Raw genomic sequence first — 72,089 nt, 5'->3', positions numbered from 1 at the left:
TGCTTTGACTTTCTGATCAAATGTTCCCACATCTCTCCGCATAAGTTGAAAAACGTGTCTCTATCTTCCCAAAGCGATAGTTAAAAGTGAAATAATCCATTTTTAGAATATCCAAACCGTTCATTTGGGTCCTCCATGGCGACATTTGCAAGATCCAAGCAATTCAGGTTGAGTATCGTCTGATAATGGTGGGACCCATGTTGGCCAAGGGCATTTAACCCTTCATGGTCAAACACGTTTGCAAGATTTGGCAAGAGGTTATGTCCAAATACATTTCAACAACCCACCACTTTTGTGGTTAGAGTCGAATTCAATCTTCAAATTCACAAACAAGAAGAGGACTATATGGATGGTGGAGGTTTCCCCAATTGTCCTTGACTGACACAGAAGGTCCTTGCACACGTGTCACATGTAATTTAGATCTATACTGTTCATTTTTTGGGCCTTACCGTGAAGTATCCATAGATTAAAAGTTATGGTCATTGGACGATTCTGACCGTTGGATATGAGCCAGTTACTTATCAATGGTCTACATGTTGTCCACCAAGGCGACAAGAAAGACGACGGCTCTTTGGATTTAGAAGACAGTTTTTTCTTTTAGTGGGTAGGTACGTTTTGCATCCGGTACAAGGGACCCGGATTGCGTCCTACCGCCGCCCATCCGCTAATCCGTCCGGGCAGGACTCTGTGGGGCCTACCGTCATGTAAGTGTTTTATCTACACCGTTCATTGCTTTTCTTAGATCATTTTAAGATATCATTCAAAAACTAAGGCAGGAAAAAGGCTAAAGTGGACCACAAAGTGGGGATTGAATGTCTACCATTAAAAACTTCTTGGGAGCTGGAGAAGTTTCGGATCAAGCTGATATTTAAGTTATCACTTCATCCACGTATACACGGCCTTATCAAAAACTTCTACACGTAGACGACCTTATTAATAGGTTGGATGGTAAAGAAACCATCGTGGTGGCACTTATAAAGGTTTCAACGGTGGGTGTCATTATCACTGCAGCTTCCTTTCGTTTGGTCCACTGGAGCTTTGGACCTGCCTCACTTTTAGGATCATATGTTAAAATGATACGAGAAAGGCGATGAACGGTGTGGATAAAACACTTACATCAAGCCTCTATGGATTACCGTCTGGGTGAGGTAGGACGCAATCCACGTCCCTAGAGCCCACCCTGAGAGGGTCGGGGATTGGCTAGTGCCGATGCCTCTGTTGGCCCTACCATGATTTATGTGTTTCCTCCATGCCGTGCATCCATTTTTCCGTATCATTTCATGGTATGAACCCAAAAATGAGGTAGATCCAAATCTCAAGTGGACGACATAACATGAAACAGTGGTGATTGAACGTGCACCGTTAAAAACTTCTAGGGGCCGTAAAATCTATTTGAGTCGAGTCAACTCAAAAACTCAGCTGAGTTCTTTGAAAACTCGTACCAGATTTTATTAGTTTTCTCAGCATTAGTAAATATCTAATAGTATAAATAATATATTAATAATGTTCAGTTGTGATGAGCCGAGTCATTTTATCATTTTTCGAGTTTTGCTTAATATTTTTGAGTCATGTTAGTGTTTTCTCAAGTTTTGACCAAGTCATTACCAAATCGTGTTTTTCCTTGGAATCCACAGTGCTCTCCAGATTTCTCATAGAGATTTCTCAAGTCCACGGGAGATAAAATAAAATTAATTTTTAAGAAATTCAAAAATAAATTGATTAATGATTAAAAAAATGAAATTACAACCCTTTAAATAATGAACTCAAACATAGGATGGAGTTTTAGACTCAAACTCCAACTCAAACACCCTAAAAAGTGTGCCTTACAATAATAGTAAACTTACTATTTATAAATGGTCACCATTCCTACTAGATTTCATGATTTTTAGTCAAAAATAGTAAGTGTCCAATTTGGCCTAACCATGATATTCTCTTAATTTTTCTAAGCCATTTTCATGTTGGGCACAACTCCTATAACTCAAATTATCAAAAGTTATACACGATGTAAATCTTACTATTTATAGGAAAAATGAAAGTAAAATAGACTTTTGATCATGGATGATATGATGGAATCTCACAAATCCGGTGTGGGTAACCCGGCGTAGAAGGGTTGATTGCTAAAGTAACTTCTCCTACCCAAAATCATATATGATATGTCGAAAAAATTTATTCCAGTTAGTAAGATATGATTGTTTTAAGGTTCTGGCGGTCCTGATCATTTTCGCCTCTGATTGAGCCTTCTTTGGTCCATCATTGCCATGAAAGTGCCGGCGACCTGCTCTACATCACTTGGTAAAATTACCTGGTGAGTCAAATTGACTCGTGCGAGTTGTGTCAAGTTTTATCAAGTTTTGAACTGTAGATTTTTGTTCTAAACTATCATTTATTTATATAAGAGAACCCTAACTATCACATCCGTGGCATGGAAAACGAATATCTATAGAAAGACCTCCAGCTTTTGAATAGATCAGGTCATCTGATCTTTCACACTACAACCCATGAAGTGTATGGTGGACGAAATAAACGGTCTGGATTGTTCACTTTGACTATGCAATTGTACCGACCATAGGATCATTTTTCATTAAAATATAATATCAGCACTAAATCTTCTCTTGCTTGTCTATTATAAATGAGTCCGGATCCTCTGTTGTCTGGTCAACAGGGATTTCCAGTAACCCTAATGGTTTGGCGTCCGAAGCTTTATTTATTAATATTTTCTTTTTAAGTGAGTGGTGACGTGGACCAATGAGGATTAGGGTAACAGGAAATCCCTGTTGACCAGAGGATCCCGACTCATTATAAATAGACCATTAGAAGAAGAGCGTACCTCCCACCTATCCATTTCACGTTCTCTCTGGTAGAGCAAAGCTTAGAGAAAATGGCTGTAGAGATAATCAGCAACACCATCTTGAAACCATCTCCTTCATCACCACCCCATCCCTTCCTCAACTCTCTGATACCTCTCACCATCTTCGACCGGGCTGCCTTCGATCTCCATGTCACGATCCTCTACGCCTTCCGGCCACCTATGCCCACCAATGAGGCCATCATCGACGGCCTCGCCAAAGTCCTAAACTACTTCCCCCAACTTGCCGGACGGCTAACAATCGACAACCAACGTCGCAAAAGCATCCTTCTAAATAATGCCGGGGTCCGTGTAGTCGAGGCCCGTGTTGGGACGACGTTGGTGGAGCGGCTCCCATTCAACCCATCCCATGAGCTAACCAACTTGCACCCGCCCATCGAGGGTGTCGAGGAATTGCTACAGATCCAACTCAATCGTTTCACCTGCGGTGGGCTAGTGATCGGCCAGACGGCCCACCATCGTGTGGCTGATGGCCAATCAATGAGTTCATTCTTCCTTTCATGGGCTAAACTAGTCCGAGACCTCAACGTGGACCCACTTCCTTATCATGACCGGGCAGCCATTTCGATCCCAAGGAATCCACCCATGTGTGAATTCAACCACCGGGAAATCGAATTTAAAGATAACAAGGCTCCGGCTCTTACGACAGCCATTGCCGACGCATCGTCACTGTCGATTATGAACTTGGTCGTGAATTTCTCGCCTGAATTCATAACCCAACTCAAAACACATGTTTCCGACGGTAATCCAGGCATCCGATACAGCACTTTCGAGTGCCTTCTTGCCCATGTATGGAAGAAGATAACATTGGCTCGTGGTCTCGGAGATGATGAGCTCACCCAAGTGAGGGTGGCAGTCAATGGCCGTGCTCGGATTAAACCAGCAGTGCCCATGGAGTATTTTGGAAACTTGGTGCTTTGGGCCTACCCAAGATTGAAAGTTAAGGACTTGTTGAAGGAGAGCCATGCATTCGTTGCGAAAACGATCCATGAAGCTGTGGCCCGCATCGACAATGCATACTTCCAGTCATTCATCGACTTTGGAGAGCTGTTGAAGGGAGGGGAAGGGGAGGGGCTGGTGGCGACAGCGCCGGACTTGGGGAACTCCCTGTGCCCTAACGTGGAGGTTGATAGCTGGCTGAGATTCCAATTCCATGATCTTGATTTTGGGAGTGGTGGGCCATGTGATTTTCTCCCTTCGGAGCTGCCTGTTGAAGGGCTAGTGATCTTTGTGCCTTCATGCAAAGAAAAGGTGGTTTGGATGCATTCACAGCTCTTTTGAATGAGCATGTGGCCCACTTCAAACAGATTTCGCACTCCTTGGACTAAGCTAAACCTGTGGGCGTGCAGGATTATTTATAGATCTTAGTATATGTTTTATTTTAGTGGATAAATATTCCATATGATAGTGTAAAATTAAAAAATGAAAGCCATATAAGTGCTCTCCAAGAGCTGGGAGAGGGAGTGTAAAAGTTGCTATCATACGTGAAAATGTTCTTCAGCCGTCTTCGGGGGTCTTGGACGTGGTTTGGCTCGTTACCCAGTACCAGCCGGAGGCGGATGTCGGCTTTATCCGGTACTTCCTGCGCTGGCAAGCTAGGTGGGGCCACCGTATTGGCGAGAAATTCACTCCGTACATTTTTTCCGGATATTTTAGGACGCGGATTGCGTCCTACCCCCACCTGGACAGTAATCCATCCGGGCAGGGATCTGTGGGGTCCACCATGATGTAATTTGTTTATCCACGCCGTTCAACGCTTTCCTCAGATCATTTTAAGGTATGAACCAAAAAATGACGCAGGTCCAAGTCTTAAGGAGACCACAAAGTGGGGATTGAAATTCCACCATTAAAAACTTCTTGGGAGCTGGAGAAGTTTCGGATCAGGCTGATATTTGTGCTTTCACTTCATCCACGTCTACATGACCTTATGAATAGGTTGTATGGTTAAAAAAAAATCATGTTGGGCCTTAAAAAGCTTTCAACGGTGGGTGTCATTATCAGTGCAGCTTACTTTGGTGTGGTCCACTGGAGCTGTGGAACTACCTCATTTTTAGGATCATATCTTTAAATGATCACATAAAATCCATGAAAGGCGTGGATAAAACACCCACATCACTGTGGGCCCACAGATCCCTGCCCGGAGGGGTTGGACGCAATCCGCGTTCGATATTCTAAGATAGGACGCGGATTGGACACTGACAGGTTAAGTACCTAGTCGTGACGTCGCCAATTCCGTGTGAGAAATTCACTCCGTACATTTTTTCAGATATTTTAAGTACGGATGGGATAATGACAGGCTGAGTAGCGATCGTGACGTCGCGAATTTCTCTTGGCGCGCCATGATGTATGTGTTATACTTATTCCAAGAATGAGGCAGATCAAGGCTGCGCTCGACCCAGCCACAGGTGGGGAGAGTGACGCCCACCGTTGAAACCTTCCGACGGATGTTTGTTTGGGATCCAACGTTTACACGTGTTTACGCAGATATCAAAGAAGGGAAAATACAAATATTAGCTTATCAGAAGTTTCCTCTGCCTCCCGGAGGCAGGAACTCCCTGCCTCCAGCATTTTCATTGGTCAACGTCACCATAACTGCCACATCATTAAACTTTTTAAATATATTTAAAAAAGTACATTTAATAAGAAGTATAACGGAGACGTTAACGGAAGCGGTTTGCGTGCCGAGTAACTCAACAGGGTAAGCATACTGAGTAGAGTCTTTGGAGCCCACCGTCGTCATTCGTGCATTGTATCAACTCCATCCATCTCTTTTATCATCTAATTTTAGGGTTTTACAACAAAAATTAATCATATTCAAAGATCAAGTGGACCACACCACCTGAGACAGTGTGAATTGAATTCTACCGTTGAAAAGTTGTTGGGGGCCCATAGAAGTTTTATATCAAGATGATATTTGTTTTTTCCATTCATCCATGTCTTTGTGATCTTATGAACAGTTTGGATGAAAAATAAACATCATTGGGAGCTTAGAAACATTTCAATGGTGAAAATCAATACTTCCATTGTTTCATTTGGTATGGTCTACTTGAGCTTTTGATATACTTCAGTTTTGGGCTCAACCCCTAAAATGATCTGAAAAAATGGATGGACGGCGTGGATAAACCACATGAATTCACAGTGGGCCCAACAGAGTTTACTCAGTACGATAAGACTCGTACGCAATCCGATTTCACATGTCTAGACGCGGATTTCCTACTAAAGCCTTTTGCAGTAAGATCCTGCGCAAGGATTTCAGATGGGCCCACTACGACGTTTGTGATAAATTCAACCCGTTCATCCATTTTTAGATATCATTTTAGGACATAATACCAAAACTAAGGTGTATACAAAACTCAAATGGGCCACACGAGAGGAAACAGTAAAAATGACCTTATAAAGAGTTTGGATGGCATATAAACATCAAGACACCTAGGAAGGCTTCAACTATAGGAATTTCTTTCTCCACTGTTTCATCTTGTATGGCCCAGTTGAGTTTTTTATCATCCTAATTTTTGGTTACATATCTTAAAATGAGCTCTAAAAATGGATGAATGCATTGAAATTCCTATAAACATCATGGTGGACCCCACCATACATCCCAATGCTGGAACTTCATACAAAAGGCTTTCCCCGGTGAATCCGTGTCCACGGTTTCCATTAGAAACGGACTGGCTACTCCCCTGCCACTCGGTACTATGTGGGCCCACCATGATGTATGTGTTTCATCCATGCCATCCATTTATTTTTCTAGATCATTTTATGGTCTAAGACCAAAAATGGGGTATAACCCAATCTCAAGTGGACCATATTACATGAAATAGTGTTGAATGAACGTTGACCATTAAAAACTTTTGGGGGGCCATAAACGTTTTGGATGAAGCTTTTCCCTTCATCTGGGTCTTTATGACCAAACCAACAGATTGGATGTCAAATAAACAGTATGGTGGGCTTTAGGAGGACTTTAATGATGGATATCCAATCAACATTGTTTTCTTGTGGTGTGGTCCATATGAGATTATATCCCTCTCAATTTTGGGATCAAGCCCTAAAATTATATGTAAAAATAGATTAATGGAATGGATGAAATACATAAATCATGGTGGGGCCCACAGAGTACCGACCATGACCACCACCAGGCTGGTGGTGGGGAGAGTAGTCAATCCACTTTCATTTCCATTTGGGATTCAGTGTCACATTGCGCAGTGAGACTCGCTACTGAAGTGATGTCACCTATTTATATGCATTCCACTATGATATATGTTTTGTATCCACACCGTCCATCCATTTGGAGAGATCATTTTAGGGCATGAGCCAAAGAATGAATCAGATCCAAAACTCGAGTGGACCCCACCACAGAAAATAGTGGAGAGCGTCACGCCCACCATTTATTACGACTGAATCCAATCTAAACCTCGTCACTTTGTCTACTAAACCCCGTCACTTTGTACTGCAACCTCGTCACTTTGTACTGCAACCCCGTTACTTTATCTATTGAACCCTGTCATTTAGTGTTGCAACCTCGTCACTTTGTCTAGTGAACCCCGTCACTTTGTTTACTGAACCCCGTCATTTTATACTGCAACCCCGTTACTTTATCTACTGAATTCCGTCACTTTGTACTGCAACATCGTCACTTTGTCTACTGGACCCCATTACTTTGTGTTATAACCTCGTTACTTTGTCTACTATACCCCCGTCACTTTGTACTGCAACCCCGTCACTTTGTCTATTGTACTCCGTCACTTTGTACTACAACCCTACCACTTTGTCCACTGAACCTCGTCACTTTATACTACAACCCCATCACTTTGTCTACTGAACCTCGTTACTTTGTGCTGTAACCCTGTCACTTTGTCTGCTGAACCCCATCACTTTGTACTGCAGTAGGCAAAGTGACGGGGTTGCAATACAAAGTGACGAGGTTCAGTAGACAAAGTGACAGGGCTGTAGTACAAAGTGACGGAGTACAGTAGACAAAGTGATGATGTTGCAGTACAAAGTGACAGGATTCAGTAGACAAAGTGACAGAGTTGCAGTACAAAGTGACGGGGTTCAGTAGACAAAGTGACGGGGTTGCAATACAAAATGAAGGGGTTCAGTAGACAAAGTGACGGGGTTGCAGTACAAAATGAAGGGGTTCAGTAGACAAAGTGATAAGGTTGCGGCACAAAGTGACGGAGTATAGTAGACGAAGTGACGAGGTTGTAGCACAAAGTTATGGGGTTCAATAGACAAAGTGACGATGTTGCAGTACAAATTGACAGAGTTCAGTAGACAAAGTGGCGGGGTTCAGTAGACAAAGTGACGGGGTTGCAGTACAAAGTGACGAAGTTCACTAGACAAAATGACGAGGTTGCAACACTAATTTTTACATATAATTTTAGGGGTTGACCCCAAAAATGAGAGGGATATAAATCTCATATAGACCACACCACAGGAAAACAATGGTGATTTGATATCCATCATTAAAGTCCTCCTAAGGCCCACCGTACTATTTATTTGACATCCAATCTATTGGTTTGATCATAAAGACCCCAGATGAAGGGAAAAGCTTGATCTAAAACTTTTATGGCCCCAAAAAAGTTTTTAATGGTCAACGTTCATTCAACACTATTTCATGTAATGTGGTCCACTTGAGATTGGGTTATACCTCATATTTGGTCTTAGATCATAGAATGATCTAGAAAAATAAATGGACGGCATGGATGAAACACATACATCATGGTGGGCCCACATAGTACCGAGTGGCAGGGGAGTAGCAAGTCCGTTTCCAATAGAAACCGTGGACGCAGATTCACCGGGAAAAGCCTTTTGCATGAAGTTCCAGCACTGGGATGTATGGTGGGGTCCACCATGATGTTTATAAGAATTTCAATCCATTCATCCATTTTTAGATCTCATTTTAAGACATGTAACTAAAAATTAGGATGATCAAAAACTCAACTGGGCCATATAAAATGAAACGGTGGAAAAAGAAATTCCTACAATTGAAGCCTTCCTAGGCGTCTTGATGTTTATATGTCATCCAAACTGTTTATAAGGTCATTTTTACTAGGATGAAGTGAAAACACCAAAATATTAGGCCGATGCAAAACTTTTGTGGCCATATAAATATTTTAATGGTAGACACTAAATCCCCACTGTTTCCTCTCGTGTGGCCCATTTGAGTTTTGTATACACCTTAGTTTTGGTATTATGTCTTAAAATGATATCTAAAAATGGATGAACAGGTTGGATTTATCAAAAATGTCATAGTGGGCCTATCCGAAATCCTTGCGCAGGATCTTACTGCAAAAGGCTTTGGCAAGATATCCGCGTCCAACGTGAAATCGGATGGCATACGAGTCTTATCGTATTGAGTAAACTCTGTTGAGCCCACGGTGAATTCATGTCATTTATCCACGCCATCCATCCATTTTTTCCGATCATTTTAGGAGTTGAGCCCAAAACTGAAGTATATCAAAAGATCAAGTACACCATACCAAAGGAAACAGTGGAAGTATTGATTTTCACCATTGAAATGTTTCTAAGCTCCCAATGATGTTTATTTTTCATCCAAACTGTTCATAAGATCACAAAGACATGGATGAATGGAAAAAACAAATATCATCTTGATATAAAACTTCTGTGGGCCCCCAACAACTTTTCAACAGTGGAATTCAATTCACACTGTTTCAGGTGGTGTGGTCCACTTGATCTTTGGATATGATTAATTTTTGTTATAAAACCGTAAAAGTAGATGATAAAAGAGATGGATGGAGTTGATACAATGCACGAATGACGACTGTGGACTCCACGGACTTTACTCAGTACGCTTACCCTACTAATTTACTCGGCACAAAAACCGCTTCTGTTTAACGTCTCCGTTATGCTTCTTATTAAATGTATTTTTTTAATATATTTAAAATATCTGATTACATGGCACTTATACTGACGTTGACCAATGAAAACGCGTGACGTCGCGAATTTCTCTTGGCGCGCCATGATGTATGTGTTATACTTATTCCAAGAATGAGGCAGATCAAGGCTGCGCTCGACCCAGCCACAGGTGGGGAGAGTGACGCCCACCGTTGAAACCTTCCGACGGATGTTTGTTTGGGATCCAACGTTTACACGTGTTTACGCAGATATCAAAGAAGGAAAAATACAAATATTAGCTTATCAGAAGTTTCCCTGGCCTTCAGAACTTTTTAATGGTGACGTCACTGTCCCGTTATTTTTTTGGTTGGCTCCTCGATCTGGCTCATTTTTTTTTCATGCCCTAAGATGATATCCCTAAATGAAACGGTGTGGATACAAAACATACACCATAATGGGGCACATAACTTGGTGACCTAACTTCAATAACCAGTTTGCTACCCAACCTGTCAGTAGATAATCCACGTACGTGCGACCATAAGTAGGGTGGATCCAAAACTCTAGGCCTGAGAGGAAAGTCTTGGTAAACACATGCCAACAATTGAAACTTTCCCAAGTTCCGGTTCCATCTTACGTTCATATGTCATCTAAACAGTTTATAGTTTATAATGTCATTCTTACCAGGGTGAACCGTAAACCTTATCCAGATATAAAACTTTGGTGGTCATATGAATGTTTCGACGGTAGTTGTTTAATTCCAGTTATTTCCTTTCATGTTGCTTACTTGAGCTTTAAACTGCCTTATGTTTTTGTTGCATGTCCTAAAATGAACGAGCGGAGTGGATTTTTCAAAAATCACCATGGGCAGACCTGCTTCCAGGGGCAGGACCTTCCTTTGGTAGGAAATCCCCCTCCACACTCGCCAGCTAGCTTGTGGGCCCGACATGATGTATGTGTTTTATTCACTCTGTTTATCCATTACTTTATCACATGAGGCAGATCCAAAATCCTACGTGTACCACACATCAGGAAACAAGGACCTTGAATGCTTACCATTGAAAACCTTTCGAGGGTTGTAGAGATTTATTTTTTTTTTATCATATTTTTTCTTTACACATGTAGTCAGACCCCACGCATACCCATGTACTTGTTGAAAACTTTTTAGGGTCAGCGGAATTTATGTTATTATTACTTTTTCTTTACACATGCACTCATACAACAGTGGCTTTTCACCTCAATGAATACTCAACCCGACCTCATGTTAAAACTCTCGTGAGTCAAGCATTGGTGCAGAAGTTTTGGATTAAGCTGATATTTGCAATTTTCCTTCGTTCATGATCATGGGAGCCCATGGCTAGGCAAATAAACGTTATGGCAAGCAGGCCTTAGAAATTTTTTAACAATAGATCTATCAACAATATTTTCCAGCGATATGGTCTGCTTGAGATTTAGAAAATCATGCCTTAAAATGACCTGAAAAAACATATAAATAATATGGATAAAACGCATTTATGACAGTAAGGCCCACAGAGCATTGAAACCAGCTAGGTGGCTGGTGTTGGGGTCTCTGGCCAGACTGCCTCCAAACAACACGCTCATCTAAGGCTATCTATGATTATGGAATGCCACAAAAATCAGGTGTCTATAATATTTGGTGCATAATAACGTGAAAACTCAATTCAACGGAGGCTGGGTTCACTTAAAGTCTTGACGGGATATTTAATAACTAAGTTGGTATTTTTTGTTAATTTTTTTTAAAAAGAAAAAAGTAAAAAAGAAAAGCAGGAGCTCACCATCTGTAGCTTTGCATATAATGTAGTTGGTTGTACAAAAAATGAGCAGGATCCACCAGGGAAAGTGTATATATATATATTAAAAATTAAAAATTTAAAAATTAAAAATTTATCAGGCCTCACCTATATATCATATGGCATACGGCTCATCCTCCGTGCAGCCAAAAAAACAAAACTGAAGATCTAGGCCAAGACATCAAGGTTGGCAGCGCCATAGGCTCCAACGGCACCAAAATCAGCAGGTTACTCAGATATAAAGACAGGGTAACACCACAGCTTGAGCACCAAAATAGCCACAACGGGCCAACAGGCTTCTTGCACCAAAACAGGGCAGCACCACATGTTACAGTTGTTGGGGAGAAGAGAACCCTTCTCGACCGCATAGAGTAATATCAAGCAAAAGAAAAGGAGAAAAAAATAATAATAATAAAATGCAAACTACAACTCATGAATTAATTATTGACCCGACCAACTTTCGAGACTGACTCGGGCTAAACTAAATGGTAGTATGTCTTGCTTGGGCTAAAAATTGTTGATAAAATTCTGAAATAGAAAATTTAAATGCCGAAAAATAAATGAAAACAATTAATCAAAATCAGGCTGAAAAATGTATTCGATACTCTGTCCTTAAAGCGTGATTCACCACCTCTCCTATATGATTTGAGATCGCTAGTGGGTTACTAGTGAATTGCTTATAGGATATGACAAGTCTTATTTGATCCTATACATGTAGAAATCACAAAAGGACCACCTTAGGAAAATCGGCTATCACAGTTAGTCTTTTCTAACAAACTCAATGAGATTCCAATCTCAAAAACTCAGTGTGTTACAAGCTTTAACTTAGTAAAAAATCAAAGAGAAAAAGAGAGACTTTTGTAGTTGTTTTCTAGTGGATGATATCACTGTTTTTTGGATTGTTTATACTCTAGACCTAGAGGGTTTCGATTTATATAGATGGAGTGAGTGGACTATTACACTTGAGTCCATCAAAGATCAGAACATTGCAATAACGTTTCTAAACATTGGTTTATAATTCATACGTTTCAAACTGTTGGTTCCTTAATATGAACGTTGCATTAAGGTTAGCCATTTTCAGATTGTTGGCCTTCTCACACATCGTACATCTTACACCGTGCTCATACTATCTCGTGAAAGTTCATATAAGGTCACGAGGAAGTGACTACTCGTGATATGATGCACACATGTAAAGTGCAAAGTGCACCACTAGCACCTCTACAACCATACTAGCTCACTACCTATGCCCACGTCCACACCCTCACCCTCACCCTTGCGTGCACATATGCCCGCATGCGTCTGTGTGTTCCAATGCTCTCTAAGCTCTCCCTCCCTCTTTTCTCCAAGTAAATAAGCTTTCCACAAGATAGTTTATAAACTCTAAAAATTTTCCATCTCTAAGCAATGTGGGACAATTTTTTAGTTTTTCACTTTTTTCAAAAAGATTTTGGAGGGAAAATAAAATATTTGATTTTTTATTTTCAAAATCAATCGCATTCTATTTAATTTAACTAATAGAGAAGCAAATCTTAATAATCCCCCACTTGATTAGATTAAATAAAAGAATTATCTACCAGAGGTTAAATAGTTTTATGCATAAAGAAAGATATCTTTAATTTGAATTTTCTTTTAATGTAAGTATATTAAAGTTCTATCAAAATCCTAAGTAGTCTCAGTCTTGGACTATTTATTCTTTAATGATAGAACTGGGGATATCATGCACATAATCACATTTGTGTTAAATGAGTTCCCTTATATTACCTGCTTAGTATATTTAATGGTCATGTGCTCATCATGTTTTATGAATGATCCTGAGAGAAATTTAAACTCTTCTGAGAGACAACACTATCTCTATGTTCACATACGGGATATCCTTATGGTGTCCCTGTTACTATTAAAACACTTGCTCTTTAGACTGGATTTCATTAGAAGTTTTAATACTCAACCCTCTATCTGTAATAAGTAGCACTATTTATCCTAAATGGGTTTTTTTTAGTGCTAAATGTTTTCACTTATTGGTGACTTGTTCTTACCCATTGAACCCATACTTAGATATTTTCTAATGTTGGATTGGGTTTTCATTACTTGTGGAACTTTGAATGAAGAGTTTTAATCCAATCCTTCTAAATGATATCCTTACTACTTCTCTTGTTAGAGGTTTAGTGAAATGATCAGCCGAGTTATTGGTTGACTTCACATATGAGATCATAATGATTCAATCTCGAATCAACTGCCTTACATAGTCATGCTTCAACTTATGTGCTTGGACTTTCTATTATATGTGTCATTTTAGGTTCTTTGTATAGTGGCTTCACTATCACAATAAAGTGAAACATATAGTATAGACTTCACACAGAATTGGATTTTAGTAGAATCCCTCAACCACTTTAGTGTATTATGCATGTCTATTTCTTGGATCCTCAAGAGATAGTTGCACCTTTTAAGATGAAAACCTACCCCATTGTGGACTTATTATTCCCTACACTCGATATCCAATTTGCATCGGTATATCCTTCTAACACGGCTGTAAATTCTTAGTAGAATAACCTAAGTTCTTTTGTTGCTTTGAGATAATTAAGAATGCCACTAATTTCCTTCCAGTGTTCTGCATTGGAATTACTAGTAAACTTGTTTAGTTTACTTATAGTGCATGTTATATCTAGTCTTATACATTATATAACATACATAAGACTGCCTATAGCACTAACATACTCAAGCTATGCAACCGTTCTTCCATCATTTTCTTTTAACTGCTCTTATTTCTATAGTTCCTTTTTTTTTAATAATTTGTAGCCTTTTTATATCATGGTGAATGGAAAAAAAATGTAAATCTTTTCTATATTCTTGTTCTTACATGTACTTGTACATTTATTGCCTTCCCCACTTCCGAGCTTGATCTGCTCGAGCTCGGAAGTGAGATCTTGAGGGATTCGACGCCTTTCTTGTCACCCATATTTTAACGAACAAGGCTCATTGGTCGGTGAATGGTGGTGAAGGTCAAACCCATGCAGAGTCTCCTTGGGATATCTCTATGACTATTCTCGAGTACTTACTTTAGTGCCTTCCTTAGGCTATTTTTCTCTAATCATTACCCGATCAGGGTAATGTGCTCAGATGGAGGGTGCCTTTTCTAGCCTTTTCCTCTACTTAGTTCTCTTATTAGCCACTTAGTCTTTCGCAGTTGGAAGGGTGCCTCATTGGGTTTTGCCCTTTCCTCAGCTCTCTAGCCATTGCTTTTGTCACTTAGAAACAATAAAATGGTCGTTGATGTAAGAAAAAGATACTTTTGACTTATAAGATATTATTTATAAGTAGCTAACACATGAAGTGTTTTGTCGAAACTAAAATGCCTTAAGCGCTTGTAGAGCTCGAACTGATTAGTCTATACTGATAGTAGGTCTTCAAGTGCTCTGCATTTCAAGGATGGGGCAGAACTCATCCTTCTAAGTCTTCTAGCTGGTATATCCCTGGTCGGACTATTCTGATGACTTTGTAGAGTCCTTCCCAACTCAGTCCCATGGCTCCCAAGTGGGGCTCCTTTATGATTAGGGAGACTTCTTGAAGTACCGAGTCTCACACTCTGAAGCTTTATTGCCTAACTCTTGAGTTGTAATACCGATCAACTCTTTGCTGATAGGCAACAACCTTCACTTATGCACTGTCTCTGAGTTCTTTGAGCACGTTGAGATTCAACAGCATTTAAACCTTCATTCTTTTATGTCTGAAATAGCTTAGTTAGGCATGAGGGCATTCCAACCTCTACTGGGACCACTGCATCAAGATCGAAGGCCAATGAGAAGAGTGTCTCCCCGATAGTCATCCGAGCTATGGTCTGATATGCCCATAAGACGTGCGTCAATTCTTCATCACATGCTCCCTTAAATCTCTCGAGCTTGGTCTTAAGGTGATCCTTGATGATTTTGTTGACTGCTTCCACTTGATTGTTAGCTTAAGGGTGTTGAAGTGAGGCAAAGGCATTATGAATGCCGAGTTTCTTGCATAAACCTCGAAACTCGGTATTGTCGAACTGTCTGCCATTGTCAGTAATAATCATGTGAGGGTATGCCGAATCTGCAGATGATGGTCTTCCAAATGAAGTCGATCGTCTTCTGCTTAGTGATTCAAGCTACGGGCTCGGCCCTGGCCCACTTTGTGAAGTAGTCAACAATGATGATGGCAAACTTAGTCTGTCCCTTATTAGTGGGTAGGGGCCCGGTGATATTGACCCCTATTGGGTGAAGGGCTAAGGGTTGCTCATTGGTGTAAGTTACTCAGGTGGTTGTCATGATACTACCACAAATCATTGGCACTTGTTGCATCTCCTTACGAATTGCTTGGTATCCTCGTACATGGTGAGCCAGTAATACCATTGTCAAACTGCTTTATGTGCTAAGGTTCTCCCTCTCGAGTGATTTCCATAGACACCTTCGTGGATTTCCGGCCCTTAGGACATACTTTGCCTCTTTAGGTTGTAAACACCTCAGGTAGGGTAGCGAGAACCCCTTCTTGTATATGACGTCTCCCATCATAGTGTACCGAGTAGATTGGTACTTGATTTTCCACTCTTTCAACTTGTCTTCAAGGAGCTTGCCCTGTTACAAGTAGTGCATAATCGGGTCCATCCAGTTCTGTGTGCTACTGACTGGGAGGGCCTCTTTCAGCTCAAGATGATTGATGCTTAGTTTCAGTAAGAACTTAATCAGGATGCTTCTGGTGAGGTCACTATTGATGGCTGAGGCCAACCTGGCCAGAGAGTCTATATTAGCATTTTTAGATCTTGAAACTTATATGATTCATACCCTTTAAATTTCTCGAGTAAGTCATGAACTCTACTCAGATATGCGATCATTTTCTTGCCTTTGGCTTGGTACTTGGTGGTTACTTAATTCATCACTAGCTGTGAGTAGGTGTAGATCCTTCGCTTTTGGGCTTCCATTGCCTTGGGCAATTATAAGCCTTCTAAGAGTGCTCCGTACTTAGCCTTATTATTGGAAGCTCGAAAGTTGAATCGTAACGCATACTCGATCTTAACCTAATCAAAAGATGTCAGAATTAACAATGCCCAGTTGTGAGACCCGTATCCTAGCTCGTACCGTTCCTTATGCCTTCGTAGTCCTTCTAGTCGAATTCCGGCGACCCGCGATCTGTTATCAGTGTTTGCACATGATCCTGAGTTGTGTCCCGTATATCAAAGTTGGCTTGACTTGAAACTTGTATCCTTGTGACCGCACCGTCACCGCGGTTCTGACGCCGCGTCTCGCGCATTAAGGCGATACCCGAGCCAGGAGATATGAGCCCGCATTCATTCCAAAAAAATGCCGCACGTTGTGGATTTTAAGAGAATCTCTATGACCCGTCACATCAATCAAATCAAGTACACTCTCCATACCCCAATGCCACCTCACTCTATCCCAAGTACATGCACATATTCCCTCTTTTCTCCAAGTCAACACTCTCTCTCCCCACCCATTCCACCTTTACACCAAATTCAAACTAACTCATACTTCCCATTCCCATTTCTTACAACACCCACTTCATCCATCCATCACTTCTCTCTCTTTCTCTCTTATTTCTAACTTCACTCTCTAACTCCAAAGGGTGGGCGTCCAAGCTTCATGAGAGAGCTAAGTGTGGCCGACCTTCCTACCATCCAATCCCACCCTCTATGATCAATCTCGACTGTTGAATCTCATCCATTGGAGCTCTAGAATGTGTTAATGGAAGGAGAAGTCCATGATCAAAGGTGGGTGTTCTTTTAAGGTTTGATTTGTGTGATTTTGATGATTTAAGGGCCCACATATGGTTGGACCTATCGTGATGTATGCAATGTATAGGGAGGGCCCATAGTGGCGGGGTCCCTCCCCTCTCATGACGTCTTTCTCTCTCTCTCTCTCTCTCTCTCTCTCTCTCTCTCTCTCTCCCTCCCTTTTTCCTTTATGTTAATTGTGTGGCCCACTTGATTTATGTGTTTCATCCAGCCGTCTAGCTAAGACAATGGACCCCATTGTGATGCATGTGCAGCATCCACACCGTCTAGGTAGTTGGACAGTGGGCCACACCATGATGTATGGATTTCATCTACACCGTCCACCGTGTGGACCCACCTCGATGTATGTGTACATCCACCCGTCCATCTACTGGATGCTGGGCCAGCAACCCAGCAATCTAGCAACTGGACGCTGCTGCTGTAGGTGGCTTCACCAAGCCTTGTGGGATCCCACCACTTTAATGTATATGTTTTATGTCCTTACCGTCCAACAATTTTGGCAGACATGTGGGGCCCACCCCACACATGCTGCATGTGTGGGATGGGACCCACCTTGATGTGTGAAGTATCTGCACCGTCCATTAATCAGGACGGTGCTATGTGGGCCAGCGTGGTGAACGTGTTAAATTCACACCGTCTGTCCAGATTAAGAGGCCATAGGCCTGGATGCCGAGTGATTTTTACAAAAAATTCCTCCTTGTAGGATCCCAGGATCGAAATCTGGCGTATAGTCGTTGGGAGCCAAGAATGGGATACTATGAAGGCTGTTGGCACTGGATTTGGAGATCAGAAATTTTGTGAGCCCAGTTTCCGAGTTTAGGGCGTGACAGAAGTTGGTATTAGAGCATAACTTGGAAATACCTGAGGATAACATCACATATCTGCTGATAGCTACCCTACACTCTATAATTGTTGAGAATGTAGAATGGTAGATCTCCGAATTCGAATAACTTAGAAATTTTTTGATATAGCTCCCTACCGTTGAAATTGTGAGGCTGCATAGTATTGCATTTACGATAATTTTTTATCCAGGATCCGAAAATTAGTAGGGTCACCATAGTGTTGATGATGCGTCTTAGGAGGGCGAGGTTGAGATTAGAGAGTGCTATCTTAATCCTTTGGTAGATTGACTGTACCTTGACTTATATACTTGATTATGTTTTCTTTTTCCTTGTCTGTTCTGTAAATTTTGAGGATAATTTTTATTAGGAGGGGAGAGTTGTGAGACCCATATCCTAGCCCATACCATTCCGTATGCCTCTGCAGTCCTCCCAGTCAAATTTTGGTGACTCGCGATCTATTATCGGCATTTGCGCGTAATCCTGAGAAGTATCCCTTATATCAGAGTCAGCTTGACTCAAAACTTGTATCCTTGCGATCGCGCCGTCGCCGAGGTTCCGACGTCGCGTCTCGCGCATTGAGGTGATACCTGGGCTAGGAGATATGAGCCCGCGTTCATTCTAAAGAAATGCCGCACGTTACGAATTTTGAGAGAATCTCTACGATCCCTCACATCAATTAAGTCAAGTACACCGTCCATACCCCAATGCCACCTTACCTTATCCCAAGTACATGCACCGATTTTCTCTTTTTCCCAAGTCAACACACTTTCTCTCTTTCCACCCATTCCACCTTTACACCAAACTCAAACCAACCCATACTTCCCATTCCTATTTCTTACAACACCCACTCCATCCATCTATCACTTCTCTCTCTTTCTCATTTCTAACTTCACTCTCCAACTCCCAAGGGTGGACGTCTAAGCTCCATGAGAGAGCTAGGTGTGGCTCACCTCCTACCATCCAATCCCACCCTCTATGATCAATCTCGATCGTTGAATCTCATCCATTGGAGCTCTAGAATGCGTTGATGGAAGGAGAAGTCCATGATCAAATGTGGGTGTTCTTATAAAGTTTAATTTGTGTGATTTTGATTATTTAAGGGCCCACATATGGTGGGACCCATCTTGATGTATGCAATGTATAGGGAGGGCCCATAGTGGCAGGGTCTCTCCCCACTCACGATCGTCTTTCTCTCTTTCTCTCTCTCTCTCCCTCCCTCCCTTTTTCCTTTGTGTTAATTGTGTGGCCCACTTGATTTATGTGTTTCATCCAGTCGTCTAGCTGGGACGGTGGACCTCACTGTGATGCGTGTGCAGCATCCACACTGTCCAGGTAGTTGGACGGTGGGCCACACCATGATGTATGGATTTCATCTACACCGTCCACCGTGTGGACCCACCTCGATGTACATGTACATCCACCTGTCCATCTGCTGGACGCTAGGCCAGCAACCCAGCAATCCAGCAGCTGGACGCTGCTGCTGTAGGTGGCATCACCAAGCCTTGTGGGATCCCACCACTTTAATGTATGGGTTTTATGTCCTTACCGTTCAACCATTTTGGCAGACATGTGGGAGCCACCCCACACGTGCTGCACGTGTGGGATGGGACCCACCTTGATGTGTGAAGTATGTGCACCGTCCATTGATCAGGACGGTGCTATGTGGACCAGCGTGGTAGATGTGTTGAATCCACACCATCTGTCCAGATTGAGAGGCCATGGGCCTGGATGCTGAGTGATTTTACAAAAAAAAAATAATCCTTCTTGTAGGATCACAGGATCGAAATCTGGCGTATAGGAGCTGGGAGCCGAGAATGGGGTACTACGGAGGCTGTCGGCACCGAATTTGGCAATCGAAAATTTTGTGAGCCCGGTTTCGAAGTTTAGTGTGTGGCACTCTACTCCCTTGTGCATTCGAGGACCCATCTACATAGAGGATCCACGTTGACATTGTTGGGGCTCGCTCTCCCCTTCATTTGTGGGTGATAAGTCTGGGGAGTAGGTAAACTCCGTGATAAAGTCAGTGACGTTCTATCCTTTAATGGTCATCTGAGGTGATGCCTGATGTCAAACTCGCTAAGCTTGATCACCCACTTGACAAGCCCACCCGAAGCTTTAAGTTTCTATAGTACTTGCCAAAGGGGCTAGTTGGTTAAAACAACGATGGTGTGGGCATGAAAGTAGGGTCTGAGTTGCCTGGATGATGTGACCAAAGCCAAGGCCAGCTTCTCAATTTTGGGGTAACGCATCTCAGCATCAGCCAATGCTTTGCTCACATATAAATGGGCTATTGAGCTCCTCCATCCTCTAATTAGGGTCAAGTTGACTACTATTAGGGAGATTGCCATATACAACAACAACTCTTCCCTTGCATGAGCTTCGAGAGCAGGAGTGAAGCCCCTAGGTAGGCCTTGAGTTACTGGAATGCTTGCTCGCACTCCTTTATCCAGGTCGGTTTCTTACTCCCCTTAAGCTGCCTGAGGAAGGGAAAGCACTTGTTTGTAGCTCGGGAGACGAACCTGTTTAATGCCGCCACCCTACCCGTGAGGTGTTGGATTTCCTTTATTGAAAGGCGAGCTCATTTTAGTAAAAGCCCAAATTTTATCAGGGTTTGCTTCGATCCCTCTCTAGTGAACCATGAAACCCAAAACCTTGCCTGAATTGACTCCAAAGGCGCATTTACTCGGGTTAAGCTTCATCTGATATCTCCTCAAGATAATGAACATCTCTTTTAGGTTGGTTATGTGGTCCACGATCTCAACGCTCTTGACGAACATGTCGTCGATGTAGACTTTTATAATTTTTACGATCTACTTAGCAAACATCTTGTTCACCAATCTACGATATGTTACTTTGACATTCTTCAACCGAAACGACATGACCCGACAACAGTACAAACCTATGTCCATGATGAAGGCCGTCTTTTGCTTGTCGTTCTCATGCATGCTAATCTGGTTATACCCGAGTACACGTCCATAAAACTAAAGAGTGTGTACCCAGTTGTGGCGTCCACCAGTTGATCAATCCTCGGTAGTAGAAAACTATCGTTAGGGCAGGATTTATTCAGGTCGGTGTAGTCTACACAGACTCTCCATTTCTTACTGGCCTTTTTTTACTAGTACCACATTAGGCAACCAATTGGGGTAGTGTACTTCCTCAATAAAGTCGACCTAAAGGAGCTTGCCGATCTCTTCATCGATTGTGGTATACCTTTTTGCATTGAATGCTTATCTCTTTTGTCGGATGGGCTCGTGGTCAAGATCTACATTTAGGCAGTGGACCATGGCTCTCAAGTTTATCCCAGGCATGTCCTGATGGGACCATGTGAATACATCACGTGCTCTCTCAAAAGGTCAGTCATCTCAGCTTGTAGCTGGGGGTCGAGCAATGACCCGATCTGAATTGTCCTTGTCAAGTCTATCTAGAAGAGATGCATGGGGACAAGAACTTATACGGACCATCCTCTTTTTGCAACTTCCTCCCTGAGGTCTAGGGAGGTGATCTGCATCACCTGCTTGCTGTTGCGCTCTTCCTTAGAGAGTTGTCGAGTAACATTACCAGGATTCATGCTGGTCGCACTGGATTCTACCGACTCCATACTTGGTTAGGAATTTCATAGTCAGGTGATAGATGGAGACTATGACTCACATGGCATTCAAGGATGGTCTGCCCAATATCGCGTTGTATATTAAGGGGTAGTCTACCATGAGGAAATCAACCATGGTGGTGATCTGATTGGGGCCCTCTCCTGTTCTCACTGGTAAAAGGATTCTCCCTTTTGATGTCACACTCTCTCTTGCGAAACCTGGTAAAGGGGTTCATATGGGTTGTAATCTCAACCTCCCTATCCCTATATTGTCGAAGGCAGGTACAAATAGGATATCTATTGAACTACACGTGTCGACCAGCATCCAATGTACCTTGTGGTTGGCCATGGTCATGGCGACCACGAGCGCATTGTCGTGGGGGTGTGGATACCCCTAGAATCCTCCTCTGTGAAGGTGATCATACATGAATCCATCCTGAGCTATTTTTCAGGGCGGCTGGCGAGGTTTACTTAATGGACCTTGTCGATGAGCTTCGCACTCTGAGCATGAGCTCAGTGTACTTGGTTCGAGTCGCCTCCTCTGGCCGGTTCGTCAAATATGGTGAGGATTAGGGGTGCACATCTGACCGGTAGAACCGTGGAATCGAACCGAAACCGTTGGATCGGTCCGATTTGGTCCGATTCAAGATAGCACCGATTCCGGTTCCAATTCCAAAATTTGGAGAACCGTTGATTACAGATCGGTTATGGTTGAAGGCCTTGTAGAACTAAATCGAACCGTGAACCGAACCGTAGATCCGAACCGTTACCCGAACCGTATATCCAAACCGTTACACGAACCGTTGATCCAAACCGTCGAACCATGCCTTTACTTGAAAACAAAATTTAAAAAAAAAAACCCTAAAAAGTCTCTACTTTCTATCCCACTATTCCATTGCTGCCGCCTCCCTCTCTCTCAGAGTCTCTTCGCTGTGATGCCGTCTACGCCCCTGCCTGCCCTCTCTTAGAGAACTTCTATCACCGAGATGCCGACTGCGCACCCTTTTGAGTTGCATGATGATGCTTATGTTCTCAAAGCAATGAGATTCTGTGATAGACAGAAAAGTGATGGGGCCCAAGAATCTACGGCAAATGGGGGTGAAAGCTCTGCCAGCATGCTTATCATGTATCAACAGCAGGTGCCGCATCTACCAAGTTCCAATGCCATGGGTAAGCTACCTGTTTCACCTCCTGTTCCGAGTATCTTAAAAGCACATGTCAAGCACGAGCAGCAGTTTGTAATATTAAGCCTATATGCCCACCATGGCCCGCCTCCTCTTTCATTATATCTTGTAAAGTAATTTGTAGAAATCTGTTGGCCTCATGCTCGTCCTCAGCATGATAGCCCAGAATCGTGGGACCGATCCAGAACCGAATCATTTTTTACAATCTGATTCTGGTTCGGTTCCAGGGTGCCAACAGTTCTGTTCCGGTTCCAAAAAGGGTAGAACCATTAGGAACAGTTCGGTTCCGGTTTCACCCCAGAACCGGACCGATCCAACCCGTGTGCACCCCTAGTGAGGATTTCCCCGACCAGCTCATTGTCACTGTGCTTCTCTTGCTGCTCCTGCTGAGGAGTTGATCAGTCTTCCCTACACCTAGCAACGAACTCACACAGGTAGCCCTCTGAATGAGGGACTCGATCTCTTCTTTAAGATCAAAGTAATCGACTGTGATGTGGCCATACTATGACCATGATCTTGATGAAAGTGATAGTATTTTTATATGTCCCTTTTTCTCTAGGTTATCCCTCATCTTGTTTAGTCACTTAAGGATCCTCTTTTCTCCGACCTCCATGAGCACCTATTCTAGCATGGTGTTTAATGGAGTGTACTAATGAAACTGGCTCTCTAGAACTTGGGGATCCTGGGGAGTGCCACCCTAGTTGCCGTCTCTTGGCATCCTTGTGGGCACTGAACAACTCCTCGGTGTTAGTGAATTTACGAACTTGGTTTAGTAAGTCGATGAAAGTTTTCAGGGGGTTCTTGCTGAGCAAGAAGATGAACCTTCCTCGCTTGAGCCCGACCATCATTCTCATGAGGGTTGCCTGATTGAATAGTCGTTAACCTGAATGGCCTCGGCATTGAAGCGGACGATGTAGCCTTTCAGCGGCTCATATACTTATGAGTTAACCATAAGGAAGTGAGTTGATGGCTTCCTTATATCTTTGCCTCCGATGAACTGCATGGCAAAGGCTCTATTGAGCATGACAAATGAGCCTATGGAGTTCAACTTTAGGTTTCAATACCACTTCTAAACTGCCCCAGTGAGCGTCGGGTAGAATGCCCTACACATCATGGATCTAAAAGCAACGTGGAGCTCCATTCATGCTTGAAATGACTCCAACTACTAAGACAAGCAACCTGAACCCAAGTAGGGTTGTCTCTAGGGCATTCAAAACTTGGTTGGTAGCTAAGCCTGCAAAATATTGTTGGTGAATGGTAGCTCAGTTTGCTCGAGGAGGGCATCCACATATACCGGGTCCTTTTCTCGATAAGCCTACTGGATGTTACCGTGCTGGTCTTGAATCTTTCTGAGTTCTACCCTCTAAGGGATCTCGCTCTCCACCATGAATTACGGGGCATTCTCCCAAGCTTGTCGCCTCTCCTAGTATGGTGCAAATCGGATTCCACAAGATCGATTATCGCTCCAGTCCACACTGAGGCGATGAGGCTTCCTCTAGCTTAGATTTGCACCTGATGTTGCTTGGGGCACGATTACACTGGACGGGACTGCTCGGTCGCTGCCTTCGTCTTGTTACATTGGTTGGTCAGGGACACCTGTTGTCTTTCTAACAACCTCATAATGCAATCTACATTATCGGTTAGGGTCTTCACCTGGTTCTCGAGGCAAATGATTGTGGACCCTCCAATGCCTAAGTCAGGCATGCAGATGATCTCAAAGATGTGGATTAAGGTTTAGTTGTCACCTTTTTCCACCCCCTCGATTCTAGTTTAGAGTGGCCGTATATATATGGTGTCTGAGGAGGTTCTGAACCCCTATCTCTTAATATGTTATTCCGACGGGATTCTTGTCCCTGATTTGTTAGAGTGATCTTCGGCTGAGCCCACATCTGTCGAAGTGGTATTCAGCCGAGATAAAGTTGAATCCTTCTCTTCCGGATTCAGGATGAGATTCCCTTCGGATTTCTCGTACCGCTTATCTGGCAATGGTTGACCTGGTCAGCTCGGGATACTTGGGAGCTTGGGGTTTAAACTCCTTCCCCTCAGGTGCCTTACCCGTGTTGTAGATATTAATGATGGGGCGAGTCCTCTCCTACCGAGCTTTATCTTTTGACAGCTAAGCTCAGTGGCTCATCTCTAAGCTAGAGGAACTGCTCGACCTATATCGATGGCCCTCCTACATGGACCTTGATCACCTAATTAGGGGTCTTCCTCAACTTGGAGACATATCACTTGTAAATAACGGTCATTCTTCTTGTGTGAGAGACCAACTCAGTTTTCCCCACAACACCAACCATATACCATCCAAGGTTTTTCTTCGCTGCATAACAAGATTCTCCCCATTTCATTTTATTTAGTAATAAATTAATATTTCGTAGAACATGGATATTTGTAAATATACAAAGACGTATACATGACATGCATATCTCCTCATCCAAATCATTCATATCATGCATCCCGCTGCAAATGTGTTATAACCTAAAAGTAATGTGGAATAGATGATCCTAACCATCTAATCGAGGGCCATCTATATACAAGGTTAAAATAAACAACAAATCAGTGATTTAAATTCAACAAAGAATGCCCATTTGTCCAATCAATTTACTTTTTGCACCATACCCCACATGGGGCTCAAGATTTTCACTCCTTTGGGAGGTACAAACCATCTGAGCATGTGTAGTTGGTCATAATGAATTTTTAAAATACTAATTTTCTAATTAAGGATAATATTCCTTTTTTTTAAAATTGTAAATATCGAATTTGATGCTAACATGGTCTAACAAGCACTGTCATTAATGTAGGATTATCTTTCTTTTTTTTTTTTTTGTCAAAATGTCTTATTGCCTGTTGGGTAAGCAGTAAATGTATATAAATTGATTGTAAATAGGGTTCTACATCGAGCTGAGTTGAGTCGAGGTGGGCTAAGCTTGGCTTGGCTCGTCCTTTCTCTCCTCAAGTTCGAGCTCAAGCTCGAGCTCGGCCTCGAGCTTACCACTGAAGCTTGACTTGTTTTCAAAACCTTTTGAGTTGAGCTTGAGGCAAGCTAGTGGATTGAGCTAAGGCGAGCTTACCTCGAGTCAAGTCAAGCTTGTTCCCAACCCGACCCAACCCAGTACCCAACCTATACCTGACTCAACCTAGCAACCCGACCCAACCCACATCCGACTCAACCTAGCCACCTGACCCAACTGACCCAACCCCCAAACCCAACCCACACTTGACCCAACTCCCAAATCAAATATTCAATTAATAATATATATAATATTAGATAGATCCATAAATATACCTTGTTCTTGATGTTGTGAGAGAGAGAGAGAGAGAGAGAGAGAGAGAGAGAGAGAGAGAGAGAGAGACTGTGGAGCTCGCGACGAGTTGGGTTAAGGGAAAGGGTAAGCAAGGTAAACTGAATCTTGTATGTTTTAAGTTGTAACAACGAGTTCCACTTTTATTTAAGTGTTTATATATATATATATATATATATATATATATATATATATATATATATATTTATATATATATATATATATATATATATATATATATATTCGAGTTGAGCTGAGCTCAAGCTTCGAGCCGAGCCGAGTTCGAGTCGAGTCGAGTCAAACTCCAATTGTTTGAATTTGGCTTGTTTTCAAACACACACGAGGCAAAGAAGCTTTATATATATATATATATATCTATATATATATATATATATATATATATATATATATATATATATATATATATATATATAGACACACACCCCCACACACTCACGCCGTAGTGGGATTTCACCACCTATGGATGCTTGAACCCTCGACCGGGTGTTGAAACTCCTGAGAGTCTACCACCCGATCAAGAGTAAGGATCCATCATTTTCAGATAATTGTTTGTGCATGAGATCATTCGAGCTTTTTGAGCTAGCTTGGTTTGTGTACAACCCTAATGGAAAATAAGTAAAGGTGGTTTACTTGGTAACTGTTGATGTTGGCAGGTAAATTTTTTGAAAAGAGTCTTGATCATGTCAATAACATCTATGGACCCCACCATGATGTATGCGTTTCATTCATATTGACCATTGATTTTATTAGATCACTTTAGAGCATGAGCCAAGCAATGATGCAAATCCAACACTTCTGATATTCCTATGAAGGAATCAATGGTAGTCATTCAATCTCCATTGTTTTATGTGGGGTGGCCCACTTGAGCTTTGGATCTACCTATTCTTTGGGCTCTTGCCCTAAAATGATCCGAAAAGAAAAATGGATTGCGTATAACATATACACATGGTGGGGCCCACCTATTACAAGGTTGAGTTTTGCTATTTTATTTTATTTTTTCTAAGTAAAATTGCTCTTTTAATCAAACAGGGACCACTCACGCGGTAGTGGGATTTCACCACCTGGTTACTTGAACCCTTGACCTGGTGTTGAAATGCTTGTCATAATTGTTTATTTATTGTTGTTTACATGCATTTATGATTAACCAAACAGGCTTAGTAATTGTGTCAATTACACGCTTTCACATTCAGTCAATAATAACTTGATATTTGGCTTTCATGGCTGACAACGGCACAATATACTTGTTCTTATTTGCTCATGACATGCTTGCCAAATGAAGACTAAACTAGAAACCCAATCTATTGGGCAATGAATAGATGGGCCCTCAACCCAATCTGCTTCGCAATAACTTGCCGGCTTTCTTGGTATGTTATGCTTGTGGAGCAAACTTTGCCTTCATATATCTCGATATTTCATTCACTGAATTTATTTATGTGTTTTTCTTGACCTTTCTTTAAAAAATGATTAATGGCCTTAATTAAATATGCTAAATCTGATTAAGTAATGGCTAGGTCCACTAAACTACTAGCCATCTTTCAGTAAACAAATGCAATTGTTATTAGTTTTCTTTTATCCTTCAATAACTCGCAATTCACGTCTAGTGGTGTCACCTGGCAATCTAAATTCTCAACCAATAAGTAGAACTTCATTTGTATAATCACCTTCAAGTTATGTACTTCATCCAAATTTTAGACCTCGCTTTTCTTTCAAATGGAAGAAATATTAATCCTCCAAGTTATGAACTTTTCTCTTTGTATTAGGGCTGAAAGTTGGACGGGTTGGGTCAGGTTGGTTCTCAACCCTAGCCCAACCCAAGGTTCCTATACCTCAACCCTAACGCAACCCAACCTTGGGTTGGGAATTCTCAACCCAAGACCAACCCAAGCGGGCTTAGTCGGGTTAGTCGGGTCGGTTGGGTGGATGTATGCTAGTATTTTTGTTATTACATTAGTGTACTATATTTTAATACACATCTTATATTTTGTACCTATGGTTTTATTAATTATATATATAGTTATTTATAGTAAAGAACTTCATTTTTTCTAAACAAACAAGCTAAAATATAGGACAACCACTCCTTTTAAAGTCGTGTTGTGTAGCATGCAATCTATTTGGGAGAGGGAAATCCGGTGTATCTTATTACCTTGCGTCATAAAAAATGACGTAGATCAATGAGACCTAACGACAGTGGAATTTCATATGCCTTCAACATAGATGATCCGCACTCAATTATAATTAATAACTTATCTATTGATCGGGTTTGGGTTGGGTCGGGCAACCCGAGACCTCAACCTGAGCCCAACTCAAGTTTTACCAGGTCTATGTTTGTATAGCCCAAGCCCGATGCCGAACCCGATACATCCTGCTCGAGGCCAACCCAATTTCGGGTCCATCACAGGCCAGTCGGGTTGAACCCACCCGACTTTCAGCCCTACTTTGTATGTTGGAAGAAGTGCTGAAAACAAACCCAACACCCCTGCATGTATTCTCTCCATGTTCTAATAGATATTACAACTGTTTTTTTTTTTTTATAGGAGTCCATTGGATCCATGATCAAAGCTGATTATCCTGGGTCCGGTAGCCCACTGAACGCGACGCAGCTCAGGGCCGGGTTTGGGTGTCACATCTAAGTCCTGATCAATTTCTAGGGCCCAGCCTAGCCCCAACATAAACTTTTTATGTACTTCTGTTATATTCTACATTCAAATCCTCCGTTAAGCAACCCAACCATCCGAAGACCGGTGGTTCCATTCCTCCAAAATGTCTACTTCTCTTTGTTTGAACGAAGTAAGGATTTTATCAGTTTTTGGTCTGAATAGGTTGCATTGGGTTAGGCCTGGAGCTAGCCATTTTTTTTTTCCAAGCCATGTCAGGGTCTTAAGCATCAGGCTAGACCTAGGTCTAGCTTTCCTGACAATGATGTTTATTTGTCATCCAGCCTGTCCATAAGGTTACACAGACATGGATGAAGTGAAAACATAAATGTCACTTCTGTGGCCTCCAATAAGTTTTGGACGGTTGACATTCAATTCACACTGTTTCTTGTGGTGTGGATCACTAGAGCTTTAGATATGCTTCAATTTTGGGCTCATGCACTAAAATGATCAGCTAAAACGGATGGACAGTGTGGATGAAATACATAAATCACAGTGGGACCCACGGTGTTTACTCAGTACGCTTAACGCAATCCGCTTCTAAGAGTGGATGGCTGGACTTGGGATACGGCAAGGGCCGTGTATAGTAATATGGCCGAGCTCGGGCGTGTTTTTAAGGTCCAGCGCGGCCCAGTCCGGCCCGTTGAAAGCCCTAGTTGGGCCACGTTTCTCTCGATAGCCATTTCTCATTTCCTCCAGCAAATAAGCAGAGCTTTCTCCATCTCTGTCATGGCTGCTGCTGCTGCTGCAAAGAAAACCCGAACAGCTTGCAACCTTTCCCTCATCAGATCTCTCCTCTCTTCAAAACCCCGATTTCTCACCACCTCCGTCCATTCCTCTGCTCTCCCAACCCCAGAATCCGCTCCTTCCTTCTCTTCCTTAGATGTTACTAATCAGAAGACCGATGAAAGCATCTACATCATGGCCCCACCCAAACCCAAATCCCAAGAGTCTTCATCATCGGTGACGATGCCGATGTCGTTCATGACTGGTTCGATCGTCGGGAAGAGATTCTACAAGTCGGCGTCTACTAGGGAGGCGGACGACGGGAATGGGTGGTCCGTCATGCTCGATTACCGCACCCTCAAGACGCCCTCCAAGCGTCCGCTCAAGCTCCCAACTCTCGCCCTCGCCCAGGCCATTGCCGCCGAGTGGGAATACCAGGTCTGATCTTTGATTATGTCTTCTTCTTTTTTTTTCCCTTTTTTTTTTTGTTGTAATTCCAAAATTGCTTTGTTTTTCCTGTTTTTAATTATGATTGGTTATTGGATGTTGGTGGGTCGATGAAGAGCTGAAGATTATGGATGGGTCTTTTTCTTAATGGGTTTCTCCTCTAATGGATGAAATTTTCCAAAATGACATTGATTTTGTATCTTGATTTTGTTTTTTGTTTTTTGTTTTTTTTGATGATATTCTACTTGTATTGTATGTTCTGTCTGATCACTTGGGCATTTTTCATTGAAAATGCAATTCTATTCTACTTGTATTGTGTGTTCTGTCTGATCACTTGGGCATTTTTCATTGAAAATGCAATGCTATTCTACTTGTATTGTGTGTTCTGTCTGATCACTTGTGTTGGGGTTGACTTAGGGAAGAAACTCGTGGTATCAAACTGGATTGGGTAGTCCCGAATCTGAGTCGACTTGGACCAGTCGTATTGGACTCGTCCGAGTTTTGAAACCATGAATAGGAACACTCTAGCTTGACTGTGCATGGTCATACAGGGGTGCGGCTACCACTAACCAAGTGGCACATGGGGGCGACGTGCATGAGGTGCATTGCGTCATGTTCACTCTTTCTTTCTTTTGTGATTTTATTAAGAAGCTGCCTGACAGGGCTGGTCGAAAACACAGGTCGGTCACACTGTAGGGAAGAGATGGGATGGGATGCCCAGTATGTGGGACCTTCTCACCACGATGGCAGATTTTACATGTTTCCTTGTAGAGAAGAGTTGGGATGGGATGCCCAGTATGTGGGACCTTCTCACCATGATGGCAGATTTTACATGTTTCTTATGGTGAAGCCCACCTGAGAATTGTTAGAGCATGGCAAATCAATCCTTTTATCTGATAGCCCAGGCCCCACATCTCACGGGTTAGGATTTCAGCCAAACCCCCCTCGTTGGCCCCAAATCACATGGGTACCGCCTCACATGAGCCACCCGCCCCGAGAGTGTCTCTGCATCCGACAGGCAACCCCACTCGAGCCCGTGTGAAAATGCCCCCGCATTAATCACCCCTAGTGAGGAGTCTCGAACACGAGACCTCCTACTCTGATACCAATTTGATGCGGGACAATTAACCACTTGCTCTAAAAGCTCGAACTGTTAGAGCATGATGAATCAATCCCTTTATCTCAGAGCCCAGGCCCCATATCTTATGGGTTAGGACCTCGGCCAAACCCCCCTTATGGGCCCCAAATCACACGGATACCGCCTCACACGGGTGGGGCCCGCCTCACATGAGCCGCCCACCTCGAGTGTGCGTCTGCATCCCACAAGCAACCCCACTCGAGCCTGGTGTGAAAATGCCCCTGCATTAATAAGTTTCCTAACCAAATTTCTATATCTCCCCGGGGTCTTCAAATATATCTCCTTGATTAACAAACATTTCGTGATTCGGATTCATTGGTGTATCAACTGGCTTAGTACCAAGAAGACCCGTCACCGTGAGCAAATTCAGAATATATTTCAATTGAGACAAATTAATTCCTTCGTTGGACATGACAACTTCTATACCAAGAAAGTATCAAAGTTGACTAAGATCTTTTGTGAGGAAATGCCTCTAAAGATATTTCTTAAGCTCTTCAATCCTCCTCTTCAATCCTCCTATTGTCATTTCCTGTAACAAGATTATCATCAACACATACCACTAGCGTAATACAATCAGGGATGTCTTTTCATACAAAGATGGTATAATCAGCAGGACATCGAACAAAACCATAATTTAACACAACTTTACTGAATTTATCAAACCATGAATGTGGCAACTGTTTCAGCTCATTAATCGCCTTATTCACTTTACACGCCTTATCTAACTCCCCTTGAGCAAAAAACTCGAGTGGTTGCTCCACATTGACCTTCTTTACGAGATCACCATGAAGAAATCTATTTATTTTTTTTTATGTCTAGTTGGAAGAACGGTTAGCCATGATTAATGACCATGGAAAGGATAACACGAATAGAGTTCAACTTAGCAACATGAGAGAATGTTTCAGTCTAATCAATACCAAGTATGTAAGTATATCTTTCTACAACTAAGCAAGCTTTTAAACGTTCAACCATATCGTTAGGGTGAAACTTAATGGTGTATATCCATCTGAAACCAACAACACATTTACCGGCTAGTAAATTGGGGAATTCCTAGTATTATTCTAATAAAGAGTAGCCATTTCCTCTTTCATTGCCTATTTTCGCCCTTTATATAATAGTGCTTCCTAGTCAAGGTATTCTAAAACGATAACGGTGGCCGTAACGACCACCACCATTACTATTATGATACGGGCCATAACGGCCGTTACGACCCTTTTTTTAAAAAATTAATTTCTTGAAAAAACTGTTACAGGACCGTTACAGATCATTACGGGACCGTTACAGGGCCGTTATGGTCAGTTTTTTCGATAATGGCCGTTTCAACCCCGTAACTCGTAACGGTTATGATTGTTACCATTACGTAACAACCATTACAGTTGTTCCATAAATGATTTTGAATACCTTGTTCCTTGTATGACTTAAGAATACAATAAGAAGACAAAGATAAGGCAAATCTATGGAATTTGAGAAATAAGCATTAAAAAGATACATGTAGAGTTATCAGTAACACACACTCACATTTTCTCAAGGCAATAGGAATATCAAACCTATCTGTAGAAGTCATTGTCTCACTAGGTTGGGAAGAGAATATGGTGGATGGCACATCATCATTGGCCACGTTATATGTTCATTTTTGTCGCAAGTAGACTTTTAGTTGAGGAACAACAGGAACAAAGGGGTTAATAAAGGGAAGAGATTGGATTGTCTTCCTCAACCACAACAGTTACGGGCACAACTTCCACAGAGAGATTTATTATTTTTTTAGAGGAACGTAGTAGATTTGAAAAATGTAACATTTGCACCATTATGGTAGAGGTGCTCGTAACGGTCAACGCTGTTACCGTCACAATATGGGATGTAACGGTCGTTGTGGTCTTTTTTTTCTTTTTCTTTTTTTGAAAAAATTGTAACAGTTTTAGGTTTTGCTTATTAATGTTATTTAGAACATCATGGACGCTTTAGATTTCTTTAATTAGTTTTTATTTTGGTTTACTTCATCGCCAAGTAATAGGTTGCGCACATGGCGCGAGTTTTGGGGTATAGGGTTTTCTTATAAATAGGCACCCCTTGTAGCTTTTTTTAAAATTAATTGAAGATTAATAAAATTTTTGCGTTTTCCTACTCTCTGAGTTGTGAAGCCTAATTGGGTGCGAAGCCCTCCCTTCATCGAAGGGTTAACGACCGTGGTGCGAAGCCACATCTATCCCGATTCGCCCCCATCCATCGCCATCTCTACTACCAATCTTCTACCATCCCTTCTTCTCATCTCACCCCATCATCTACACTTCGAATCAATCATCTATTGCAGCAATTCTCCTCCCCACAACAGAATTTCAGAATCTCGCCCTACAAGAGGACTAAAACTTTGGCGAAGTACCACGAACAAACCGTGCATCGGATCGAGCTGAGATTTGGGGGTTTTGGAGTCCATCCCTGGCCGACCAGGGCCAAGGTGGCCTTTTTCTGAATAGTGGGCCCCACACACGTGCGGCCGTGATCACATGCACGTGCGTTTGGGCCATTGTTGCTGTCCCCATGCGGGAACTATCTTCCGGTTCAGGTTTTCTTCTTATTTTACCCTCTCATACCAGTTTTTCATAAACCCTAACTCTAGATTGTATTATCCTTAATTTATTTGCCCCTTTTTTCACCCTAGGGTTCCTTGAATTGAAATTGGTGAATCTCTTGGATTAGGGACTGATTGTTGTGCATGTGTGGATGATTACTGCTTATCTTTGAGCATCGTTTGGTTTATAATTTTAATAGATCCAGCCCTAACATGTGTAGGCCTGGACCCGCATAGATTCCCCTTAATTGAATGGTTTGGACTTTCATGTGGGATATGGAATTTGTGTAATTGTTTCTGAACTAACGTGATCTTAAGCCTGAAATCTCGCACATCATATTTAGATTGTCTTCCTCAACCACAACAGTTACGGGCACAACTTCCACAGAGAGATTTATTATTTTTTTAGAGGAACGTAGTAGATTTGAAAAATGTAACATTTGCACCATTATGGTAGAGGTGCTCGTAACGGTCAACGCTGTTACCGTCACAATATGGGATGTAACGGTCGTTGTGGTCTTTTTTTTCTTTTTCTTTTTTTGAAAAAATTGTAACAGTCGTCATAGTTGTCTTGGCCCCATAACTTGTACCATGATTTACGCATACATATTATATTGTCTTCGAAGAAAATGACTATAATAACAATAACCTCTGTGTTTAGAAGAGTTCAAGAAAATACATTTAGGATCGAATTTATCATGACCTAACTCAAATTGATGAACAAAGCATTAAAAAAAAATAATAATAAAAAAAAATAAAAAAAAAACCCTAGGGCGGCAAAGAAAATAACATGGTATCTAGAAGTAAACTTTATGAGGGGATTTACCCATTAAAATAATCATGGGCATTCGATTTTTTAGAAAACATGCCGTAAGTACTATATCACTCTAAACACTTTTGGAAATATTCATCTGAATTAATAAAGTACAAGTCACTTCAAGTTAGTAACGATTTTTCTGTTTTACTATACTATTTATTATAAGGTGTGGGCACATGATGTTTGATGCAATATATCGGTGTCAAAAAATACAAACTAAAAAATTGGGACGTATATTCCTAGGCATTATTCGAAAGAAATACAAACACTTTTGGTTAAATTAGTTTTGTACTTCCATGCGAAATGTGTTAAAAATAGAAAATAATTCAAGCCAGTTTTTCATTAAATAGAACTAAATCGTTCATGAAAAATCTGTAATAAATGTAACAAAAAATTTATACACTAACTTGTTGAAAATTATAATTGGTCCCTGAACATCTGAATGGACTAAAGAAAAAGGAATTGAACTACTCTTTCATACGCGTGTTATAGGATGATGTTTATTAAGCTCACACACTCCACACTTTAGAATTGACACAGATGATAAGGAAGGAATAACGCCTTTGAGAATCTTTAAGGATGGGGATTAAGATGGTAGGATGGTAGTGCCACTACTAATGTCACACCCTGAAATTCAGGTATTCGAGTAGAGTAATCTGGACCCGAATCCCAAGCTCGTGAGGTACAATATTCACTTTTATTTAAGTCTATATAACCATTTTCTTTTCTAATATACGAAGATTCATCATAACATCATTTACATCAACTAAGCATAAATAAAAGATTCCATATCACAATGCCAAAATAATTAAATAAAGTGAACTCAACTTTAATGCATCATTCTTTCACTAAAATAAAATTGAGTAAAAGGAAATACATAATTCATTAAGTTTAAAATAAAACTAAAACAAATGCAATTCCTAAGATCGAGTATGACTTTGGCTCATTAATAATAGCATGCCTCCTCGAAGTATTCATACCCGGTACTTAAAATATTTAAACACCTGGAGTACGACATCATTTTCATTCCAACCGAAATTTATACATTAATACCATAACACAACTTTATTATAATAATAATAATAATAATAAATTCAACATTTAAGGAGACAATAAATATTCACAAAAAATATTTCAAATTTTAAATAGAATGATTTCATAAATGATTGAATTAAAAATGCATTCCTCTATGATTAACTTGAAAATATAACTACCATGATGATCTTTTAGGGAATAACCCTGGGTAGAGCATCACGTGATATCTTTTAGGGAACGATCCTGGGCAGAGCACCACGTGATTTCTTTTAGGAGTTAATCCAGGGCAACGCACAGGTATGTGTATCTTTTACGGAATTACCAAGGGCAGAGCACCTGTGCCGATCTTTCGGGAGCGACCCCGAGCAGAGCACCTGTCTCACGATATTTTATCCATACCTTATCTCATAACACAAAAGAATTTATGAGTTCAAAAAAATAATAATGATAACCATTTGATAGTAACTCAAGAAGGCATATACTAGGAGGGAAGGACAAACATAATATATTTAAGATTTTTATGCACAACTAGTCATCAATCTAATGTGTACATTATTTAACAATACATAACACAAAAGGATTCAAGGTAAATCAAATAAGGCTATACAATGCACCATTAATATTCCATGTGTACAGTTGGTTAAACAATAAGTAATTATTAAAGAATTAACATATACACAAAAGATATAATGTTTACATATACAATTGAAGTAATTCAACATGTACAATGGTTTAACCATTCATGCATATCAATTAAAAGTACATGTATTTTTATGGTTGCCAACTTGCAAGTTGAACATCATTCCATGCCTATGATATTTATGTATAAATCTTGGTGTGAGGTGTGGGTTAGATCACCTACCGATGCGTGGTCCATGTCAAAAGACGGCTATAACACAACTTAACTGTTGATGATCTTGCTGAGGAAGATAATACCTTCTCTAACGACAATTGTTGATCGATAGTTTTTCGATGATTCTCTTCTTCAAGATGATGGAGTTTGATGTAGGAAGCTTGGGAGGTGAAGGATGAAGGCTTTTAATGGAAATTTGTCAGTGGTTTCGGAGGTTTGTGTCTTCGTGGTTGAGGTGGCATGCTTGCACAACGCACGTCGTTGATTCATATTGACGGTCTGGATAAGGGACAACGGTTGGGATGGAGCATCAGGTTGAGGTTAGTTTCTAAAAGAAAAGAGGAAGGTGGAAATTTCAGAGAAATCGTGCTGGGGTTGCAAACGCGAAGGTCTCCTACATGGGTTAGATGTGGGGTTTCGGTTGGGTCCACTATGATTTAAGATGAAAATCCAAGCAGTTCATCATTTTCCTCAAGTCAGCATTGATTATAGGGCAAAAAATGGGACAGATCAAGTGATCAGGTGGGTCGTGCTGATGGAGTCTGAGCAAGAGCTTTTAACAACTAAGGTTTTATAAAGATGTGAATCCAATGATCAGTTTAGATCGATAGTGGGGTCCACTACAAAGAAGGGTTTGATTTGATTGGATCAGGATGGTGCACATCTGTTTTACGGAGATTAAGGAATGAAGGAGAGAAAATCGAGGGTTTGTTGCATGCAGAGATATGTATGTTTTTTTGTAAGCACGGTGAGACCCAAAACAATGAGGTGGTAAATCCATACCGTCCATTAGTTTTGCCTAGTCATGCTAGGGGATGGGTCCAAAAATGAAAACGATCTAAAGTTACGGTGGGCCACACCAAAGGGATCAATGGGATTTGGAATACCTACTGTTTTAAAAAATAATAATAAGATGTTACATTCTATCCCCTTAATAAAATTTCGTCCTTGAAATTTATCTATGGTAATTTTTGTAATTTCCTCTAATATCTTAGTTATTTTAAATTATGATGAACAAGTAAGGAATATGAGTAAAAGTTAATGAAATATAATTAAAATTTATTAAAAATAATAATAATAAAAAATAAATAAAAGGAAAAAAATAAAATAATAATTTAACAAATTTTATTTTAAATAAAATTAATAATATATTTTAAAACAAATACATATGCACAAATTTAACTAAATGAAAGTATTGAAAAATAATCATTACTAAACTCATATACTTCATGATTATCATTTTATTTCTAATTAGCGATAACTATCTTAAGTTTAGAAATTTTGTAAACACCTTTTAAACTTTAATAACTTATAAAGTTTTAGTTGAGTTTGTTACAATTATGCAATTCAGAAGTTATGAAAAATGAGTCATGTTTTTTTAGTTCTTTTAAAGCAATGCTACATGCATGATGAACACTTGTAGGTAGGGTTTTAGATAAGCTAAACACTTGCAAGTAAGGTTGTAAATGAGTCGAGTTAGGGCCAAGCTGAGGTTTGTCCAAGCCCTCTACTTTACAGTCAAGTAAAAATTACCCTTAATAACAAAAGCAAAACTACCCTACATGCCACGAACCAAAATAAACAACTAATAACAAGAAATAACTAAAAATATAGTCTAGGTGCATTGTACAATAGTATGGACCACCATCTCCACATTCATTAACAAAAGGAAAAGAAAATTTTATGGCTATTCATGTTGGTAGGCCAACTTGGCTGACTAACCCATAGTAGTTAATTTAATAATGAAGGGAGAAATCATGATTATGCTCTTATAGAAAAGGTAAAAATGCAACCATGTGTCTCAACGGGACCCATAGGTTGAACCATTGATCAGATGAGACCTACCATAGATATACCATGCCCCAAAAGTCTACGGATGGGATAATCACAAACTTTCAATTGGTGCCAATTAAGGAAAACACAATCAGCACTCCATATTCACTGCAATAAGGTGAAAGATTGGATCACTAGGATTCTCTTGGAGATCTTTGGGGCATGCTATATCTATTGTTGACCCATTAGACTATCTGAATCACTGGGCCATGGGCCCACATGTAGGAACTCTTGGGCCGTAGGATGCTATAAAAGCATTGTTCTCACTTTCTCAGAAGGCATTGAAAAAGTGGTTACATAATGGGTAAAAAGATGTCAATGTAGGCATTGGCATCTTCTTTAATTGAATTTTAGTATTTATCCACATGACATGTAATATGCCATGAAGATGTGCTTTACATGTTTTGTTTGGAAGATGTGTTTTGTTTATGTGTTTTGTTTTTGTCTTTTGTTTTTCCCCTCTCTTCTCTTTTGTCTTCTTTTTGGATTTCCAAGTAAGTTTTTTGTGTTGATAGCAAACAGATGGAATCAGACCCTTCACAATGCCTATCATGAAGCTTGCTTGTACTGCATTGGAAAGAGTTCCACTCACACGAACAAAAATCATCGAGCATTTGATGAAAAAGCTTCATCAAGATTTGGTCTTTTGTCGCTCTCCTGGAGATAGTGATCTAACAAGCAGAGTCCTTGGTATGCATTCTATCAATTTCTTTGTTGTTGTAAGCCACAGTCTGCATTTGATTTCAGGATTGAATTGAATTGCAACAAATCAGTTCAACAAAGGGGGAACGACTCAAGTGGTGGGTGTTGCCATTCGAACTAATAATCATGGCCAGTCTCCTAATTGCGAGTCTTTGTGTTTCAAGTTGGATGCCAATATGCTAGACGCTCATTATGAATGGGATGGGGCTAGCACTGGCCCAATTTGCCCCTTTCCTCTGAGTTTGAGTAATTGCAATTTCTGTTGGGTACCCATGTGCAAGGTATTCAAAAATGGTTATGCAACAGCTGTAGCGGCCGTTACATAATGGTAATATGGTGGGAACTGTTACACATTACAGGGCCATAACGGCTTACGGAATGGCTAAAACAGTCTGTAATTGCAACAGCGGTGGCCGTTACAGCCATTGTTACTGTTTTTGAATACCTTGCCCATGTGCACCTTAAATTAGTTAGACCCTTAGTTGCTTCAGTACCTTTTGGCTCCCTTGTGCACCTTAAATTACTTCCACTCTTAGTTGCTTCTGTACCTTGTGTTGACAATAGTAAATGTATAGCAGGAAAAATGCTCTGAGCTTAATGTTATTTTGTGCGGAAGCAGTTAAAATTGATTTGAATTTTTTTGGCATTTGTTTGATCAAATACAATGGGACATAAGTTAGTTCGGGCAGTTCTAGACCTGTCACATTTGATAATTGGGGTGGTGTCTTGGTCCCAAACCTGACCTGGTGGATCCAATTTCAGTTTATTATTGGGTTGGATCCAGTGACCTATCAAGTCAATCTAACCCATTTTCACCTTTACTTGGGTGGTGTTAATTGGTTTTCCAATAGAATTGGGCAATTTTGGAAAGTAATACACTTCAATGGACATTAGTAGGGCTTTCATTTCCACAATTGGAGAAGGTCAGGGGTTAGCTTCCTCTTCCCACTGCTTGTAACCACCTCAACACTGCCAAATTGATGTTTTGGCTTATCACAACTGAATGATTATTATTAGTTTCTAATGTTTGGATCGACCCACCTGCACCTTTGTTTCATAACAAATCAGTGTCTTGATTATGGGTCTGATCTTTTCTTTGTTTTTCTCTAATCTTCATATTTGAGTAGAAACCAAGCAGCATCACCACGCGGACTCCACATTTTCAATTCCAATGCTGTATGTTCCATGTAGTACAGTATTTGAATGCCCTTACAGCATCTGATTATGTTTAATCATAGACAGTTTTCCTCTGTGTCCAGCTCTTAATTATCGATTTGATCAATGTTTTTATCTGTTTGGGATAAGGCTTAGATGATGATGATTATGATGATTTTCAAAGAAAATACATTTAGCTTACTACATTCATTTTCTACTGTATCATTGCAGAACAACAAGTGGAGAAAATGGATCCCTTACTCAATTGGGTGGAATCAGAATTCGGCTTTAAGCCTATAGTGTACTCTAGCTTTTTCGGTGGAAAGCAGGAAGATGGTCTCGTTAGTGCCATTGAAAGCCTTCTGAAGAAAACAAATGACTGTGAATTAGCCGCTATCGATGCAATTGCTGCAGCTGCACACTCTCTGATCATTTCTATCGGGATATTTCATGGGAGGCTGCAAATTGAGGAGGCAATTGAATTGATTAGGCTTGAAGAAGATTTGCAGGTTTTGCTCTAAGCAGATTTCACATCCTGATCCATCAGCAAGACTATAGTGTCCTCACACGTCAAGTGGAGCCCATGGTTTTGGTGATCCAGATTGATGGACCCTGCTAAGCTAGAGATAGGAAGATCCTACCCCTTCAATTAATGGACTGCATAAATGGTAAAAAAATATTCAAGGAACCATATGGGGAAAAAGTGCCAAAGATTTGGATGGTTTAGGATCTTCCAAATTGAATGGTTGTTGGGCATCCATCCAATCAGTTTAGTGGCCTGGAATGCTGAACCACGGGCACCTCTCTTGTGCATTCCATAGATCAAAAACTCGGAAACTCGACTCAACTTGATGTTCAGCCAGGTCGGTCTGACTGAAGACTCGGATAGTCGGATGAGTCTTTGCTTGACTCAACTGGATATATAATAATTATAATAAATTTTAAATTATTTTATGTACTTATATTTGATAATGAAAAAATTGAAAAATACCAGGCATCAGTACCTCTGACATAGGTCTCGGGTTCAAACCATTCCTACTTTTTGTAAGCTTCTTGAACGGGTGACACTCTTAGAGTTGCATCAAGTTGACTTGACCAGTCACATCGAGTTGAGACCAAGTTATTCTCAGTCTAGTTTCATGGTGACTCAACTTGAAATCCCATCGAGCCAAGTTGACTTGGCCTGAGTTCCAAGTCGAGCGACCAAGTTTTGGAACTACGGTGGACTCCCATCCAGGTGGTACACACATCATGATGCATCAGAGGATTTGTTCTTTTCCTGCTATTTCAGATGCTTTTGGTAGCAATTTTCTTTCTGTTCATTTTCATGTTTAGCTTGGGGTACTTTGCAGGTTGATCGGTGGGGGCTGGTTGAAGGTGGCCATGATGTCGATATTGCAGATCTTAAGGTGCAAATCTCATCTGCAGCTGTCTTTCTAGGACTTTCAAGGAGATGAGTGGCTTCTCTTCTTCCTGTTGTTTCTTCTATGAAATCTTTAGGTGCTTCTTATAAAGTTTTGGTTATAAGTGCATGTTGAGTGACACTTGGGATTAAGCAATAATCATCCTTGAGTTTAAATGCACCTTTTACTGAGGTTAGTACCATAATCAGTTGCAAGTTTAAGCTGTGACTGCGTTCAACCCCTAATTTCTTGTTATGTGATCAGGTCCACCTTAAAGTGCTACCAAATTGAGATTGTTTCCATGTATTGAGCAGAACCCTTTACCTTTGGGCCCATTTGCACAGACATTGCAGGGAACAATTTGATTAGATAAATCTTAACCATCTGATCAATGGGTCCACTAAAACAGATGATACATAAACAAGCTTAAGACTATCAAACTGAACTGTCCATCATGTGGGTCCCACCTGGGATTGTCCATCTTTCAAGAATCACCCTGATGACATGACCATCTGGTTGATGTCACCCAAAATGGCCAGTAGAGATTGATTATAATGGGAACTGGATGACTGATTTGAACCATCCATGATGCAAGCCCCACCTTTCACTAATATGGACTATCAAGAATCACTATGATTGGTCGTTCCTAACCATTCAACCAAGGGGCAAGAAAGAGCAGTTGGGGTCTTATCATCCATTGGTAACATCCATCATGTGGAACCCCATCTTGGATTGCCCATGATTCCGAATAATCAATTAAAACGGTTCAAACAATCCCATTGATGACTAGGAAAAAGGACATTTCATATTGATTATACTGGAAAAGCTTTCACCACATTTCCAATTACCAATCACGCTGGCTTCCACCTATGATTGAGGGCTAGAGCTGTCAACAGGGTGGACCTTGGGTTGGCTTCGGCCCAGATTTTGAACTGTTCGGGTCGGTTGGAAATTTTGATTTTGCCAGACCCTATCCCAGTCTATTGATAGCCTGGCCATACATACATAATAGGTATGTATTTTATTCATCTTTGACTATGTTTTGAGTTTGCCATTTTTGGCGGGTCTTCTGTGACTTTTGTTTTGGGTTTTGTGGAGTTGGAAGGATGAAGTGGTGTGCGCCTACAATGTTCAATGTCTAGAAAGAGTCCCTCAGAATGGTTACTGGACAAGGGTGAGGTTGGCTACACCTGGATATGTTCAAAAATCCAAGATTTTATCTTTTCGCCCAGAGCATTAAGAGTCCTTTTTTTTTTTTTTTTTTTTGCTTGAAATTTTAGTTATGGTATCCATCTAGATTGCATGATTGGGAGTTGCACTGTTGGTTGAGCGGTTGGAAGAGACAGCATCAATGCTACCAACAACCGATTCTCCGATTTGTTGAACGGTTGTACCACCGCTCCATAAATCGTCAAATAAGCTGCAACAACAACCACGTCAACTGCTGGGCCTCTCGTTGGTCCTATGGTGAACAGTTCCGATTCTCCACTTGAAATTCAAAATGTATGCATGTGCAATGGCCGTTGTGCACTACTGAAAAAGAGTGACAAGGCACCGCCTTTGACCACTTTCAAAAGATATTGCAATATTGGCAGTCCCATGGTGTGGACATTCAAAGGTTGTAGTGGCGGCATGGGTCGGGACTGCTCCTATTCCAAGCCCAGATGGGGCCAGAAATGGATCCAGCACAACATGCCCAAGTCCAAGGCTGAAATAAAATGTTGGCCTGACCCTGTCTAGCCTGAAAATCTATCAAATTGACATCAGCAAATGAATAGCTATTTAGGAATTGAAAACCTAACCCTAGATGAAAGGTGCACATGTTGCCTAACAGCGCATATATGCAGGACTAGAAGGCATGTATACTTCAAATTGGGCCAGGTCGAGTCAGGATAAAATCACTTAAGCCCAAGCTTTGACCCAAAAATTGATTGAGCCACACATGCCAGCCCCAATCCCAGCTTAAAGCGGGCGAGCCCAGCTCATTACCACCCCCTTACATGATTGGAGTTCTATCATGGGAATTGGACGGCTTAAGGCCATCCTTTATTTTTACCAGCAGCAAGAAGAATCGTAGGAAGATGAAAGAGAGATGAGAGGACCCAAGGAGAGGAAATTGCTTCGATTTTGCAGTTTGATGGATTCGGACCGTTGGAAAGAAGTAAGAACCCGTGGGAGACAGTAGAAGAGAAGTAATCATCCCACTATAGAAGTGAAACTGAACATAGCTGGTCTGAGCCCATCCTACTTTGGGCTGATTTTGGGTCAAGGCCGATGGCCCATGTGATGGGCCAGCACATGAGTTATGACTTATGAGAACCGATAGATGATTGGGCTGGGACTGGGCTTGGGCATATTTCAAGGTCTGGAAAGAAAGATGTCACAGACCACCACCTTGTTCTAGTTGTATAGCTAGTGGGCCAGATCCCTGGCTAACACATACGTGTGGCCCATCTAATGAGTGGATTGGCCTGATTTTCGAGAAAGGTGAACTCCAGGTTGTGGCCCACCGATTGCATCGCACGGATGTCCTACACAAGTTTGAGGGAAAGATGGAACTGCACACAAGCAGGCAGCTGTAGGTGATTCTTATGTTTTATTGTTTTATTCTATAACTACTGAATAAAACACTGCCAACTACCACACTTAGCATTTTATTCAAAATGACTTGCATAAAACACTATAATATACCATACTTGGACCGTTTCATTCAAAGACACTTGCATAAATTACTTCATGATTATCTTATTTCTAGGCTAACGTTTTATTCAAAAACTCTTGAATAAAACGCTTCATGACCACATTTCATAAGACGTCGTAGGCATCAAAACGCTTCAAGCCAATGGGCGATCCAACCGATCACAACCTCTACGAATCCGATTTTATCGCCCCCAAAAAACTCTTTGTTTTTCAGAACCTGTTCTTCCAGGATTTGAAGGCTTTGAAGAGCTTTCACCATGGCCTTCTCTTGTTCCTTGCTGTCGTATCTCGCATCGAAAGAAGTTGAAAATGGCTGGTCTCAACTGTATGAGAGAGTTATTGATGTTAGAGAATGAGATAAAAGGGGAGATAAGGAAGAATGAGATAAAAGGGGAGAGAAGGAAATGTTCAAATGGTGGGATGCATCGTAAAGATCACCCTTGAGGAAAACCAGGGTAGTCCACCTATCAGGTGGGCTACACCATCTAAATCGATGGAATTGTGTGGCCCATCTAGTGAGTGGATTTTACATTTTTTTTTTTTTCTCGAGGTGATCTTCATGGCTGTGTTCACAGCTTGAATGTTCAGATTTGACAACCATGGCACGTGTGCAAAGGTGCGCACGTGCGTAGGTGCGCAGGAAAGTGAAAGGATATCTAGTGAAATTGCTAGGACTGAGTAAACGGTTTAATTAACACACCAGATGCCATAATTTGCTAACCAAAACCACTGAGGAAATATGGACCGTCCAATGAATGCGCAGTATGGATCGTGCGAAAACAAAGGGAAGCAAAAAATGGGGCAGTGAGACGTCCCAAACTGATCTAATGATTGATGTTACCATGCGGGCCCCATTCTTGGGTTGAGCAAATTTTTGATGGATGTTTCACTGGCCTAATGGGGACTAAGATCTCCACTATCAAATATCCATATGAGTCTGGCAAATTTTTTTTTAATAGTTATAACAAAAGATTAATAGTTAAAACCATTTGAGACTTAAATAAAAAATCACTTGATGACGGTTAATGATCTGAGCCACAAAAGTTCCAAGGTGAATAAGTGGATCCCTAATTAGAGCTTGCGAGCTTCTTAGGCATCCTGATAAAGATAGCAATGTGTGACCCTTTTTTAATATTTCATTGTACTCGATCCTAACATATACACAGTTACCAATGGCATAGAGTAACCAGGGCCAAGAAACCTAACCATTGTACACAAGAAACCTCACTACTCAAATTACCATAAAAACAACTAAATTAACCAAATAAGCTCTAAACCACTCATTAGCGCACCATAGACCTCGAGGTTGTAGAAAAATGTCTGTCTTAGTGGGCTTGACATCCCACGTGGGACGAATTGTTAAGAGAATGTGCTAAATCATTCAACTTAAAGCCACAAGTGAGCACATGAAATTCGTGAAGATCTTTAATATAGAATGATGGTTTTGTAGATATTTCCTAAAATATAAGTTAGTTATGTTAATTTGGATTTATTCAGTATTGAGAAGTTTAGACCATTAATTCATGATTAAATCGAGGATGCCAACCTTAACCATCATTCCTTCAAAGTTCTTATAGCCGCGAACTCGATTGATGATCGGTTACCGTTGAATTGAACTCTTAATAGTATCTGTCAATCGGTGCATCAAAATTATGATACGATCGTAACCTTGCATAGATCACAGTTTGATGAAATCATTCATTGGCTTGGATCAACCTATGTACTCCAATCCAGGTCCCTAAAGCTAAAATCGACCCATTAGAGTTTGTAATGAAATTTTATAATATACACGGTATGTAAAAATCATCATTTACTCTTTAAATTGTTGTTCTAAGCTACGTTATTCCAACTGATCGAGCCTCCCATCTCTCTCTCTCTCTCTCTCTCTCTCTCTCTCTCTCTCTCTCTCTCTCCCCAACTGGACCAACCCTCGAGATTGGGCCTATAATAAACATTTTGTGCGGAGCTTGGGTTGAATTGTTTTTGAGCCGAACTCATGCCTATGTTGAACAATGTAGGTTGGGCTCAGACATAGCTGACCTTAACCCAGCCTGTTGACGCTCCTAACCGAACATGATGGGTCTTTTAATCTAGACGCTTGAAGCAATTGTCCAATATAGTTATCCAAAAGGTATAAAAACAAGAACTTATGTATAGTGACTCGGGATTTTTGTATGCATTCATAGACACACATACATGTGCACTCACATTCATCCAAGCATACATGCATACATTCATCAATTCATTCATATAGGATCAACTATGTGATGATGAACATTGATTTGTATATTGAAATTGCCTAATCTTGACAATTGATTTTGTATTAGGTTTGTTCAAACCATGACCTATGTGTATTAGATTTGTCTAGTGTTAACCATTGAACTGTATAATAAAATTACTCTGATTGTGACTGTTAGCTTGTGTGCTAAACCTATCCACCTATGACCGTAGATCTAAGTGCTAAATTCGCCTGATTGTAACCATTAGCTTGCGCATTAAATCGACTCAATTGTAACCACCGAATCATGCACCAAGTTTATCCAATTAGGACTGTCAATCTATGCCCCACACACACACACACACACACACACACACATATATCAACGGTTCAGATTTTGGATCCACATCATGTATGATGGGTTCTAAAAAAAGTTCGTATGTAGTACGTACGAGTTCGTAGGTGAGCGTTTTCCTATATATATATATAGGGTAACAGACTGTTGATTTGAGTATATAAACCTGTCCAATTATAACCATTGATTGTGTATTAAATTTGTTGAACTTTGGTCATTAACCTGTGTACTGAATCAGCCCAATCGTAATCGTTGAATCATGCGTTAAATCAGCCCATTTATGACCATCATAGTGTATACCAAATCTATTCACTTGAGACCGTGGATCAACACTCCAAATTTATCCGTTAATTAGCGTAGGCCGGCCATACAAATTTGACCATTGACCCATGTGTATACAATCCATCCAAACTGTTCAACTATCCATTTGTTCACCCAACCATCCACACATTCGCCCTCCATCCATCCATCAATTTTATCGTCCATCCAACTAACCCATCTATAAATCCTGACCGTCCATTGAGTTCATCACATAACCATCATGCACCTTATGATTTAATCATCCAACTACCCATCTATACATCCGGTCCATCTCAACCATTCATTCATACATTCAATCCTAAATTTAGACATTTATTTTTTGGGAATAGCCCCTGACCTTCCTGGGAAGATTACTTTTCCTTCCCTTTTGAATTTGGGAATCCTAATCTTCCCAAGATTTGATATTTATTTTTAGCCATTTTCCTTCTTTTATTTTCTTGAAAATGAGATTTAGATTCTTAATCTTTTTTGTACTTTCTTAAAAATTCAATATTTGAATTCTTGATTTTATTTATTTATTATTATTATTTTTTTTTTAAATATGTGAACTCAAAGATTTACTTTCATAATTTTTTTATTGGATTAAAGTTGATAGAAAGAGGGAATTCTTTAAAATCTCATGCTCATGCACTCTTGCATTGTATTGGTATGTTCTTTATGAAATGATGCAATGAAGAAAAAGGTTATGGTGTATCATTTCATGAAAAAATAAAGGTTTATGCATACTTTAATGTGAATTCCATTATTTAAAATTATTTTTTAAATGAAAATTCATATGTTCATGTTTATGATAGAATGAAACACTATGAAATAGGTGGGGTGAATAAGTCCCATGGGTTAAAAGCCTCCAAAGCTTGGAGAAATGTCTTACAATAGATGAAGAAAAGCAAGTGATGTCTCATGTGCGTTATTTGGTTACGGTTGACAGTTTGATGTATGTTATTGTCTCTACAAGATCGGATATTTCACATGCAATAAGTGTTGTGAGCAGATATATGGCTAACCCCAGCAAGCAACATTGAAAGGCAGTCAAATGGCTACTTCATCACATAGAAGGTACAATGGACTAAATCTTTACATTCAAGAAATTAGATAGAAGACTTGTATGCTATGTGGATTCAGATTACTTAGAAAATATGAACAATAGAATGTCGACTTCTAGTTACTTGTTTATGTTAACAGGTTGAGCGATCAGTTCAATTTTGAAGCTTTAGTTTATGGTTGCTCTTTCCACAACCGATGCTAATAATATAGTGGTGACAGTGTTCAAAGAAAGTGTTTAGTTGAGAGGAATGATAAACCAGTTCAAGAGGAGGTCGTGCTAGTTATTTGTGACAGTGAAAGAGTGATTAATTTGGCAAAGAATTCGTTTTACCATTCTCGTAATTAAACATATCGATGTTCGTTATCATTTTATTCAACTAGTGCTTGAGAAAGGCAGTGTGATTATTGAGAAGATCCATACGAGCGTTAATTCGACAGACATGCTTACGAAGGTTGTTCTTACAAAGAAGTTTAAATTTTGTACAACTTCTCTGGACTTAGTGAAAGTTTAATGAAGACGGAGTGTACACAAAAAGCGATGACAATGGTGAAGTTATGATGGAGGTGATTAGCGATGGAGCTTGGAGAGGTGATTCATGATGATTGAAGCCATGATGAAGATTGTTGTCAGATGTCTTCAATTTGATTGAATCAAGGTTATGTCGATGCCATCGATAGACCACTCGATCCCATCAAGCATCTGTTGATGCCATTGACAGACTCCCAATTTATTCCAATTACTAGCTGGCCTATTTCGGGGTCATTCTTCAATCCTATGAGGATGGCTTCGATCCCATTAGTAGGCCGTCAATGCCACTCGATCCCATTGAATATGGTTTCGATCCTATCGACAAAATGGTGCGCTTTTGCAGAAGTGCGGGATTTCTTTCCTATTTCAATTGTAACACTATATATATCAGGTGTAATCAGGATTAAGGTAGTCTTAGGGGGGTCTAAGACGTTCATAAAGTTTCTAGAGAGAAATGTAGAGTTTTGGAATAGAGTTTTCAAGGTTTCTAATTGGTGTAAGTGCATCCATCTCTTGTAATTCGGTTTTCATAATGGATTTGCTTGTCACTTTGTACCGTGATTTTTTTCACATAAATTCGTGTATTCTTAGTGTGCTTTGTTTGCATTTGATTTCCTCTTGTTTAATTTGAATTTGGGGTTTGCTTCCGCGATTCCCCAACAATACCTTCTAGTTCTATAGCCGAGAGCCTTACTCGGAATCTGCATACATAGACCATGTGGAGTCATTTAAATCCAAACCTCACATCTTGATCCCCAGGTTACCATGACTCTATAGTCTCTACCCTCCTGTAGATTTCAAGAGTTTGATTAGTGGCGACTCTATTAACATTTTCATCATCCTACCACTTTTTGGCGAGCTTTGCTTATCCGTTCCACAATTATATATGTAAATTTATGATATCTACCAAGTGTGAAATCTTATTTGAACCATATATTCAAAAAAAAAAAAAATAACCTGTTAAAAAACTCCTATGGTCCACACCAATGAAAACAATGTAAAATTGCTCATAAAACCTCTATGTTGATGTGATACCGCCTGTCTGAGTTTTAGATCAAGCTTATTTTTGCATCTTGACTTCTTCCTAATAGGTTTGATGAAACAGGAGGTGTGGATCTAGCTCCTAGAATCAAATTAAGGATAGAACCTAATGAATCGAGTGAATGTAAAATATACAACTAATGACCCTCACGGAGTTGAGTGCACAGTGACAAATCTTGGGCAATTTCTTAGCATGAAAAATCTCCAGAGATTCTCAGCATTTTTTCTCGGGATAGAGTCAACAAAATCTCATATATATATATATATATATATATATATATATATATATATATATATATATATATATATATATATATATATTGAATAGGTCGCACCAATTGGTATTTTAAAAAATTTTAATATTTATTTAATTAAAATCACAATAATTTTACAGTTCAAATTTAACAACTGCTGAGATTTCGAAAATCTCACTGATAGCGGCCTTAATGAAATTTCCACAAATATATGATGAGATTTTCAAAATCTCAGCCATATATGTGCCTATGCTCAGGTATTTTGCAAACTTCTTAAAACAAGTGTTGTAGGGAAATCCAATCAATCCGGATGTAATATGGGACAGTTAAAAAACTCAAAAACCTTGACTCTAATTTTTATTTTTATTTTTTTGGCTAGCTTGTTAGTACACCCACTGTCAGTTCACACTTCACTGTTAGCCACCCCCTCAAAAACCTTGACTCTACTTGATGCTTAGTCAAGTTGGGTCAACTTGAAGGCTCAACTGGGTCTTTAGGGAGCGTTTGGCGCATGGGATTAGGTGAGATGGAATTGTATTTGCTCTCATGCAAATTCTATCTGACGTTTGGGGAGGTCGTGAAGGGTTGGGATTAGGTAGGATGGAATTGCATTTTATCCCATGCGGGATTTCCGTGGATTTTGAAATCCATTACACATGTGGGTCCCATATTACCGCATGTGTTTTATCTACATCCTCCATACAAATACACCCTTCACACATGACATTCTGATTATATACATCTACAAGTGACCAGCATTTGCTGTGAATTTCGTTCGTTGATTACAATTCCTTGGAAAACCAAATGGGATTTTGCTTAATCCAATGTTTTTCCCATGACAATAATTTTATCCCAAACATGAAAATTGGATGGCCAAAATAGCATGGTATTTCCAAACATGTAATCATTTTATAATAATGGCATTAATCTCATCTAATACGATTCCATACCATTTAATCTCATGGACCAAACAGGCCCTTAATGGATTGGACTAGATATTTCAACCTTTGAAGAATTAATATGAGGAAGAAAATCTTAAATTTCTTAGTAGTGGAAGGCATGGTTTAGTTGAGTTATTGGAAGGGTATAGTGCAAGAGCATCCAAACTCGGCCAGGTTCAAGGTCCAAGAACCTGAATCCTTTACGAAACCCTTGTAGGCAGCCGGTACAAAGTACAGAAACGCTTCCAATAAGCAAGGAACAATAGTCAACGGGCTGGTTAGGGTCGTGCGTAGGTCAATCCAAGACCGGCTTGTCTTGTTCCATGTAGGCCCAAACCTGCAGTCCAAAATAGTTAAGCCCAAGTCCGACCCGGCCTGAGCCCATGACTAGCCAAAATAGTAAATCATGAGTCCAGCCCAAGCCCGAGCCCAAACAAGTGAGTTGTTGCACGGAAGGGTTGCTGCAAGAAGAGGATGGAATGGTGGGTTAGAGAAGAGAGATTTTTAGGTTTTTTTTTTTTTTTTGGAAATGGAAAGTTTGGAGAAGAAAGGGAGGAATGGGAGTATTTTATTTTAAAATAAATAAATAAAACCATAACAGGCCAAGCTGGGCTTTTTAGCTTCTGAAATCAACGTCTGAGCCCGACCTGATTTTGAAAGGTGCTTCATTTTAAGCCCAAGTATGGCCCTCGGCCTCATACACTAGTCGAAGCCTAGCCCAAGGCGGGCCAGGCATGGAAGCCTGGTGGGCCAACACAGCCCATTGACACCCCTAATCCCAACTATAGGTTTTTGTGTGGGGGTCCATGATGTGTATCTTTATCAACCCATTAATCAGATGTAACTCATTGGGCTGAAGTGAAAATACCAAAATCAGTATGATCCATATTAGGTGGGTCACACTGACAATTTAGAAGTTTCAAGAGCATTATCCACGTTAAAAATAAATTATAAAAAATTGTATATTTTTTATGTAAAAATTTGACTAGTCTTTCTTGAACCTTCATGTACTTGCACAAGGGACAGACAAAGGAGACTTTGGCTAGTGCAGGGACCTCCAATGCCTAAGTCAGGTAAGAATTTGGGTCCAGTCCAATAAGGAGTTTTGAGCTAGAGATTGTGTGTACCTTTCACAATTAGAGATACACCTCTTTATATTTGAGGAGAGGCGGTGATGTGGAGAAGATCTCTCTATTTAGTAGGGACGTACTGTAGAGGGATTCGAATCCCCCGAGTATGTCGTAGATATTCTTCGAGATCTCAGAGAGATCCGTGTTGCAATGATCTCCCAGGATCTTCGGTTGGGATCTCTGGTAAGGTCAAAACATTTGAGGACAACATTGTGCTGACCGGAGGTTACTGTCCTTTCATGGTTATGTCGTGATGAAGCTGTGCCGACCTAGTAGCTTTGTGAAGGGCGGACAAGGCCTAACTGAACTTAAGCTTCTGGATTTATCTTTGATGGTGGTCGTGGAGCTGATTTTGAACTGATTTCTTGTTCCGAAAGGGTCTTAAACCAAGTTAGCCGTTTGATAGGACATGCTTAGTTCCTCCTACTTGACTTTTTGTTGGCCGTCCATTTTTCTCATAATATATATATTATGTTTATTGTATTGAAAAATGATAAGAATATATATAATATGGGAGATACTCGCAAAGATTCACACAAGATTTTAACATTTACAAATGATCCCAATCACATATGTTACATGTACATATGTACGGTTCGAATGCATCCTATACTTTTAAAAATGAGCAGTTTTACACTGTTACCATTGATGTGACCTATCAAAGTCTGTTATCCGGTACCATTGGTGTGACCCATCGAAGTCTGTTATGCGGTTTGTCTTTAGCGTGTACGGTTCGAATATTGGGGAAACGCCCTGCCACCAGCCCGGTTGCTGTGGTCGGTGCTCTGTGGGCCCCACCATGATGTACGTGTTTCATCCATTCCGTTCATCCATTTTTACAGATCATTTTAGGGCTTGGTACCGAAAATGATAAGGATAAAAATCTCAGGTGGACCACACTACATGAAAACAATAGTGATTGGATATCCACCATTAAAATCCTCCTAAGGCCCAGTGTACTGTTTAATTGACGTCCAATCTGTTAATTAGGTCATACAGTCCCAGATGAAGGGGAAAAACAAAGGTCAGATTGATCCAAAACTTTTATGGTCCCCAAAAGGCTTTTAATGGTCAACGCTCATTCAACACTGTTTCCTGTAATGTGGTCCACTTGAGATTTGGATATACCTCATTTTTGGTCTCATGCCATAAAATGATCTGGAAAAATAGATGGACAGCATGGATGGAAAAAAATACATTATGATGGGGCCCACAGAACACCGACCATCAGCCATTGGCTGATGGCAGGGGGAGTAGCCAATCCGTTTCCGAATATTGGCTCTCTACGTATTACAACATGTTGGCCGGACGCGGATTTCCGGCGAAAGCCTTTCGCAGGAAGTTCCTGCGCAAGGATCTGGGTGGGGCCCACTACAATGTATGTTAGAAATCCATTCCGTCCATCCGTTTTGAGATCTTATTGTAGGGGGTGTGACAAAAAATGAGGCGGATAAAAAACTCAAGTGGATCACACGAGAGGGAAAATTGGGGAAAGAAATTTCCACCGTTGAAATCTTCCCAGTCTCCACCTTGATGTTTATATGTTATCTAAACCGTTTATAAGGTCATTGTCAATGGGATTAAGTGAAAAAACCAAAAATATAGACTGATACAATAATTTTTTGGGCATACGAATGCTTCAACGGTGCTCACTGAATGATCACTGTTTCCTCTCGTGTGTCCCATTTTAGTTCTATATACATCTAATTTTTTATCTCAAATCCTTAAATGATCTCGAAAAACGGTTGGACGGATTGGATATATCAAAAACATTTCGGTGGGCCCCACCCAGCATCCTTGCGCAGGAACTTCCTGCGAAAGGCTTTCGCAGGAAATCCGCGTCATGTTGGCCCACAGGGGTTGGGTGTTTTATGCAGGTGTTGTAGACAATTCCAGTCCAACACCTGACCTCGAGAGGGCCCAGCATGATTTGTGTCTAACATCCATTTATCCATTAGGTGTGATCGTCGATGTTAGCCATTAATGCCAAAAATTCAGCTCCATCAACACTCGACTGTTCCACACCACCAGGATGAATGGTGACGATGGGTCAACCCTAGTTTCGTATTTAGGGGCCATCATGGAGTATATACCCCATCCAACACTTTCATCAGGCAAGGATGGAAGAATAATACATAATCAGCAAGATCCAGAGCTCAGGCTGACCATACAACATGAAGTTTTAGGCATGGGTTTACATTGTTCCATTGGTGTGGTCCAACTAGGTTTTGGATCAGCCTTCATTTTTTTGGCGGGCCTCACAAACCCAGTCGTTTTAGCCATTGCAATGGATCAGCTGGCTGTGGATCAAGTAGCCCAACCCTCTTTTCAGTCAGGTTCAAGGCCCATTTAAGTAAATGGATGAGCTTGGTTGAACCCTACCCAACCTTTCCGACCCATATTGGCTATCCATGAGCTGGATCAGGTGATACAACCCACCTGGCTCAAAACCCAAAAAAAAAGTAATAGAAGATAAGTAAAGACATATATATAGATATATGTATGCAGTGTATGTATTCACTAATTGGGCCGGACTGAAAATGATAATTAAGTTGGGTTGTACTAAGCATGGATTTGATAAACTTAAATGGAGTGGATGGACCATAAGGTAATGAATCAGAGGTTGGGTGTGACCAGAATTTGTGGCCCATATAGTAAAGAGGGCTTGGGTTCAACTCGATCCAATCAGAACCCGAACCATTTTCACCCTTACACTGGAATTTAGCGTCGAGAAATATTTTCCTTGGTTACGAAAGAAAGTCAATCTTTTATTTCCTTGGGTATATGGCTCACTATTTTCTGTTCCAACTTTCAAGTATGTTCTTAAGCTTGGCAACTCGACTCAAAACATGGCCAAGTCGACTCAAGTCGAAAATAAATCAAGCAGAATCACTATGAAACTTGTTGAGAGCTCGGCTAGGTTTAGGCTCGAGCTGACTTGTCAAATTGGCTTACTCAACGTGACTCTCTGTGACTTAAACCAAGTCACTCACGAAGTGAGTTTGTTTTGAAATTTAAAATAAAATAAAATAAAAATAAAATAAAATAATTGTAGACACCCCACCCAGGCTAATATCTTGAGAAAGCTAAGACAATCCGGGAACCGTGATCCAAACCCCAACCAAACCTGAGCCATCACAAGCCATCATTCAAGCCAAACCATACCCAAACCTTCACCCACAATCAACCCATTTCTCGGGTCATTTTCCGGTCACAATCGACCCGGTTTTGAGCCATTTTCAAACCAAATATCCAAAACGGACTTTGTTCCACTCTCAGGACCCAAAAAAGGACCCACCGGCCAAATTTCGGAATAAATTGTATTTGAACGGTAGTTTGACTACCTCCGGCAGTAGTCAAACTACTGTTTTCTCTCAAAAAACGTGCGCGGAGCCAGCCAAAAGAGTTTCAGACCAAACCCAGCCCAGGCGGTAGTTGGACTACCGCCAGCAGTAATCCAATTACCTCCGCTCGCCGAACGCATGTGTCCTTCGAGCAACAACTGTCTCTGTGCCCGAAAGTCAACTTTCATATGGAATTACCCCTCCAGCCTTCACTATTTACCACTTTACCAACCCCAAGAGCCAATGGGAGTGCGCCACGTGGCGTTCCTCTCTCCCCAACCACTCACAAGCTGTCACATAAGCTTTTAACCCTCTCAAACCCAATAATTATAGAAATGCCAATGGAGAAGGCTATAAATATCCCTCTCCTCTACACATTTCAAGACACCAAACCAAGGGAGAGAGAGATAAAGAGAAAGAAAGAGAGAAAGAGAGTGAGGGTAAGGAGGAGCTACCAAGCCTTAAATTTCAGATTTTTTCCAACCACCTCCTAGCCTCACCTTAACCATCTTAACCCTTAGACCTAGCCCAAAGTGATCGTCTTGGTCCATGTCTTAGCCTATTCAAGTTCAAGCAAAAGATCCATTCATCTCATATATAAGCATTCATTATGACATTCATTCCCTTCTCAACCCCCCTGCTCCTCTAGATTTCCAATGAACGTATGCTCTATGACTTGCCGTGTACCGGATTTTGTCACATCAGAAATTCTTAGCGATCTAATCCAATTTTCGTTATCCCTTTGCATAAGCATCATCACATCCGCCTTTTAGACACGCTGTTGGACGTATGCTCTGTGGCTTGTCGAAATCTTGGATCTTGCTACATTAGAAATCCGCGTGTGTGCCTAGTCCCATCTCAACCACAGCATACATCATCCCTTGAGATTATTTTACCACACCAAGTAGAGACCGAACATTTGTATAGGCAAAGAAGGTGCCTAACACCTTCCCTCTTTATAACTGAGGTCCCTTACCCGAAATCCCAGATCATAGACCAAAAGTCAATCTAAGGTAGGAGATTCTTCGGATTTCTCCAACCTTATATATATTTCGTAGGTTCTAGCTGATTGCAGGATTCTGAGATTAATTGGCTAGTGGTGACTCCAACATTCACAAATCAGCCAACTAACTCCCATCTATCAAACCAAATTCAGAAACATTTTAAATCCAAGTGGGCATCGATTTCCAATGTCCACAATAATAAAAAATGAATGCCTTTAGTGGGATTTGAATTCCCATACATACTAACAAGTCAAACAGTTGCTTTGCAAATTTGGTGTTGGGAACCCGCGAAAGTAAATCCCAATATGAATCAAACAAACGAAAGATAAATGCAACGAAGCATGCACAAAGGACACGTGAATTTTACGCAGAAAACCCCTAGCGTGAAAAATGAAAAGTACAAGAGATGAAAGAACTTATAACTTAGAAACCCTCGTTTTCTCCTCTTTAAACCTTAAAAACGCCTTTACCCTTATTAAAATACCCTAATGTCATAATTACACCCATATAATATAGCATAACACCCAAAATAAGAAATATATCGCACAATCACACAATTGCGCGTGTTGTCAATCTAAGCATTGATTGATTGACAAAGGTAGAGCAATCCATGATCATTCGAATCAAGTTTCATATGTTTGATCGATCGGACATGCTCAATGTTGCGCAGCACGCCAACAACGCAGTGAACCGAGATCCAATCTCCGGTCTCACCTACAAACGATAAACAAGAAGAAATATAAACTAGAAACAGATCAACCACAAGACAAGATATACATGAAAAAACTTTAAACTATGGTAAAAAATCACGGATGCAAACTTTCACTATGAAGAAAAACGAAGATTACAATGCAATATATAGTTTGCTAACATCTTAGAATTTTCTTCCATGCCCTAAAAAATCCCTAGGGACACCTATATATAGTTTAGGCAACTTCCCTTTTGCACTCTTGCGAAAGCCGACTCAAAAATCTGCAGTCTGCATCAAATTCGAAAATGAATCTGCGTAACCTCGACTGGTTGTGGAGGCTGCACGACAGATCGAGCGGACCCCTCGACCGGTCGAGCATGGGCCACGACTGGTCGAGCACCTCGGAACCTAAAATTAATGCTCGTTGGACTTTGAGTAGAACCAGTCCACGACTGGTCGGGTGGGTTGCACGACCGGTCGAGCAAGGGTCACGACCGGTCGTGCGACCCCCAGATGTGGCTCCACATCTCAACAATCTCCCACTTGGAGACACATCGCTATAAACCTTCGTCTTCTACATCCGGAGTGCATCACCTCCCCGTCTTTAAGCCTTAAGACCAATCAAAGCTGAACAAAGCTTCAGCTTCTCCTGTGTGAGTGCCTTGGTCTGCATATCCGTATGATTCTCACTTGTATGAATCTTCTCCAGAGCAATTGATCCATCTTCCAGTAACGAATGTATGAAGTGATATCTGATGACAATATGCTTGGTCCTTAAATGAAAGGCTGAATTCTTAGCCAAGTGTGTTGCACTCTGACTGTCACTGTACAGCTTGCAATTTGCTTGCTTCTTACCCAACTCTTCCATGAAACCTTGCATCCACACCATCTCCTTACACGCTTCTATAGCTGTAACATATTCTGCTTCTGTCGTACTGATAGATACTATCTTCTGTAACTGAGAGACCCAATTGACTGTAGCACTAACCAAAGAAAAAATATAACCTGTAGTGCTTCTTCTGCTGTCGATATCTCTTGCCAAATCTGAATCCACGTAGCCTTATAACTTGATTTTCGATCTACCATAACACAGCCCTATATTCTTAGTACCTACCAGGTATCTAAGGATCCACTTCACAGCTTCCCAATGTTCCTTCCCGGGGTTGTTCATGAACCTGCTAACAACTCCCACTGCTTGAGCAATGTCTGGTCTCTTGCTCACCATAGCATACATGAGACTCCCTATAGCTGACGCATATGGGACTTTAGTCATGTAGTCTCATTTCTCTTGTGTCTTTGCACCTTGCTCCTTAGATAGCTTGAAGTGGTTGGCTAATGGAGTGCTAACCGGCTTAACACTTCCCATATTGAATCGATTAAGTACCTTGGCTATGTACTCTGCCTGTCATAAAACTAATTTCTTATTTTACTGTCACGCTTTATCCTCATGCCTAGGATTTATTTTGCAGCTCCTAAATCCTTCATGACAAATTCTCTAGACAGTTGTCTTTTGAGATCTGAGATGTCCTTCATGCTTGAACCAGCCACAAGCATATCATCAACGTACAAAAGAATGATGATGTACGACGTATCAAACTTCTTTAAATAATAACAGTGATCTGCATGACATCTCCTAAAACCGTTTTCCGACATGAACTGTCGAACTTCTTGTACCACTACCTCGGAGCCTGCTTCAGGCCATATAGACTCTTTTTCAGTTTAAACACCTTGTTCTCCTTTCCCGGTGCCACGTATCCTGTCGACTAATGCATCTATATCTCTTCTTCAAGGTCCCCATGAAGAAAGGCTGTCTTGACATCTAGCTGCTCTAGATGTAAGTCCTCTGTAGCCACTATACTCAAGACCATACGAATCGTAGAAATTTTCACCACAGGTGAAAATATTTCAGTGAAATCGATACCTATCTTTTGTTGAAACCCTTTTACAACAAATCTAGCCTTGTACCGTTTCGAACCATCGTACTCCTCCTTCAGTCTGTAAACTCACTTGTTATGAAGAGCTTTCTTACCCTTGGGTAGAGTGACTAGCTCCTATATAAGATTAGACTCAAGAGAGTCCATCTCATCATCTATGGCCTGCTCCCATTTAACCCGTGTATTCGACTGTAATGCCTCTTTAAAACACTTTAGTTCATCATTATCTGTCAGCAGTAGATAATATAAGGAGGGTGAGTATCAGACCGTGGGTCTCCTCTCCCGAGTAGATCTCCTCACAACTGGTGTATGTGGTTCTGCCTCATAATGCTCATGTGCATGTCATCCTGTGGCGCTGTAACACTCGTGTCCGGTAACTCTTTCATCTCTATGAATTCCTTTTTCTCGGCCTTATTTTCCTTCACACTGTCCTTATGCATCACTTTTTCAATGAAGACTATGTCCTTGCTTCTGATGATTTTCTTATTTTCTACATCCCAAAACTTGTGTCCAAAATCATGCTGCCCGTAGCCTATAAACGTGCACCTCCTGGATTTCTCATCTAGCTTGTTTCTGTGCTCTACATCAATGTGAATACATGAAGTGCAACCGAACACTCTGAGATGTGCAAGGTTTACTTCTTTCTCAGTCCACGTTTGTTCTGGTAGCCTACCATCCAATGGTGTGAGGGACTTCTATTGATGAGACATGCGGCAGTATTCATAGCATCTGCCCAAAAGGTCTTGGGCAACCCTGCATGTAACCTCATACTCTTGGCTTGCTTAAGGATGGTCCTTTTAATGCGCTCAGTCATACCATTCTGCTGCGGTGTCCCTGGAATCGTTTTCTGATGTTTGATTCCATTTGCTGCACAATACTCCTCAAATATCTTATCACAGTACTCTCCACCATTATTAGATCTGAGACATTTTACTGTTTTACCTATCTCATTTTCTATCATAACTTTTCACTTCTTAAATACATCAAATACATCAGATTTGTGTTTTAAGAAATAGACCCATAGTTTTCTACTAGCATCATCAATAAAGAAAACAAAACAATGTGAGCTACCAAGAGACAATACCTGTGTCAATCCCCACACATCAGTGTGTACAAGCTCTAGCAGATGCATTTTTGGAGCGCGTCCCGTCTTCTTGAAGCTTACCCTCTTCTACCTGCCATACACGCAGTCCTCGCAGAATTCTCAATCAATAGACTTTAGCCTTGGTAGCTTCCCTTTTGACAATAACACTTTCATCCCTTTCTCACTCATATGTCCCAACCTCTGATGTCATAACTGCCCATTCACTCCAGTTGATGCGACTGCGAGTGAACTATACGATCCTGAAGTCACGTACAAAGTACCTTCCTTCTTGCCTCGAGATATCACCAAGGCACCTTTTGTGATCTTCCAGGAATTACTGGTGAATGTCGTCACATAATCGGTATCGGCCAACTACCCCACTGAGATTAAGTTACGTTTCAAACTCAGTACATGTCTGACATCCTTCAATTTCAAAGTCGTTTCATCTTTCTGATTTACATAACGTCCCCCTTTCCAACAATACTACACAGCTCATCATCACCCAGTTAGACTCTCTCGAAGTCACCTGATACATAATTACGCAGAACTTCCTTACATGAAGTGGCATGAAACGAAGCACCCGAGTCTATAATCCAAGACTCATTCCTCGCATCAAGAGACAAGATCAACGCCTCTGTGTCACTCTCCTCAAATAGATTTACTGAATCATTCCCACCTTGAGAGCTTCCTTCTTATTTTTTAAGCACCCTGCAATAACGTTTCATGTGCCCATTCTTGCCATAATGCCAACACCCGTCTTTGTCTTTCGGTCCCTTGGACTTTTTCCTCGACTTAGAACGCCCGTGTTTATTGCCTCATTTGTTCAGCGATCTTCCTCTTCCTTCAACGTTTAGAGCATTCCCTGAATTCCCTAAAACTCCTGATGTCTTTCTTCTAGATTCTTCGCTGAGAATTAGACCGGCACATCATCAAATTTCAGCTTTATCGACCCTGAGGAATTGCTCACAGCAATCACCAAACCATCCCAACTGTCTGGCAAATTGGACAAGATCAATATCGCCCTAACCTCATCCTCAAAAATAATGCCAAGGGATTCCAACTAGCTCGTGACTGTATTGAACTCGTTTAGATGTTTAGTCACGCTCCCACCATCTGACATCTTCATGTTGAATAGCTATTTCATAAGATGAACCTTGTTGAACGCTGAAGGTTTTTCATACATGGTGGTTATGACTTCCATTAATTCTTTTGTGGTTTTCATCTTTGATATATTGAAGGCGACGCTCTTAGACAAAGAGAGTTGGATCGTTCCTAAAGCCTTCTGATCCAATAAAAATCATTCATCATCTGTTATCTTCTCTAGTTTCTTCTTTTTTCCTCCTAGAGGAATATAGAGGTCCTTCTGATACAGATAATCCTCCGTCTACATCTTTCAGAAGGCAAAGTTTGAACAATCAAACTTTTCAAAGTTTGATACCATTTGTTACGCAGCCCCCAACAATGCAGTGAGCCGAGATCCAATCTCCGGTCTCACCCACAAACGATAAACAAGAAGAAATATAAACTAGAAACAGATTAAAATAATCCAAACAAACCACAAGACAAGATATACGTGGAAAAACCCCAAACTAGGGTAAATAATCATGGATCAAACTTCTACTGTGAAGAAAAATGAAGATTACAAGGCAATATACTAACCTCTCCCTTGGAAATACAGAAAAAACCCTTTGCCAATACCTTAGAATTTTTTTCCATACTCTAGAAAAGCCATAGGGACACCTATATATAGTTTAAGTAACTTCCCTTTCGCACCCTTGCGAAAGCTGACTCAAAAATCAGCAGTCCGCATCAAATCCGGAAACGAATCTACGTAACCTCGACTGGTCGTACAGGCTAAACGACCGATCGAGCGGACCCCTCGACCGGTCGAGCATGGGCCACGACTGGTCAAGCACCTCGAAACTTAAAATTGATGCTCGTTGGACTTTAAGTGGAGCCAGTCCACGATTGGTCATGTGGGCTGCACAACCGGTCGAGCAGGGGCCACGACCGGTCGTGCGGCCCCCAGATGTGGCTCCACATCTCAATACTCAAAACTGTCCAGAGAGTTTACATGTATTTTTTGAATATTATTGATCGGTCGACCTGACAGTTCAATCAATCGAGACTATCTAAAATTGTCCATCAACCAATCTGTATAATTCGGGGCTCATTCGCTTGGTCATTAAACGAACCCTTGTTTCTTGTACAGATTAAAGATAATTGACAATAGTCTTTATAATGGCTTCAATCATCATGAACCACAACTCCATCTTTTTTCGCCTTCATCATAGCTTCTCCATCGCCATTACTTTTTATGCATACTATGTCTTCATCAACCTTTGGTCAAACCTAGAGAAGTCGAATAGAATCAGAACTTCTCTGCAAGAACCACCTTTATAAGCATGTCCATCAAATTCACGCTCATATGGATATTTTCGAGAGTGACACCACATTCCTCAAGTACTTGTCAGATAAAATAATGACAAACATCAATTATTTAGTTCTATAATGGTAAACTAAATTATTTACCAAGTTGATCGTGTTTTCTCTGTCACAATTAGTCAGCACAGCCTCCTGCTAAAGCCCAAGTTCATTCATCATTCCTCTCAACCAAATACACACTTCCTTGAATGCTTCCATCATCACCATATACTCAGCTTTGATTGTGGAAAAAGTAACTATAGATTAAAGCTTTGACATCTAACTAACCGCTACACCCACTAATATAGATGAGTAACTGGAAATCGACCTTCTATTATCTGCATTCCCTACGTAATCGACGTCTACATAACCTAAAAGTTTTTCCTTTGATTTTTCAAATATCAAGACGTACTCTGTTGTACATCGTATATATTGAAGTAACAATTTCGCTGCCTCTCAATGTTGCTTGTCAGTGTTTGGCATGTATTTACTTATAACATCGACTGTATGTGAAATATCAAGTCTCATGACATATATCAAATTGTCAACCATGCTCGAATAGGACATACAAGACATAACCTACTTTTCTTCATCTTTAATAGGACATTGCTTTGAAGAAAACCTAAAGTGAGTAGCATGGGGTGTACTAACTTACTTAGCATTGTCCATCTCAAACTTGAGTAATACATTCCTAAGGTATTCAGCCTGAAACATTTGTACATACTCCTGTCTCTATCTTTGTGCATGTATATGTTGAGATTCTTCTTTGAAGCCCTCGGATCTTTCATTTTGAATGTTCCTGATTTCTGAGTCTTCAATATATTAATCTCAGATATGTTATGGCAGACGATAAGCATGTCATCAATATATAATACCAGTAAGATGCATTTCCCATCACTCGGTATCTTAAACTAGATACATTAATTATATTCACTCCTAATAAAGTTTATGAAAGTACCAAATTTCTTATACCACTGCCTAGGCAACTATTTCAAGTTGTACAACGACCTCCTTGACCTGCAAACATTATTCTCTATTCCCTGTTTCTCAAATCCCTTTAATTACTTCATGTAGATTTACTCTTTCAGTTCCCAATGAAAGTAAGTAGTCTTTACATATATTTATTCCAATTCAAGGTTGTATTGGGTAACTAGTACCAACACAAACCTGATAGAAACTTGCTTAACAACAGACGTGAAGATCTCACTAAGTCGACTTATTCTTTCTTAAAATAACCATTCGCAATCAATCTTACCTTATATCTATCATGTTTCTTCCAATGGAAGTTCCACTAGCTCCCACGTCTCATTCTTGTATAAAGAGTTCATTCGTCTTACATCACTTCCATCCACTTCTAAGCATCTGAATCATCTAGTGCTTCCTGTAAGGTAGACACATCCTCCTCATCTATAATGAGAGTGAATGTAATATTCAAGTCATTTATGTATCTCGCTGGTAATATGCGATCTCTCAGCAGATTTCTTCTCAATGGTGGCTGCTACACCTACTCATGTAATTGTTCCTACGCCTCGACCTCTTTCTGTGTCTCACCTTTTTCAATTTTAACATCAATAACCGATGATTTTTTTATTTCCTTATGTTCATCCTTATGAAATAAGAAATTCTCATCAAACCTGATGTCTCGGCTAATCATGATCATATGTGTGACTCGGTCATACAACCGGTATTCCTTTACACCATCACCATAACCTACAAAGATACACTTCTTCGCCCTTTAGTCGACCTTATCTCTCTCAACTGACGGTACATAAGAGTAAGAAACACAACCAAATGTTCGCAGCTCTAAGCAATCAACTTAATCACCACTCAACACTTCTTCTAGAATTTTACAATATATGACTGTAGACGGGGACCGATTCACTAAGTAACAAACCATATTGATGGCCTAAGTCCATAGTTTCTTGCCCAATACATCATTACTCAACATGCTTCGAGTTCTCTCAAAGAGAATCTAATTCATCTATTATGCCACACCATTCTGCTCTGGTGTAGGCCTCAATGTATTATGCGTCACTATCCTCGCATTCTTGCAAAATTGATTGAATTCCTTAAAAGTGAATTCACCACCATTATTTGTTCCCCTAAAACATGGAACCCTAAACCTTAGGAAGCTTCCAGAACCAAAGCCCAAAACCCTAGAAATCTCAGTTACCAAAAGTGTACCAGAAATTTCCCTAACCCAATCCAAGCTAGCTCAGGACATGCTCTCCTTCATACTCAGTCTTCTCAAGGTGACGTACAGCTCATTGGAGAGCTCATCAAATTACCTTTTCAACAGCCCAAGATAACTCAGATTGGATGACTATCAAACAAGATTCGGTAATTTATTAAAGTTGATTTTGCAAGAAATATTAGCCGCACTATTAAAGACCCATTTTAAGGATCAAATGACCTTTAAATGAGGTGATTATAGTTTCATTGGAAAAGTTATCAAAATTTCTTTCCAACGAGCTCAAGATCACTGAAAATGGATTGTAACGAGAGATATAAACATTTTTTTCAAAGTCGCATGCTGGTGTACGGACTAACAAAATTTTTATTCCCGTCAACATTGGAAAATGCACTTATCAAAGAAAATGAAAATACACTTTCAACAAATAAAGGCTAAATGGCAATAAATTATAAGTATATAAATATGAGATAGTATCTTATGAAAACTTGCAGAGTTTCCTAGTTAAGGAAAACTTCCTTTGCATATAGAGTAGGAACTCTAAACATGACGGCTTGTGAGAATGAGCAAAAATGTTTTGTTAATAGTCTTCTAATATGAAAGGTATAGTTTTATGTTTATGTTCATGCATGATTAGAAGTAGATACGATTTTATTTTGTTTTTCTTCTGCTATGCATAAATTCTTTCATATTTCAGCTAAAGGTACATTTTAATTTAATGTAAGTAGAGTAACAAGCTCCTTAACTCAAAATTTTCTTATTGTACATTGTTCCTTTTCTTTTTCTTTTTCTTTTTTCTTCTTCTTATAACAACTAATGAATATTTCCTGTTTTACCAAAAAATAAAAATAAAAAGTGAGAGAAACAAGCAGCTGCAGCCAGTGTGACAAATGTTGCTGGGATTTGAAAAATCTTGCGATAATGCCATGAAAATGTGCTAAAGGATATTATCGCAAAACACTGAAATTTGTCATGATATTAACTAAAAAAAATAGTGAAATTCGTTATACACAATATGTATTCAAAATTTTAATTTTGTTATTAATTTACAATAAATATTTTTAATTATTTTTATTTTCTAAAATATAATATACCAAGAAAAACCTTAAAATTTAAGAATCTCTTAGAAATTTCCCAGAGGAGATATTTCCTAGAACGAGATTTGCCACCAAGGCTGCAGCTTCTGCGTCCTTCCCTTGTGCTTTAGTCTGCGCAACCAAACGCAGGCTGATTGAAGACTTATTCATTATTCATTGTATTATACTTGGCAGTAGAAAAGGATGACTAGTGCGCTTGCCAAAACTGAAAAACGAATTAATTCCCCTGGTCGGCCACCAGGAATTTGAATACTCTTGCAAGTGCTAGTTAATAGTAATGGGCATGCACTCGGTGCATTCCAACCAAACCGTCAAAAATGGTTTGCTCCACTGTAGGTGGAATATAATCTCAACATCTGACTGACTGACTTATGCTGACCTCTGATTGATGGAAATTTATTTTGTAAATTTGGACTGATGAGTAGTTTTCATTTTAGATCATGCATACATCATTAATCAGTCATTTAGTTAAGTGTGGGCCCAATTTATAGATGTTTCAATTAGGTTACATGTATTATATGTATAAGACCATCTACCATCCACTATTTCAATGTGGTGAACCACACTATGAGTACGGCAGCTTGATTTGTCCTGGAGGTGATCTTCCTGCTGTGGCCCACCTTTTATATGGCTAGCATGCTTTACAGAAGTGAGATCCATCTGATAGATGATCTTTACCCAAGCGCGGCTTGCATACTACCCTCACCGGGACCTAGCTACAAGGGCTCTGAGGGGCCCACCGTGATATATATTTTATCTATGTTGTCTATCTATTCCAACAGATCATTTTATGGCATGAGCTAAAAAAATGAGGTAGATCAAAGGCTCAAGTGGACCGCACCAAATGAAGTAGTGGGGCACCGAACTCTTATCATTGAAAAATTCATAGGGCCCACCGTGATGTTTATTTCCCATCTAACCTGTTCGGAAGGTCACATAGACCTATATAAAGGGAAAATATAAATATCAGCTTGTGGTGTGGTCCATGTGAATCTTCCATTATATCTTTTTTGGGTTCATTTGCTTAAAACAATCCATGAAAATAAATGAACTACATGGATGAAACATACAAATAAGAATTTGGATTCTCTACTTGCCACAAAGAAAAAAAATTTGTTTGTTACAATACACTGACAACATCAGTGATGACATGGACCAATCAAAGTGTAGGAAAACAGAAACTTTTTGTTTGCAGCAAACAATGATGTAGAATCTATAAACAATGGAGGCCCCACATAGCATCTCTAGCAACTTTGACAGAGGTAGTTGTTGAGACTCAAATAATATTACATATTTAACCCTTCAATTACATTAGTTTTTCTGGTATTTAATTGATAATTTAATTTAATTATATAAGTTTTTGTCATGCGAGGTGATTCGGAAGCTTATGATAAATATGTACTTAAAAGGATAGATTTAGAGCTCGAAAGAAAATAAAGAGGAATTGGAGATTTGGAAATCATTAATGAAGAATTCATATGCCAAAGATCTAAGGAAACCAAGTGAGGAATGAAGATAATCGAAGATTTGAAGTGAAGAAAATGAATCCTGAAAATTGGCCTGAAAAAAATATATATTTTGAAATTCCAGGGCGAGAAAAACATATTTCTGAAATAATTCGAAAATAGTCTTCGATTCCGTCGAAGGTGCAATCGAAGCCAGTTCGATGCAATCGAGAATTTCAGGATTTTTCAAGCCAAACCCTCTGAACAGTTCTGGACAAGTTTTTATGGCATCGAAGGTGCAATCGAAGGTTATCAATGACATCAAAGACATTACGCAGAATTTATGCGGAGTGCGTAAATTTGAGGCGGTTTACAAATTTTTTCAACTCGGTACGAAAGTTTGAGTTGCAAAACTACTTAAAGGAGCCCCCAAGCTATTACAATGCATCTTCTAAGGTTTGTAAAGGAAGAAAAGGCCTAGGTAGAGCGTCGACAACGCTCTTTCAGTTCGATTTCTTCATGGTTCTAGTAGATCTTTCTAGTTTATATTTATTTTTCTTTTAGAATGTTAGTCTTCTCAAGCTAATCTCTTAGGTAAGGCCAAAGGATGAAACCTATATTTTATTTTGATGTTTATCTTACTTTGATTTAAGTTTATGTTGAACTTCATTAATTTCTAATTTTAATTAATGAGTATTTTCAATTTTTTATGGTTTATTGTGACTTCAATTACAGTAGATGTTGTGAGAACTTTGAATATCTTTTTACTTATTTTAAATTGTGTGATGTGTAGAATTCGTTGTTCATCATCGTCTCCTAGGCATGGTAGGATGATTGAATTTCCTGCCATCATTGCAATTAGATGGATATTTGGGAACTAATCTAATGAAAGTTCAGATTCTGTTTTAACCACTCCATCATCCGATTGGATAGGATATGACTCCGATTCCAATTGAGTTATCATTGAATGAAGTAGATTGAATATTGATATTACTATAGGTGGATTCCCGGATCCTTAGTTTTTTATCTTTATTATTGAAAACTCTTTTTATCTCGTTAGATTAAAAACCCAGACAACTAAGTTAAATTTAAATTAGTTTTACACTGTGTTCTCCATTCCCAAACCGTGTTCCCCATTCCCTGTGGATTTGACCTCAGTTTCACCGAGTTATTATTACATCACGACCCTGCACTTGGGGTTGTGAACAGTAATACCCAATCCGCACGGCTTCACTAGCTTTAAACTAACCACTTTGTTTTCTCCTGTAACTTTGGTGGCTACTAATGAAATGACAAGTCTTTATAAAGGCCATAAGATGGATGGTTCCAATGATATGTTCTATACCATGCACATAATTATTTAATACTCTAGTAGAGTATAACACTTAATACTTTAACACTAAGAAATTGTACACATGGCGCACATGGACTCAAATTAAACCATCTAAATTCTGAAACCCACTATCTCTAAGTTACAACTCCAACATTAAATTCTCTGAATCCAAAAATTACATACGTTAAACAAACCTAATATTTTCTAGTCTTAATCGTCCAATAAATAACCATCAACTTCTCTACTTTGAATTGTGAATTGTGCGATAACTAATAATTAAATAACCCTTGAATACCAAAGCTTTTCTAATAATTAAATAACCCTTGAATACCAAAGCTTTTCTGCTTTAATTGTGCTGGATCTAGCACCTCATTTTCTTATGGAATTTTCTATGCTTTTGCTTTCTAGAAGAAACTTTGAAAGTTCTAATAGATAATGCATTCACACCGACAGTATGCAATGCATGTGAAAACACCTTGATCCATAGCTCAAGTGGTAGATTAAGTGAAGGATACCTTGTTTCAACACAGGTCTTGGTATCGATTCCCTAGTGGGGGTGGCTAACTGTGAACTGATAGTGGGGTGTGCTAACAAGCTAACAGAAAAAGAAAAAGAAAAAAAAATGCAACGCATGTAAAAAGTAAAGTTAGGAATGCATTTTGTAAAAGTGCAATCAAAGATCTGTTTTCAGTTTTTTAGGCTAAAATGTCCATGTTTTAGGTCAAAAGAGGAGGTTTATTACATTTTAAAGGTGGATTTATTACAACTTTTCAATTTAGATATAGATAGCGTGTGAATATCGGTTTAAAAATATCAACAATACAATGGAAGTGTATACTTATCTCTTAAGTATGTTTTTGTCTTGGTCTCTTCCAAATGCTTCTCTCTTACTATGAACTAAAAGTTAGGTGATGTTTAATTAGTTAATATTTACTTACATTATTAAAAGTGAAAAATATGTTGGAAATTATACAGATTTATATTATTTCTGTATAATGTGGAAACCGAAAATAAAAATTAGCTTGAATAAGGACAGGCTAAAGCACGTCTGGGACGCTGTCCTTAAAGCGTTATTTGCTCCTACTCAAGTGAATTGAGTATGCTGATAGGTTACAGGTAAACCACTTCTAAGATACGACGAGCCTGGTGTGGGTCTGCGTTCAGCAAACACAAAGGCCCACCAAATGGAACTCTGTTACACTCAGTCTGGCAAAAATACAATAAAAGAGAAAAATCCCAAAAAGAAAAAGAAAGAAGAAGATATATGTAAATGAGACCACTACACTGGTCTATTATTCAGCTATTGGTTCAATTGAACCGTTCTAGACCACACCGCTAGTCTGTTCTTCAAGCAAAGGGTTCAACCTTTGCTGTCTTGCTGGAATCACTGGAGTATAGGAGAGGAATGGTTGGTTGTCTCAGTTCGTATGGGTCTGCTGGAGTGGGTTGAGAGATGGTTTGGAAACCCATCCAGACCCTCCTTTTATAGGCTATGGTGGCTGGGGGTTATGTCCAGGGAAATAAATGTCATGACTGTTTTCTAGCTGTTGGAGAAAACTAGCCATTTTATAGCTGTTTTCTGACTGTTGTGCATGGGCCATTAAGCTGTTGCATGCTGACTGTTGTGAGACAGCAGCTAGCTGTTTTCTAGCTGTTGGGCTAGCCATGCAACAGTTACAGCTAGACCCTTCACTTATGGCACAGCTGTTACAAATCTGCTTCAACAACTCTTTTTCAGCTCTCTATATATACTCGAGGACTCTCATTCAGTACTCTAGTCTCCCCTTCATCCAGCCATCTGCCTTAACCATTTAGTCGCACACGTCTCGCTCTACTAGTGCCACTAGCATCTCTACACTCACACTGCCTCACATGCCCACGCCCTCGCACCGAGCCCGAGACCGAGCCCGTGCTCATGGCCAAGCGTGGGCAAGTTCCATTCTCCTATGAACCATGTAGGTAAGTATTATAATACTCCACCACTCTCATATAAAGTACTTTTTCTTCTCCTCTTTTTCCAATGTGGGATTATTCCCAAAACCCACAAAAAAGTATTTTTCAAACTTTTTTATAATATATATATTATATTAAAATATATTTAAAATCAATATTTTTGCAACAAAATACCTAACACTATTTTAACATAATCGTCTATGAATCATACGTTAGGATTTTTCAGCTAATATGATTATGGGATTGTGACTTAGCATCACCTGTTTGGCAATTTACAATTTGTAAAATGCATGCATATCAAGTGACGTACCCTACCAGAGTATCAAAAACTACAATTGCTTTCGATCGTGACAGCCTTTGCTTTCTCGAAAGGTCAAGAAAGCTACTCTAGCTCCTACTTTGAGCCAAAGTTTTAGAATTTACGAAAGAAGTGACAACCAATGCGTGGATGATGAATTACCCTGTCACGTCTAGGAAGCTCATTGCACCCTCCAAATGGGGATTTCCTGCGAAAGACTTTCGCAGGAAGTTCCTACGTTGGGAACTCAGGTGGGGCCCACTGTGATGTTTGTGAGAAATCCTACCTGTACATCCGTTTTGTGAGTTCAAGGGCATGATGACAAAAATGAACCCTTTCCAGAGCTCAAGTGGGCCGAAAACGTGATAAGTGAACGTCTATGGTTGAAATATTCGTGGGCTACATAAGTTTTGAATCATGCTAATATTTGTGATTTTAGTTCACCCTAGTAGGAATGAAGTTATTAACGGTATGGATGACATGTAAATATCACTGTCAAACCTAGGTAGGTTTCAATGGTAGGAATTTCCCTAACCACATTTTCCTTTAGTACGGCCCACTTGAGCTTTGGATATGGTTCATTTTTGGCATCATCTCCTGAAATGAACTCACAAAAAGAATGAAAGGGGAGAATTTCTCACAAACATCACAGTGGGCCCCACCTTAGTTCCTAGTGTAGAAACTTCCTGCGGAAGGCTTCTGCAGGAAATCCGTGTCCGCTCCAACGTAGGAGCTTACGAACGCGAAGCCTTTTTCAAGAAGTTCCTGCACTGGGAACTAAGTGGGGTATATTGTGATACTCGTGAGAAATCCGCTCCGTCCATCCATTTTTTTAGCTCGTTTTAGGACCTCATGCCATAAGTGAGCCGGATCCAATTCTCAAGTGGGATGAAAACATGAGTATTGAACGTCCACGGTTGAAATATTCATGGCGCCACAGAAGTTTTGGATCAGGATAATATTTTTATTTTCAGTTCATCCCAGTATTAATCACGTTATGTGTTATGAACGGTATAGGTGGCATGTAACCATCACTGTCGACCCCAGGGAGGTTTCAACGGTAGGAATTTCTCTAGGTATTTTTTTCCTTTAGTGCGGCCCATTTGAGTCTTGGATCCTTCTCAATTTTGGTCTCAAGTCCTAAAATGATCTAAAAAACCGATGGACGGAGTGAATTTATCACAAAATTCACGGT

General features: G+C 40.2%; 2 protein-coding genes across 2 annotated transcripts; both read left to right on the top strand.

Annotated features, from left to right (window-relative positions):
* The first annotated feature begins 2,833 nt into the window (after nt 1-2,833).
* On the top strand, nt 2,834-4,248 carry LOC131227817 (tryptamine hydroxycinnamoyltransferase 1-like). The gene has a single exon (XM_058223640.1). The coding sequence runs from the start codon at nt 2,879-2,881 to the stop codon at nt 4,145-4,147; it is 1,269 nt and encodes a 422-aa protein (XP_058079623.1). The 5' UTR covers nt 2,834-2,878; the 3' UTR covers nt 4,148-4,248.
* A 25,216-nt stretch (nt 4,249-29,464) lies between these two features.
* Nucleotides 29,465-41,808, top strand: LOC131226745 (uncharacterized). Its single transcript, XM_058222440.1, has 4 exons — nt 29,465-30,052; nt 38,819-38,993; nt 40,392-40,669; nt 41,513-41,808. Exons 1-4 carry the CDS (start codon nt 29,480-29,482, stop codon nt 41,615-41,617), a joined length of 1,131 nt encoding a protein of 376 aa, XP_058078423.1. The 5' UTR covers nt 29,465-29,479; the 3' UTR covers nt 41,618-41,808.
* Nucleotides 41,809-72,089: the final 30,281 nt, after the last annotated feature.

This window comes from Magnolia sinica, chromosome 15 (genome assembly GCF_029962835.1).
Source record: "Magnolia sinica isolate HGM2019 chromosome 15, MsV1, whole genome shotgun sequence".
In the NCBI taxonomy this organism is placed as follows: Eukaryota; Viridiplantae; Streptophyta; class Magnoliopsida; order Magnoliales; family Magnoliaceae; genus Magnolia; species Magnolia sinica.
This window is presented reverse-complemented; position numbering and strand designations above follow the sequence as displayed.

Bases quoted from the DNA above. Each gene is read 5' to 3' on its own strand.
- LOC131226745 (XM_058222440.1), top strand. From the start codon at position 29,480: ATGGCCGAGCTCGGGCGTGTTTTTAAGGTCCAGCGCGGCCCAGTCCGG. The intron at 30,053-38,818 runs GTCTGATCTTTG...TTGTGTTGATAG, and splicing joins CCGCCGAGTGGGAATACCAG to CAAACAGATGGAATCAGACC. The intron at 40,670-41,512 runs GTTTTGCTCTAA...GGTACTTTGCAG, and splicing joins GGCTTGAAGAAGATTTGCAG to GTTGATCGGTGGGGGCTGGT.
- LOC131227817 (XM_058223640.1), top strand. From the start codon at position 2,879: ATGGCTGTAGAGATAATCAGCAACACCATCTTGAAACCATCTCCTTCA.